Here is a 60,948-nt window from a genome sequence, read left to right as displayed (position 1 = left end):
GAGCTAACTGACCTCCAATTATCTTGGCCTTATCCCCGATAAGAGCAGCAGATACCTGTTAAAACCACCACCTGGAAGTTCCTCAAGGTTTCCTGCAATTCCTTTAGAATTTATATCTTATATTTAATATTGTCTCTCCATGCTCTTCCTACATCCTGTAGGAACCTTCCACTCAATTCTTAGAGTCCATTTTTGAGCCTTCTGTAACCACATACCTTGAAAGTGACTCATTGTATTATAAACCTTTGATCTTTTGCTCCATCGTAAAAGGAATTCATTGTCTTATTGACACAGCAATAATTTACACTCTTTCCTGCTCTGATCAAAAGTCTGTGAGAAGTTTAAATTAATTCTGTCCAGATTAGCTGGTCTGTCTTTGTTCTCTATTAGAATAGAATAAAAATATATCTACATTTTTACAGGAACAGAGACAGAGTGAGGCCTGTCAGGGTGGCAGAATCCCTGAATAATATTAGTGAACAAATCTTGTTTACCTTCAGTCTATTTATATTGCTCATTTTCCCCACCCCTTTCTGGGTGTGGTTTATAATGCTGCTGTGGGAATCAGGAAATGAAACTGAAAGTATTTCACTGAATGCTGATCACCATTTTACTCAGAGCACAGAACAAGGTGATCAGTCTGTCGAGATGGAAGATGAACTTTGTTGTTCTGTTTGTCATGATCTGTATAAAGATCCTGTTTTAATTGACTGTGATCACAGCTTCTGTCGATCCTGTATAACCCAGTACTGGGAGAATGCTGTCACTGCCTCCTGTCCCATCTGTAGAAAGGAGACTTCCTCCAGGGATCTGAGACCCAACCGCATGCTCGCCAACATCGTGGAACTGTTTGTGAAGATTGATAAAGGTGACAAAATGCAGCAGGAATGCAGCCGTCACCAGGAGAAGCTGAAATTATTTTGTAAAACTGACAATCAGCCCATCTGTGTCATTTGTCAGACTTCAAAAAATCATCAAAACCACGAGATGCTGCCAGTGGAAGAAGCTGCTGAAGAGTTTAAGGTGAGGAGATCCTGTGTAAAATAAAACACAGAAACAGATAACAGAATCCTCAACAGGGAACAGTCATAGATTTGGGTTTGAGTGTCTCTCAGTATTTATTATTTAATTACTCAGTCTTTAGATGAACTGCCATGTGTGTCACTGCTTCAGAAAGCAGGGACAGAGGGTGAAGGAGTTTCACTTTAGTCGAAACGCCATTTTGATAGAAGTTAATCAACAACTACTTATATTTATCAGGACAGATGATCAAAAGCTTGGCCAAAGAGGGAGATTTAAGGAGTGTCTCCAAGGAAGAAGAGCAAAGAAGGTTTCGAGGAAATTCCGGAGCTTGAGGCCCAGGCAGCTCCAGGCACGATTGTCAATAATGGATTAGTTTCAGAGATAGTCAAAAGGGCAGAATTAGAGAAGTGCAGATATCTCAGAGGGTTGTGAGGACTGGAGGAGATTAAAGAGATAGGGAGGGTGAGGCCATGGAGGGATTTGAAACAAGGATGAGAATGTTAAAATCAAGGTGTTGCTGGACCAGGAACCAATGTCGGTCAGTGAGCACAGGGGTTATGGGGGAATGGGATTGGCTGTGAGTGAGGAGAGGGGCAGCAGAGCTTTGGATGACTTTAAGTTTATGGAGGGTAGAATGTGGGAGAGAAGCCAGAAGAACATTAGAATTGTCAAGTCTGGGGGTAACAATGACGTGAATGAGAGATTCAGCAGCAGATGAGCTGAGACAGGGGTGGAGTCGGGAGATGTTATGGAGATGGAAACAGACGGTCTGAGTGAAGGTTTGGATTTGTGGTCAGCAGCTCAACTCAGGCCTGGAATTTAGCGGAGGCAGAATGACACCGGAGACATTTAAAAATGGTGAGAGAGAGATTCAAAACTGGGATTTCAATGGCTTTAACATCACTGAAAACCTCACTATCAACATCCTGGGGGTTACCATTGACCAGAAACTGAACGAGCCACATAAATACTGTGGCTACGAGAGCAGGTCAGTGGCTCGGAATCCTACTGAGAGTAAATTTCCCCAACTCCCCAAAGCCTGTCCAGTATCTACAAAGCACAAGTCAGGAGTGTGATGGAATACTCCCCACTTGCTGGATGAATGAAGCACCAACAACACTCAAGAAGCTCAACACCATTCAGGACACAGCGGCCCGCTCGATCAGCACCACATCCACAAACATCCACTCCCTGCCCTGAGGAAAAAGTTGCAGCCATGTGTACCATCTACAAGATGCAAGAACTCATGAAGGCTCCTTAGAGAGTACCTTTCAAACCTGTGACCAGTACTATCGAGATGGACAAGAGCAGCAGATACCTGGGAACACCATCAGCTGGAGGTTCCCCTCCAAGTCACTCACCTTCCTGACTTGGAAATATATGGCTGTTATTTCACTGTCGCTGGGTCAAAATCCTGGAACTCTCTCCCCAACAGCGCTGTTGGTGTACCTACACCTCAGGGACTACAGAGGTTCAAGAAGGCAGCTCATCACCACCTTCTCAAGGAGCAATTAGGGATGGGAAATAATTGTTGGCCTAGTCAGCGATGACCAAATCCCATAAATGAATAAAAAATTCCTTCCTCATTGCTGATTCCACCAGTTTTCTGCAGTGCAGGATAGGGTGTGAGCATTGAGTCCTCACCCTGCAGTCCTAACCTGGGCAGCTCCATTACAGGGTAGTAATGTCCTAGTCCCCAACAAATTTTATGGTGTCAGACCATGCTGGCACAGTGGTTAATACTACTGCCTCACAGCACCAGGACCTGGTTTCAATTCCTGCCTTGAGTGACTGTCTGTATGGAGTTTGCACGTTCGCCCCATGTCTGTGTGGGTTTCCTCCAGGTGCTCCGGTTTCCTCCCACACTCCAAAGATGTGCAGGTTAGGTGGATTGGCCATGCTAAATTGCCCCTTAGTGTCCAAAGATGTGCAGGTTAGGTGGATTGGCCATGCTAAATAGCTCTTTAGTGTCCAAAGATGTGCACGATGGGTGGATTGTAGATAATGCGCAGGGTTATGAGGGTGGGGCAGGGAATGGGCCTGGGTAAGATGCTCTTTCGAAGGGTCGGTGCCGACTCAATGGGCCCAATGGCCTCCTTCTGAACGGATTTTAGAGGAATAGTGAGCCATAGTTTGGACTTGGGAACTTTTTTAAAGTTTATTTCAAAATGTCTAACCCAGTAACCAGTTTTACACAGACTGCAAACTGAACATCTCCCTCAATCTGCTGAATAACAGAAGGACATTTAATTTTGTGGTATCTATTTCTGAAAATTGTACAAATTAATTGATGTTTCTGTTCAGGAGGAACTGCGAAACTCACTGAAGCCAGTCCAGGACAAGAAGGAGGAATGGAACGCTGTAAAAAGTGATTATGAGAGAACATTAACCCACATTCAGGTATTTCTGATTTTATTTTGTTCTCCATTCTGTACACACTTACAGAATTGTACTGATTTCTCTGTAATAAGAATTAGAAAGAGGCAGTGGAGTAAGTTAAAAAATAATCACAAAGATGATTCCAGAAATAAGACCTTAAACCTACTGGGAGAGATTAAACCGACTGGATCTTTTCTCTGGAAAAGACAAGCTGTGAGGTGACCTGAGTTGTTTATCATTGTGACAGGGTTTGATAATGTAGATACACGGGCGGCACGGTAGCGCAGTGGTTAGCACTGCTGCTTCACAGCTCCAGGGTCCCGGGTTCGATCCCCGGCTCGGGTCACTGTCTGTGTGGAGTTTGCACATTTTCCTCGTGTCTGCGTGGGTTTCCTCCGGGTGCTCCGGTTTCCTCCCACAGTCCAAAGATGTGCGGGTTAGGTTGATTGGCCAGGTTAAAAATTGCCCCTTAGAATCCTACAATGTGTAGGTTAGAGGGATTAGCGGGTAAATATGTGGGGGTAGGATCTGGGTGGGATTGTGGTCGGTGCAGACTCAATGGGCCGAATGGCCTCCTTCTGCACTGTCGGGTTTCTATGATTTCTATGATACAGAGAAAATGTTTCTACTTGACCTGGGATTTAAAATCCAAGAGAGAGTCACCGACAACCTAAATAGAGAAATCGATCCCCAGTTAGAGATCCCTCTATTGAATAAATGATCATCTGGTCACTTCTTATAACCAATCTTATTCACCAGATTTCACTGCATTGGTAACAGTTTTCTCCATATATAAGTTACACATACATCCCAATAAATTATTTGTTTTGGGAATTTACTGGGTAGAGTCACAGAGGTTTATAGCATGGAAACAGGCCCTTCGGCCCAACTTGTCCATGCCGCTCCATTAACCCCTAAGCTTGTCCCAATTGCCCGCATTTGGCCCATATCCCGCTCTACCCATTTTACCCATGTAACTGCCTCAACGCTTTTTAAAAGTCAAAATTGTACCCGCCTCTACTACTACCTCTGGCAGCTTGTTCCAGACACTCACCACCCTCTGTGTGAAAATATTGCCCCACTGTATCCTTTTGTATCTCTCCCCTCTCACCTTAAACCTATGCCCTCTCGTTTTAGACTCCCCTACCTTTGGGAAAAGATATTGATTATCTCGCTGATCTATACCCCCCATTATTTTATAGACCTCTATAAGCTCACCCCTCAGCCTCCTACGCCCTAGAGAAAAAAGTTCCAGTCTATCCAGCCTCTCTGTATAACTCAAACCATCATGTCCCGGTAGCATCCCAATTAATCTTTTCTGCACTTTTTCTCGTTTAATAATATTCTTTCTATAATAAGGTGACCAGAACTGTACACAGTATTCCAAGTATGGCCTTACCAATGTCTTGTACAACTTCAACAACATGTCCCAACTCCTGTATTCAATGTTCTGACCAATGAAACCAAGCATGCTGAATGCCTTCTTCACCACTCTGTCCACCTGTGACTCCACTTTCAAGGAGCTATGAACCTATACCCTTAGATCTCTTTGCTCTATAACTCTCCCCAACGCCCTACCATTAACTGAGTAAGTCCTGCCCTGGTTCCATCAACCAAAGTGCATCACCTCGCATTTATCTAATTAAACTCCATCTGCCATTCGTCAGACCACTGGCGCAGTTGATCAAGATCCCGTTGCAATCCTAAATAACCTTCTTTACTGTCCAACTATGCCACCAATCTTGGTGTCATCTGTAAACTTACTCACCATGCCTACTAATTCTCATCCAAATCATTAATATAAATGACAAATAACAGTGGACGCAGCACCAATCCCTGAGGCACACCGCTGGTCACAGGCCTCCAGTTTGAAAAACAACCCTCTGCAACCACCTTCTGTCTTCTGTCAAAAAGCCAATTTTGTATCCATTTGGCTACCTCACCCTGGATCCCAGGGTGAGATTTGACCTTATGCAACAACCTACCATGTGGTACCTTGTCAAAGGCCTTGGAAACGTCTATGTAGACAACATCAACTGCACTGCCCTCATCTATTTTCTTGGTTACCCCTTCAAAAAACTCAATCAAATTTGTGAGACATGATTTTCCACTCACAAAGCCATGCTGACTGTCCCGAATCAGTCCCTGCCTCTCTAAATGCCTGTGGATCCTGTCTCTCAAAATACCTTCGAACAACTTACCCACCACAGATGTGAGGCTCACCGGCCTGGAGCCGGTTTTCCCTATAATATTCTGATATGAACAGAACTGCTCAGGCTGAACAACCTTTTAAACATCCTCATTTGATTTTTCAATCTCACTGATATTTTCCAAAGGACCAAAGTGTAAAGACAGAGAAACAGATTAAAGCTGAATTTGAGAAACTTCACCGGTTTCTCCGTGAGGAAGAGAGGATTGTGTTGGAAGATCTGAAACTGGAGAAAGAGAAAAAGAGTCAGGAGATGAAGGAGAGGATTGAGAAGATAACGGAGGAAATCTCATCACTTTCAGTCACTGTTCAGGATATTGAACAAGAGCTGAGTGAACAGGACAACATCAAGTTTTTAACGGTAACTCTTTCTTTATTTTTCTCTCCTTCACCGTCTTGAAGAATGAGCAGGTTGTGTCATCAAAATCTAGAATATAAAACTCACTGACCAAAAATAACCCCAATCACCTGTGACATTTGGATTTCTCTGTCTCACACTAAGATCACTAACGGCTGTCTTTAACATGGAAATGACTAAATCTGGAGCTTGTTTAGAGTAATATTATAGAGGGATAGTTTCATCAAATTAAACAATGAAGAAAATCAGCTTCATACAGAGTGAGAAACCCTCAGAATGGTCAGACATTCTCCCCTGAGTGTACATTTCCAGTACAGCTGTTGGTCTGAGACTGGGAACTACAGTCCAGGATCCAGCCAGGCAGTAGCTTTGTGTTTGCAAAAATATACTTTATTCATAAAATATCTGAAAGAACATTCCAAACATTTCAAAATGACCATCACACAAAGTGCAATAATATTCAGCTTCTTGATCTACATTCTGTTAAACATTGAGCTGCTTCAACACAGTCAAAGAAACATTGCGGACATTTCAAAATGGTCCTTACAGATGGTGCAAAGGTATTGAAAGGTTGTCTACAGAGATCAAGTTGCAATCTGAGGTGCATGAATACAATTGTGATAAGTATAATATTTACTGTATACATTCAGTGACTCATTCGGCCCAAGGGGGTTCTGCTCCCCTCACTTTACTGTGGTTGAAAGGTCTTAGACAGCGACCTTCCCCACTGGGACCCTGCAGCAGCTGCCCCAAGCTTCAGTGCATCCCTCAGCACATAGTCCTGAGCTTTGGAATGTGCCAGTCTGCAACGCTCGGTTGGGGACAACTCCTTACACTAGAATCAAAGCAAAATACTGCGATACTGGAATCTGAAACAAAAACACAAAATGCTGGAAAATCTCAGCAGATTAATTGACGAAGGGTCATCTAGACTCGAAACGTTGGCTCTATTCTCTCCCCACAGATGCTGTCAGACCTGCTGAGATTTTCCAGAATTTTCTGTCCTTACACTGGAAGGCCAACAAGCTTTGGGCAGATCAAAGAGCATCTTTCACTGAGTTGATGATCCTCCAGCAGCAGCTGATGTTTGTCTCGGAGTGTGTCCCTGGGAACAGCCCGTAGAGAACAGAGTCCTGCATCACAGAACTGCTCAGGATGAACCTCGACAAAACTATCTCATCTCCCCCCACACCTTCTTTGCAAAGGCGGCAGTGCCACTTTTACAATGCTTGTCTCCTCCCTGGCTATAACTGTAATGATTTTATCCAGGAGAGAGCTCCCACAGAGTCAGATACACAGATCGGGAAAGCTTTCTCCCAGCAGTTAAATAGTTAAATGTTCAGAGAGTGTGAGGGGAGAGTCTCCACGCTGCAAACATTTAAATTAAGATCAATGTCATTTTCAGAATTCCCCAGGAATTTCAGTGACCCTCCTGAGTAGTTAGTTTTGTGAATTCTCTGCTGGGTATTGAAATGCTGGTTAATCTATTTGAACAGTGTTGGTTGAGGGATTGATGTTGACCAGGACACTGAGAGAACTCCTGTGCTTTTCTTGGAATAGTGTCTTGGGATCTTTTACCTTCACCTGAACAGACAGAAGAGAGCTCGGTTTAACATCTCAGCTGAAAGCCGCTCCCTCTGACAATGGAGTTCCCACTCAGCTGGTTGTTCATTGAGCTCAGTGTGACTCACAGCAAGTGTAGCTGACATTAGAATTCATTCTGTATGCTTCAGCTTTTCAGCTTACACAGAGTGCTCTGACACTCTATCTGTAGGATAACTACAGATAAAGATTCAAATACAAGGTTGATGAGTCCCAAGGCTGAACGTCAAACTAACATAGTTAAGTCTTTCTAGAATAGTCAGTGATTTCTATTGGATAACACTGGGAGAGATTCACAGAAACATTTGCCTCCAGGAGACACACAAATTATAAAATGAAAACATGAAAGTGAATCTCTTTAAACAATAAATTAATAGCAGTAATCGGACATTGATCAGGATTTTACAATTGGATTGTAACTCTGTGAGTTGTGTTGTGCAGTAAGATCGAGTCATTTGTAATATTGTGGAGTAACTCACAGTCCAGTGAGGACAGGAAGAGGCAGTCCCATAACTTTCTATATTTAAAATGTACTTTTCTGTGGAATCCAGTATCTTACTTCACTTTTTGTGATAAAATGTTCTCCAAACACAAACAGTAATAATTGTTCTTGTTCCACAGAAATTTCCAGATATACAGAAAAGGTAAAATTTACACTCTTGATATGATTTTTATTTCTAACATATTTCTCCCCCAGCCTGGAATGAATCAACACTGACCTTGATCTCCTGTTTCAGAATGAAGCAAACTCTCCCAGAGCCACAGAAGGTTTACCCTTTAATAAATGTGGGGAAGTACATTGGCTCACTGCAGTACAGAGTGTGGAAAAAGATGCTGACGGTGATTAATACAGGTGGGTGTGAGCTTCCTGACACCAGCTATTAAACAGCTGTCTCTATTATGAGTAGAAGGGAACGGTCTCTTTATAATAAATATAAAATTGTATTTGTAACAGATTAGATTTTACTTCAGTCAAATTTCTGTTCAAATACAGAATTGTCAGATCGTCTCTTCACAGTGACCAGCTCCACCTGCTGGACTCTCACAGTATTGGGAAGGGATATTGTTCATTCAACCTCCCTTTGTGGATCATTAATCCAGCATTCTGGTTTTCTTTTTCCTTCTTCCACAAAACTAGAGCCGTCAACATAAAGATCTCATCCCTCAGGGTGGATTCCTGCCCTGAATCCTCCCCCAGTTTCCCAAACACCCTGTACGGCACAAGTATGGGGTCCTCCCGGATAGTTGAGATGAGCTGTGAGTTTCGGGTCATCCATTCTGTTTACCTTCATGTTTTTCCCACTTAGCAATAAAGTCCATCTGGTTATTCTGACACTAGATCCTGTGATTTTTGTGTCTGACAATAGTTGGATTGGATTGTGGTGGGTCAGTAATGTAAGAGACTGGGTGTGGGTGAAAACTGTAAAATGTTTCACTGTCCAACAGCTCACTAACAGATGTCCCTCACAGGTGGAAAATCCCTTTTCCACGTCTGCTGGGACTCTGGACACATCGGCTCCCGGTCACAAGTGACCGTTTGTTTCCTGCAGAAACTTCACTGAAACTGATGTCAGTGGCTGCAGCTTCCAGATAAAAGTCCTTGTTGGGGTCCACAGCTCCCAGAGCTGGGCCAGTCTGCAAGCCCATTTTCAGTTTAATGAAAGCCTTTTCACATTTGTCATCCCAGTCCCAATACTCCCTGTTCCACCAGGGAAGCTACTGCCTTTTCCAGGTATTTCTCCACTTCCTGAGGGAAAGTGTATTGTTTTTATGGTTGGGACATGGGCTCTCCCTCTATCCTGACTTCTCCCCCAGTCACTCATCCACAATCATGTTTGTGAACAGTGGAGAATTCCCTATTTTCTTCTCCTGCAGTCCGACACATTTCCCGTGTCCGAGTTTTTAAAAAATAGGATCCTATTGATGTTGTAACCCGTGTCTCTCTGTGATGTGGAGGAATAACCAACACCTCACCCGCTATCCATTCCATCCCACAAACAGTTATTCTGCATGTTTACCACCAGGTTATGAGGCAACATCCAATCGCTTCTCGGCCTTTTGGCTAAGATCAAGTGTAGTATGGATTGGATGCTGCACTTGGTCGAGGTCATTGGGTTACACTGAAGCTTCATATTCATGTGAAGCAATTTTTAAAAGTGGCATCTGGACCTTTTGGCTAAGATGCAAATGAGATCAAGCCTTGGAGGAGGAAGTGCTGGTCCTCCTCCAATCAGCTTGGCTCATGTAGATCAGGCCCAGGACAGGGTGATTTTGGTCGCTCGCCCTGTCTTGCCAGCCTGGATCGGAAATGTCTCAACTTGTTGAGACTCTGAATTGGACTTGATTTGATTGAATTGGAAAAGTATTTTTAAATTTTTTTTTAAAGCATCCAATCGCTTCTCGGCCTTTTGGCTAAGATCAAGTGTGGTCTGCTGATTTTTTAAAATACTTTTCCAATTCAATCAAATCAAATCCAATTCAAAGTCTCAACAAGTTGAGACATTTCCGATGCAGGCTGACAAGACAGGGTGAGCGACCAAACCACCCTGTCCTGGGCCTGATCTACATGAGCCAAGCTGATTGGAGAAGGGGGAGGTTCCTCCTCCAAGACCCGAGCCCACCCGCACCCCAGCCAAAAGGCCGAGATGCCGCCCCCAAAAACTGCCTCACATGAAGCCCCAATGCAACCCAATGACCTCAACCAAGTGCAGCATCCAATCCACACCACACCCGATCCCAGCCAAAAGGCTGAGAAGTGTGGTCTGCTGATGCTGCACTTGGTTGGGGTCATTGGGTTGCATTTAAGCCTCATTTTCATATGAAGCAAGTTTTAAAAGCGGCATCTCAGCTTTTTGGCTAAGATGCAAATGAGATCAAGCCTTGGTGGAGGAGGACTTGCACCTACTCCAATCAGCTTGGCTCATGTAGATCAGGCCCAAGACAGGTGTGAAGGCCCTGTCTTGTCAGCCTGGATCGGAAATGTCTCAACTTGTTGAGACTCTGAATTGGACTTGATTTGATTGAATTGGAATAAAAAAAAATTTTTAAACGCCCAATCTGAACCAGTAAAATCTGATGTATGTACATGGTTCAAGTACTGAAATGTAATTAATGTAATGTCGTGTAAATAAGCATCGTATTGTACTGTAAAAATGATTATTTTTTTGCATTGTTTGTAATTTTTGGATCTGTCGTTTTGCAATGGTTTATTTGAGAGTTTTTTTAATGAATAAAGTATATTTTGAAATTTAAAAAAACATCCAATCTGAACCTAAGACTCCCATCCCAGCTTGGTCCCATCTCACTAAAACACACGAACACTTTGTCTGGACAGGGTCCCACCTTAAAACTTAAGGGTTTGTGGATATCGCTCCATCCCCTGTATCACCTGCAAATCTTCCCAATACAATGGATCCTCCTGTAGATCAACTATCTGTAACCCCCACGACATGCTTGGGCTTGCAAAATCTCACTAACTGTCCTGGCTTGAGACAATTTACACCTCTTTAACCTGTGCTTAACCCACTCTCCACTCGCATTATCTGTACCTGTAAAGACCTGATTACCTGATTCCAACCATTATCTTGGAATTGAGTCTGTGCCTATATGTCCCCTCTTTGTGAACCCAACTCTTCACTCATCTGATGAAGGAGCAGCGCTCCGAAAGCTTGTGCTGCCAAATAAACCTGTTGGACTTTAACCTGGTGTTGTGAGAATTCTTACAAGATCACAGGAGAGGGTGAATCTACTCCCGTGTTGGACACTCCTGTGTCTACTCCCTTTCTTTCCCTCCACGATAATATCTACACATTGTGTATCACACTCATCATACCTGAGTGGACAAGGATACTCAGGCTGGGTACAGCCACTTCCTGCTGAATTTCCCGGGACACCCTCTCCCTGGGCCACATGGACCTGACCCTGGGGAGTGTTTTCGTGCTGACACCATTTCATTCATCTGCGGAATTTCTGGAAACTCGGGGTGTTTGGCTCGGGTGTCTCTTGACTCCGAGTCCCCTGACTCTGGCCCTTCATTGGTTTCCTCCACTCTCGGGCAAACTGTCCACTTCCCCCACAATTGAGACAGGTCGGGATGATCTGCTTTTCCCCAGGTTTAAAGCGCTTCCCCTCTCGCTGCCACCTCCGTGGGGCCCCGTCATCAGTGACTGGAGTTGGCCTCCGCTGTACAAGGGGAGCCACAGGTTTTGGTGGGTCAGCGGCTTCTAACAGGGGCTGCCGGACTGTCCGGTTTCTAACTCACTATCCCTCAAACTGAGGAACACTCACTTCTCCAACCAGCCCCGGGGACACGGCACAGACTAAACCACCATTGACTTGACTCTCTCACTCTTTAATCCGTCTCTTGTATTCAGCACGGCCCAAGTGTGGCTGCTTGTTTCTGTAACAACCTGATGTTGCCCTTTCTCTGTCTCTGTCTCTGTTCCAGTGTTTTTACAGTTGTCCCGCGCTCTTGTCCCCGCCCCCCAGTCGGCCCCGCCCCCATCTTGGCCCCGCCTCCCCATCCTGTCCCCGCCCCTCCCACGGTGGCGACGCCACCCCCCTCACCAACAGCCTGGCCCCGCCCCCCGGCCTGGCCCCGCCCCCTCCCCCAGCCTGGCCCCGCCCCCCTCCCCCCGCCTGTCTCCATTTCTCTCTCTGCAACGGGGTTTCCACAGCCTCACTGCAGGGTGTGGTGTCCGGGTAAAACCTTCCCCCGGGCAGTGTCTTCCCCTGTGCGCTGTTTAAACTCTTCCCCGGGGATGAATTTCTCATTCTGGATCATTGCTGATTTTCCCAATCACTAACCGGCTGTGAAAGTTACAGTGAGAGTGACTAACATTTTATCCGTGTCCATCTGTTCCCAGCTCCAGTCACCTTCGACCCTAATACAGCCCATCCTGTCCTTCTCCTGTCTGAGGACCTGAGCACCGTGAGACACACCGGGAAACGGCAGCAGCTCCCCGACAATCCGGAGAGATTTGATCGCTGTCCCTGTGTCCTGGGATCAGAGGGATTCACATCAGGAAAACATTCCTGGGAGGTGGAGGTGGGAAACAAGATGAAGTGGGATGTGGGTGTGGCCAAGGAATCCATCAATAGGAAGGGGATAATCACCCGGACTCCAGATAACGGATTCTGGACAATGGCACTGAGAGACGGGAATAAATACTGGGCTTGTGAAGAATCACCAAAATGCCTAAAGCTGAGTGTGAATCCGAGAAAGATTCGAGTCTGTCTGGATTATGAGGGAGGGAAGGTGTCCTTTTATAACTCGGATAACAAGTCCCATATCTACACTTTCACTGGTACATTCACTGAGAAACTCTATCCTTTCTTCAGTCCATGTAACACTGATGGGGGTAAAAACACAGAACCCCTGAAAATCTGTCCCCGGACAGTAACAATCCAGGAGGATGAGGGTTTTATCCCTTCATCCAAATAAAGACTGTTTCTTGTAGGTGGGGGTGGGGTGGGGGGTTTGTTCCTCTGTAGAAGAGGGGTTGGTGTCCTTCGCGGATCCTGCCACTCTCCCATTATCACACACTGTCAGTGGGGATCGTCCATTCCTCGGGAGGGTGAGACGGATCCCTCTGGTCCGGCCTGTACCTCCCGGGGATGTATGAGGATCCCTGCCTGAGGGAGGGCCGGAGGATCCACTTGGTATAATCCAGTCACTCGTCACCAAGTCGGACACACTGGAGGCTGGGACGGGCGAGGTCGATGAGGCTGAGCCCACCTGGCCACGGGCTGATGTCCCCCAGGACCTGCTCAACCTGGTCGAGGATTCAATTAAACAGACCCCACACACTGGGTCACTGGGTGGTGGAGGGGAGGCCCCACACACTGGGTCACTGGGTGGGGGAGGGGAAAACCACACACACTGGGTCACTGGGTGGGGGAGGGGAGGGCCCCACACACTGGGTCACTGGGTGGGAGGGCCCCACACACTGGGTCACTGGGTGGGGGAGGAGAAGGCCCCACACACTGGCTCAATGTTGGGGGAGGTGGGGATGGGGGGAAGGCCCCCATTCTCCATCTCTGATTTTAAACCCGGGGTCACTTGTTCTGGAGATAGAGCGTTTCCCTGAGTCACCGTGTGACCTGGTGCCTGAGGTGGAGCTGGGCCCTGAACCACAGTCACCCTCTGACCCAGAACCTACAGAGCAGCCCAGGGAGGGGCCCTCTGCTCTCGATCCTGGGGGTGGGATGGTGACAGAGGCAGAGCCGGCTGGGGTGAGGGGGGGTGGTCACTGACAGTGAGAATACAGAGGAGGACTGGGACTCAGTGGAGGGCACCGGGGAGGATTTAGAGTCCATCGTCAGTGGGGGACTCCCCCTCATCTCCCTCAGGGAATTCCGGGAATTCCTGGCTGACAGCTCGTGACAAACTCCAGCTGATCCTCGACCGATGGTTGGAGCTGACGTCTCACAGAAGGTTCACATCCTCTGTCGGGAGTCTGTGAGGGGTTCGATGAGGGGACAGAAGGCCATGGTTCAGGGGTGGGAGCAGGAGGTGCTCGACCTGGAGTTCACTCTGAGTTGAGGACTGAGGGGGAATAGTACCCATACTAATAATTATAGAAGAGAATAGTAGCCATATTAATAACTGTGTCCAGTGAAAGTGTTGAACCACAAAAAAGCCTGCACACAGTTTAACAGCAGAGACATGCATATCAGGATAGTAAGCTGCTATTGCCAGGCAAAGGCCGAGTGTCTGAGTTACAGACCTTTCATATAAACAGAAGGGGAGGAAGATGCCTTCGTCTGGGAGAGGACATTGAAGCAGACATTTAGAATGGGAGGATTGATTTGTGTTCTTACATTCAGACACAGCTGGGGTGTCCAAAGATAGTTGGAACAATAACCTGCAATCAAAACCTAATGTTGATTGGATATTACAATTAAGCAAGTGTAAGGTGATTGTGATTTGTTTCAATATCTGTACCTTATGAATGATGTAACCTTAATCAATAACAGTGAGTGGATAGAGATAACTCCTGTACATTTATTGGTCTATGCTAATTACTTGTAATCAAATTTGAAACTATACCTGCTTGTGTATTTCTAAATTCTGAACTCTGACTGGCCTTAATGGTCTAAAGAGGGTCCTGTAGCTCTAGTCTTCAATAAATCATTTTGAACCACTCTGTGACTTTATCTGGCTATTTGAGGGGAACGGTGATTATAACTACATTAACGAGCAAAGCATCCTAGAAGCCCCACAGCAAGGACCGGCCCTGTGGAAGGTGTACGGAGAGAAGAAGGGCGCTCTGAGGGAGCAGCAGATTATCGAGTTCTGTCGTTTGTTTGTGGGATCACAGATCCGGTTCCTTCAGGACCTGGACCGTGTCTCCCCCATCTTCTACACACTGGAAAAAAGACAGCGACTCCGTAAGCAGCTCCTGGGGCTGCTGCACGATGCGGATCCCTGGTCTTGAATCGGAGAGTATCAGTGTCCAGACCCCAGCCTACTCCCGAACTCTCTTCTCTCTGAATCAGTCCAGTGATGATGCTGACAGAGGTTTGTGGGAGGATCTGTTGAAGGTCAGCACAGAGGGTGCTGAGTGACTCGATTTTCCCCTTAGCCTGACTGAGCCGACCAGTGTCCCTGACCGGCTCTGGAGGGGCAAGTCCCTGGGGCTGGACAAGCTGACCATAGAGCAGGTTCTGGGATGTCCTGGGGGGTGGGCGGGGAGACTACACACGGGTCCTGAGGGAAAATCCAGTGACCGGGGAAATGTTCCTCTCCATCATTGTCCTGCTACCCAAGAGGCGGGATCTGCTCCTGTTTATGAAGTGGCGCCCAGTCTCCCTCCTCAGCACGGTCTACAGGATCTTTGTCAGGACCATCTCTGCCCACCTTGGCACCGTGTTGGCCCACAGGATCCACCCTGACCAATCCCACCTGGATCAGGAGAAAGAGTTTGACGGTGGATCACCAATATTGTGGACATCAGATTCAGGGCCCATTTTGTTGGCTACTCCAGCTCCTGTCCATGGTTCCGGAGTGTCTGATTGAGGGTAAATCCCCTCTCTGCCATTCCACTCTGCCCGGAGGGGTTTCCTGTACGGGCTGCTCTTGCACAGCTTCCACTCCCTCGATCTCATCGCCCATCCAGACACTCTGTGGCGTTCTGACCTGTTGTCCGGAGGAGGCAGGGTCTCCCAGTGGGATGCTGTCCATGTGGGATCCTCCTTCTGTCCATCGGGGATTTGGGGTGAAGGGTGTTACACACAGCAGTCCCGTGCAATGGAGAGTGAAATCAATTCACTGATTCCCAGGCTGCCTGTAATTTCTGTAACCTGGAGGAGTCTGTGTTTAATATTTCTATCGAGTGTGAGAGATTCCAGCTCCTCTTCCATTCTCTGAAGGGGCTGCTGCTCAATTTCTGGCTGCACTTCAGCCCCACGCTCCTGATCTTTGAGCACACGGTGCTGAGGAGAGCGGGCAGAGGATCTCCTTATTGGTCTGTTCCTGGGCCTGGTAAAGGTGACCATTAACAGGAGTGGGCAGTGGGCAGTCAAGGGGATCATTTGGTGTAACTGCCTGCCTCTCTTCCATAGCTACATCTGTGTCGAGGTGTCCCTCAAGGATGAGGTGCACACATATCCACTGGCACACTTGAGATCTTTCATGAGCAAAGAGTGGGGGTGGAGGCAGGGTAGGGGCGTGAGGGAGGAGGGGGAGATGGAGGAGGTGGATGTGGAGGGGTGGTGGCTCACTCAACAGTACCTCTGGTAAAAGAAATCTAATTTGAATTTTAAAGTTTCTTTTAAATTTTGGATCTTTGCTCCAGTGGGTTATTCCTGCCTCGTTCAAATGGGGCACTTCATTGTTTAGATTTGTTCAAAAGAGGAATAAATAGACACAGACTGAAACTGTCGTTGTTGGGTTCGGAGGTACATGCTTTTAATGTGTAATTCTGTAAATAAATGCAGATAAAAGTGTGTAAAGATTGGCTCCAGTTCTATCCTTCACCACTGTCTTTCTGGAATGTCACTCTTTGGAGGAGAGCGACAGTGAATCCTCCACACAAGAAGCTTTGGTTGGACAGAGTCTCACCCGGCATCACTGATTGGTTCAAAGGGGATGTTTCACTTTGACATTATTTATCGAGCCGACATTTCCATTCCATTCCCAATCTTTTATCGCTGCTCTGTCTTTCTACTGTCACCGAGCCTGGGCTGATTTTAGAATAAACTCAGGCAAAATAGTTTGAAATGTTAAGATTGGCCTCAGACTCTGAATCTTTAATTTAAAAGCAGTTCAAAGTTATTTCCAAATCTGGGTGCACAATCTTAAACTGAAATTAATAAACTCAATCAGTCACATTTTACTGTGTTATAACTCAAAGTATCAGTTTTTATTTGATATTACAAGGCCAGGAGTCCACGAAATACATACATGAGCACTGCTGGATAAAGAGACATGTTGCTAGGAAAGTGTTTCTCTGGAGTAAAGGGAAATACAGTGTCATCAGGGAGGAAATTAGACGGGCAAATTGGAAGGAGGCATTCTTGGGGAAAAGTACCGAAGGAAAGTGGAGGATTTTCAAGGAATGTTTGTCTGGAGCTCTGCATGACAACGTTCCGATGAGACAGGGGGGTGTTGGTAGGGTACGGTGACCGTGGTGCACGAAGGTTGTGATGAACCTGGTGAATAAGAAAAGAGAGGCGTACAGAAGGTTCAGAGAGCTAGGAGGTGTTAAGGATTTAGAGGAGTATACGGGATGTAGGAAGGAGCTTAAGAAGGAAATTAGGAGAGCGAGAAGGGGTCATGAGAAGACCTTGGCGGGTAAGATTAAGGAGAATCCCAAGGCTTTCTACAAATATGTCAAGAGTAAAGGGATGAGATGGGAAGGCATAGGACCCTTAAAAGGTGAAGGGGGAAAAGTTTGTGCGGAACCGTTAGAAATGGCGGAGGTGCTTAATGAATACTTTACCTCGGTATTCACGGTGGAAAGGGATCTGGGTGGTTGTATTGCTGGTTTGCGGTGGACAGAAAGGATCGAGCATGTGGACATAAAGAGAGAGGATGTGTTGGAACTATTGAATGGCATCAAGGTTGGTAAGTCGCCGGGACCGGATGGGATGTACCCCAGGTTACTGTGGGAGGCGAGGGAGGAGATTGCGGAGCCTTTGGCGATGATCTTTGCATCGTCGATGGAGACGGGAGAGGTTCCGGAGGATTGGAGGATTGCAGATGTGGTCCCTATATTCAAGAAAGGGAACAGGGACAGCCCGGGAAATTACCGACCGGTGAGTCTAACCTCAGTGGTTGGTAAGTTGATGGAGAGGATCCTGAGAGACAGGATTTATGATCATCTAGAGAAGTTTAGTATGATCAAAAGTAGTCAGCACGGCTTTGTCAAGGGCAGGTCGTGCCTTACGAGCCTGGTTGAGTTCTTTGAAAATGTGACCAAACACATTGACGAAGGAAGAGCGGTGGATGTGGTCTATATGGACTTCAGCAAGGCGTTCGATAAGGTCCCCCATGCAAGACTTCTTGAGAAAGTGAGAGGGCATGGGATCCAAGGGGCTGTTGCCTTGTGGATCCAGAACTGGCTTGCCTGCAGAAGGCAGAGAGTGGCTGTGGAGGGGTCTTTCTCTGCGTGGAGGTCAGTGACCAGTGGAGTGCCCCAGGGATCTGTTCTGGGACCCTTGCTGTTTGTCATTTTCATAAATGACCTGGATGAGGAAGTGGAGGGATGGGTTGGTAAGTTTGCTGACGACACCAAGGTAGGTGGTGTTGTGGATAGTTTGGAGGGATGTCAGAAGTTGCAGCGAGACATAGATAGAATGCAAGACTGGGCGGAGAAGTGGCAGATGGACTTCAACCCGGATAAGTGTGTAGTGATCCATTTTGGCAGATCCAATGGGATGAAGCAGCAGTATAATATGAAGGGTACCATTCTTAGCAGTGTAGAGGATCAGAAGGACCTTGGGGTCCGGGTCCATAGGACTCTTAAATCGGCCTCGCAGGTGGAGGATGCGGTCAAGAAGGCGTACGGCGTACTAGCCTTCATTAATCGAGGGATTGAGTTTAGGAGTCGGGAGATAATGCTGCAGCTTTATAGGACCCTGGTTAGACCCCACTTGGAGTACTGCGCGCAGTTCTGGTCACCTCATTACAGGAAAGATGTTGAAGCCATTGAAAGGGTGCAGAGGAGATTTACAAGGATGTTGCCTGGATTGGGGGGCATGCCTTATGAGGATAGGTTGAGGGAGCTTGGTCTCTTCTCCCTGGAGAGACGAAGGATGAGAGGTGACCTGATAGAGGTTTACAAGATGTTGAGAGGTCTGGATAGGGTAGACTCTCAGAGGCTATTTCCAAGGGCTGAAATGGTTGCTACGAGAGAACACAGGTTTAAGGTGCTGGGGGGGGGTAGGTACAGAGGAGATGTCAGGGGTAAGTTTTTCACTCAGAGGGTGGTGGGTGAGTGGAATCGGCTGACGTCGGTGGTGGTGGAGGCAAACTCGTTGGGGTCTTTTAAGAGACTTCTGGATGAGTACATGGGATTTAATGGGATTGAGGGCTATAGATAGACCTAGAGGTAGGGATATGATCGGCGCAACTTGTGGGCCGAAGGGCCTGTTTGTGCTGTGGCTTTCTATGTTCTATGTTCTATGTTAAAACTCTCCATCTTGGCTCATCAGGACAAATGCAAGAATACCAAATTTCTGAAGTGAACAACAATTTGTACTGCATGAGAAAAAGGGTGCTAAGTGGTTGGCAAAGGGACTCTGATTGGTTGAGGCTTTGCCATGGAGAATGCACCAGGGAAGTTACAGTTTTTGCTCAAATTCAAAACAGGCAAGTGTCTTAACATTCTTGTGTCTGTCCTGATGAGTGCAAAATGAAAAACTTTGACAGCACGTCTCTCTTTTGAGCAATGGTCAAGTTCTGTATTACCAAACGACTATTTAAATACACACAGACCCAGAGAAAACAATTTTCTATTTCAAATAGAAGTTAAATATTGAGATCAGCCTCAGGCCCTTTTCAGGCGCAAGGCTGATCTCGCCGGATATCTGGTGCCAGAAGATTTGCGAGATGCAAAAATTCAGACATGAACACGATTGCTTCTTGCGTGACCTTACAGGCTTGCCCCGCCCATCGACTGGCGGGACGAGTTGGTAAGTTTTCCCCCAATGTTTCTACTTCCAGGTAGGTGTCATAGAGAGTCATAGAGGTTTACAGCATGGGAACTTGTGGGAGAATTTGATCATCGGGGCCATAAGTACAAGAAACTTACAGAATATACTAATAAATCCAACAACAAAATCAGGAGCTATTTAATTTCTCAGAGTGGTTCGAGTGTGCAACTCACTATATAGTTTCACTGACTCCCTATAGATGAGCTCAGACAGAATATAACAAACTAGTGATCCCATCACAAGAGGAATGTCAAAACTGTCTCCCAAAAACGCTGTTGTGCCATGAATAAAATGCTGGTTGTCACACCGTTGTTTGGATTTTCAGGTCACCAGAATTCCTGGTATAAATCGGTGATGGAAAGCTAAACATAACATTTAAGAAGTGAAAGGCCCACTTCTTAGTTCGACTGTTTATTGATTAATTGGACGATTAAGGTAACTGGAGATTTCATTGCACTCTTGAGCTGCTTCTGAACTTGGACTGAGTTACCCAATGTATAATGTGTTTGTGCAGCAACTTAACTTCCACAGCCTGCCCATTCAAGGGTATATAAAGAAGCATTGTAATCTGCAGAATTTGTTCCTGTAATACTATAACATAAGAAATGTACAACATTTATCAACCAGTGAAGTATGAAGCTTCCGGATCTGGTGAATCAACGATGAGGAGCCAGGAAGCAGAAATTCAGAATCTGGGGATGAAATTCGAATTGGAAATGCAGTTAATAGAGTTCATTGGCCACAGGATCTCTGGCAGAATTTGAGTGTGAAATGATTTTTTTTACAATCATTTTTCTGTATTTTTGTGTGAATCCAACCCAACCACGAGTTTTATCTAGTCTTGGATTATTTTATCAAATATCTCCCTTTTTTGAACTGTACTGACCTGAAGTGGTCTGATGAATTTAATCAATTATTATTCAATGGTTCAATTCCTCTCCTCATGGATCTTTTTCCTGTCTCTCGTCTCCCAGTTCTTATTCACTGGTTCATTCTGCTCCGACTGTCCCACAACACACACAACTTCTTTCTAACTGAGCTCAGACCTGTGCTCCACTTGTCCATTTGTCAGTTTGCCTCTCTCTCGTCAGGATTCTAGTAAACCCGAGTTGAGTTAGCCTCTACTTTCTACTTTTATTGCAGCAAGACATTTCATAAGTCACACATACAAGCAGAGTCAACATGGTTTTATTGGTCTTCAATGCAAGGGGATGGAGGATAAAAACCCGCATCCGACGTCAGAGCAGCCTTCTCGAAGGTCAACCCATGGAAAGTGACTGCCCCGGATGGGGTATGATGTGGAGATGCTGGTGTTGGACTGGGGTAGGAACAGTAAGAAGTCTCACAACACCAGGTTCAAGTCCAACAGGTTGATTTGGCAGCACAAGCTATCGGAGTGCTGCCCCTTCATCAGGTGAGTGGGAGTTGTGTTCACAAACAGAGCATATACAGACACAAACTCAATTTACAAGATAATGGTTGGAATGTGAGTCTTTAAAGGTAATCAAGTCTTAAAGGTACAGACAATGTGAATGGAGAGAGGGCCAAGCACAAGTTAGAGAGGTGTGTATTGTCTCAGTTAGTGAGATTTTGCAAGCTCAGGCGTCATGGGGGTGACAGATAGTGTGACATGAACCCAAGACGAGGTACCCAGACGAGCACTCAGATCCTGCGCAGACCAGTTGGCGGGGTTTTCGCAGACATCTTCAACCTTTTGTTACACCTATCTGCTTCAAGAAGACAACCATCATTCCTGTAGCAAAGAAAAGCCAGGCAGCTTAATGACTATCGCCCTGTGGCTGTGACATCCATCATGAAGTGCTGAGAGAGGTTAGTCATGGCATGAATCAATTCTGGCCCCCCAGATTGCCTGGATCCACTCGAGTTCACCTTCTGCCGCAACAGATCCACAGCGATGCCATCTCCCTGGCCCTGCACTCAACCCTAGATAACAAAGACACCTATGTCAAACTCCTATTTATTGACTGCAGCTCAGCCTTCAACACATTATTCCTACGAAGCTCATCTCCAAACTCCGTGGCCTGGGGCTCGGTTCCTCCTTCTGCGACTGGATTCTGAACTTCCTAACCCACAGACCGCAATCAGTAAGGATAGGCAACAACACCACCTCCATGACCATCCTCAACACCGATGTCCCACAAGGCTGTGTTCTCAGCCTCAGGACAGCTCGGCAGGGGTTCCTCATGATAGTGTCCTCGGCCCAACCAACTTCAGCTGCTTCACCATCGCTGCGCTGATAATTACTGCACAGTGTTCAGTTTCATTTGTAACCCCATAGATACTGAAACGGTCTGTGTCCGTATGCAGCAAGGCCTGGGCTGATGGGAGCAAATATCTTCCGTGTCACACAAGTTCCAGGCAGGAATCATCTCCAACACGAGAGAATCTAACCATCCCCTCTTGTCTTTCAATCACAGTACAATCACTGAAACTTCCACTGTCAATATCTTGGAGGTTACTATTGACCAGAAACTGAACTGGCCCAGCAGTGGTGACAGGATAAGATCAGAGACTGGCAATTCACCAAGGCACGTTTGACAACATTAGGACAGCAAATATCTCAGTTCCTTGACATCACTGCAGGGGTTCTTCAGGATAGTGGGCTGGACAGCGATGTGTACTGTCTACAAGATGCACGGCAGGAACTCACCAATTCCAAACTCACCCTCATTACAATCTTGAGGCCCTATTTTACCATTTGGAATCTAAGTGCAGAATCCGGGCATCAAATAGATCCGCGCCTGGAATCCTCTTTCCAGCGCGCCCACACGCGTTTTGCCGGCTCCGGTCCGATTCGCGCTGTGGGCGGGGTTTAGCACTGGCGGACCGATCGGAGCTCTGAACTGCGCATGCGCAGTTCGAAAAAAATCTGACAGAGCGCGCCCAGGCGCGAAAGAAAAAAAAAGCAGAAAGCGGAGAGAGCGTCTCTCTGACGGTCATCTTCGGGGGGTGGGGTGGGGGGTGGAAGGAGGGGGAGGCAGGACCCAGATCATCCTCTGGTCGGGTGGTACACTACCAGCCACAGATTACTCTTCCCTGCAGGGGCAAGAGAGCGGGAGAGATGGCTGTGGCTGGTAGTGTACCAGTGATGGTGCATCCCTTTACAGGCCCAGCTTGGTCCTTCTCCAGTGTCTCCTCGTGGAGTTGTACTGATCCTGTAGCCGGTTTCCATGCGGATCCACTGTGGAATCGGCCGGTTCTGCTTCATCTTCTTAGCGAGGAATCGCTTCATCCTGAAGGTTTTGTGGGATGGCACGGCCGCACGTCCACTCCGGGAGGATTCGTCCCTACGGTGGGGAGGAGGGATCGGCCGCAGACTGGCAGTGGATGCCCCGCGACCAGAGGACGATCTGCGTCCCACCCCCCATCCCCCGCTCCTCCCCCCCCTCCCCCCCCCCTCTCCCCTCCGACCTGCTCAACTAGAGGATGACCTGGGTCAGAGAGCCGTTGCAGTCTCTGACCCCGCTCTTCGGAAGCTGCAGCGACGACTTCAGACTTTATTTTGCAGGTCGGTAACAGCGCGGACGCGGATCGGGCCAGAAGACGGTAAAGTGGGATTTGGTGGTAGAGTTGGGCGCGCGGTTCATGAAGTCGATTTAAATGCATATAAATCATCGGGCCGCCCGATTCGGGCACGGGCTGGACCCGCGCCTGAATCGGGTGTCGGTAAACCCACGATCTGCTCGGAATCGGGTGCAGATCGCAGTATAGGCCCGACACCCAACTTTACCGCGGTTTCGCGCCCAAAAACAGGCGCGAAGTTTTGGTAAAATCGGGCCCTTGAAGGTAAAAAGTACCAAATGACCCCCCCCATCCTTTGAGGGGAGAGCTCACTGATGGTGATGTAACCTGACAATCACCACAACATAGGCGAGGGGCTAGGATGAGAAGGCGGGCCTTCATAAATAGCCTCAACGGGTATGGGAATTGAACCCGTGCTGTTGGCATTACTCTGCACCACGAACCAGCTGTCCAGCCAACTGAGCTAACTGACCTCCAATTATCTTGGCCTTATCCCCAGTAAGAGCAACAGATACCTGTTAAAACTATCACCTCGAGGTTCCTCAAGGTCTCCTGCAATTCAAAGAACAAAGAACAAAGAATATTACAGCACAGGAACAGGCCCTTCAGCCCTCCAAGCCTGTACCGACCATGCTGCCCAACTTAACTGAAACCCCCTACTGTTCCGGGGACCATATCCCTCTATTCCCATCCTATTCATGTACTTGTCCAGATGCCCCTTAAAAGTCACGACCGTATCCGCTTCCACAACCTCCCCCGGCAACGAGTTCCAGGCACCCACTACTCTCTGTGTAAAAAATCTGCCTCATACATCTCCTTTAAACCTTGCCTCTCGCACCTTAAACCTATGCCCCCTAGTAATTGACTCTTCCACCCTGGGAAAAAGCTTCTGACTATCCACTCTGCCCATGCCTCTCATAATCTTGTAGACTTCTATCAGGTCTCCCCTCAACCTCCGTCGTTCCAGTGAGAACAAACAAAGTTTCTCCAACCTCTCCTCATAGCTAATGCCCTCCATACCAGGCAACATCCTGGTTAATCTTTTCTGTACCCTCTCCAAAGCCTCCACATCCTTCTGGTAGTGTGGCGACCAGAATTGAACACTATATTCCAAGTGCGGCCTATCTAAGGTTCTATAAAGCTGCAACATGACTTGCCAATTTTTAAACTCAATACCCCGGCCGATGAAGGCATGTATGCCGTATGCCATCTTGACTACCTTCTCCACCTGCATTGCTACTTTCAGTGACCTGTGTACCTGTACACCCAGATCCCTTTGCCTATCAATACTCTTAAGGGTTCTGCCATTTACTGTATATTTCCTTTCTGTATTAGCACTTCCAAAATGCATTCCCTCACATTTGTCCGGATTAAACTCCATCTTCCATCTCTCCGCCCAAGTCTCCAGCTGATCTATATCCTGCAGTATCCTCTGATGGTCCTCATCGCTATCCGCAAATCCACCAACCTTTGTGTCGCCTGCAAACTTACTAATCAATCCAGTTACATTTTCCTCCAAATCATTTATACATATTACAAACAGCAAAGGTCCCAGCACTGATCCCTGAGGAACACCACTTGTCACAGCCCTCCATTCAGAAATGCACCCTTCCACTGCCACCCTCTGTCTTCTTTGACCGAGCCAGTTTTGTATCCACCTTGCCAGCTCACCTCATGCGACTTCACCTTCTGCACCAGTCTGCCATGAGGGATCTTGTCAAAGGCCTTACTGAAGTCCATGTAGACAACATCCACTGCCCTACCCTCATCAATCATCTTCGTCGCTTCCTCGAAAAACTCAATCAAGTTCGTGACACACGACCACACGTTCACAAAACCATGTTGCCTCTCATTGATACGTCCACTTATTCCCACTTAATTCCTTTAGAATTTATATCTTATATTTAATATTGTCTTTCCACGTTCTTCCTACATCCTGTAGGAACCTTCCACTCACTTCTCAGAGTCCATTTTTGAGCCTTCTGTAACCACACAACACCAAGAAAGTGACTCATTGTATTATAAACCTTTGATCTTTTGCTCCATAGTGAAAGGAATTCATTGTCTTCTTGACACAGCAATAATTTACACTCTTTCCTGCTCTGAACATAAGTCTGTGAGAAGTTTAAATTAATTCTGTCCAGATTAGCTGTTCTGTCTTTGTTCTTTATGAGAATAGAATAATAATATATCGACATTTTTACAGGAACAGAGACAGAGCGAGGTCTGTCAGGGTGGCAGAATCCCTGAATAATATTAGTGAACAAATCTTGTTTACCTTCAGTCAATTTATATTGCTCATTTTCCCCACCCCTTTCTGGGTGTGGTTTATAATGCTGCTGTGGGAATCAGGAAATGAAACTGAAAGTAATTCACTGAATGCTGATCACCATTTTACTCAGAGCACAGAACAAGGTGATCAGTCTGTCGAGATGGAAGATGAACTTTGTTGTTCTGTTTGTCATGATCTGTATAAAAATCCTGTCTTACTTGACTGTGATCACAACTTCTGTCGATCCTGTATAACCCAGTACTGGGAGAAAGCTGTCACTGCCTCCTGTCCCATCTGTAGAAAAGAGACTTCCTCCAGGGATCTGAGACCCAACCGCACTCTCTCCAACATCGTGGAACTGTTTGTGAAGAGTGATAAAGGTGACAAAATGCAGCAGGAATGCAGCCGTCACCAGGAGAAGCTGAAATTATTTTGTAAAACTGACAATCAGCCCATCTGTGTCATTTGTCAGACTTCAAAAAATCATCAAAACCACGAGATGCTGCCAGTGGAAGAAGCTGCTGAAGAGTTTAAGGTGAGGAGATCCTGTGTAAAATAAAACACAGGAACAGATAACAGAATCCTCAACAGGGAACAGTCATAGATTTGGGTTTGAGCGTCTCTCAGTATTTATTATTTAATTACTCAGTCTTTAGATGAACTGCCATGTGTATCACTGCTTCAGAAAGCAGGGACAGAGGGTGAAGGAGTTTCATTTTAGTCTAAACGCCATTTTGATAGAAGTTAATCAACAACTACTTATATTTATCAGGACAGATGATCAAAAGCTTGGCCAAAGAGGTAGATTTAAGGAGTGTCTCCAAGGGAGAAAAGTGAAGAAGGTTTCGAGGAAATTCCGGATCTTGAGGCCCAGGCAGCTCCAGGCACGATTGTCAATAATGGATTAGTTTCAGAGATAGTCAAAAGGGCAGAATTAGAGAAGTGCAGATATCTCAGAGGGTTGTGAGGACTGGAGGAGATTAAAGAGATAGGGAGGGTGAGGCCATGGAGGGATTTGAAACAAGGATGAGAATGTTAAAATCAAGGTGTTGCTGGACCAGGAACCAGTGTCGGTCAGTGAGCACAGGGGTTATGGGGGAATGGGATTGGCTGTGAGTGAGGAGGGGGGCAGCAGAGCTTTGGATGACTTTAAGTTTATGGAGGGTAGAATGTGGGAGAGGAGCCAGAAGAACATTAGAATTGTCAAGTCTGGAGGTAACAATGACGTGAATGAGAGATTCAGCAGCAGATGAGCTGAGACAGGGGTGGAGTCGGGAGATGTTATGGAGATGGAAACAGACGGTCTTAGTGAAGGTTTGGATTTGTGGTCAGCAGCTCAACTCAGGCCTGGAATTTAGCGGAGGCAGAATGACACCGGAGACATTTAAAAATGGTGAGAGAGAGATTCAAAACTGGGATTTCAATGGCTTTAACATCACTGAAAACCTCACTATCAACATCCTGAGGGTCACCATTGACCAGAAACTGAACGAGTCACATAAATACTGTGGCTACCAGAGCAGGTCAGTGGCTCGGAATCCTACTGAGAGTAAATTACCCCGACTCCCCAAAGCCTGTCCAGAATCTACAAAACACAAGTCAGGAGTGTGATGGAATACTCCCCACTTGCTGGATGAATGAAGCACCAACAACACTCAAGAAGCTCAACACCATTCAGGACACAGCAGCCCTCTCGATCGGCACCACATCCACAAACATCCACTCCCTGCCCTGAGGAAAAAGTTGCAGCCATGTGTACCATTTACAAGATGCAAGAACACACTCAGGCTCCTTAGACAGCACCTTCCAAACCTGTGACCAGTACCATCTAGATGGACAAGAGCAGCAGATACCTGGGAACACCATCAGCTGGAGGTTCCCCTCCAAGTCACTCACCTTCCTGACTTGGAAATATATGGCTGTTATTTCACTGTCGCTGGATCAAAATTCTGGAACTCTCTCCCCAACAGCGCTGTTGGTGTACCTACACCTCAGGGACTACAGAGGTTCAAGAAGGCAGCTCACCGCCACCTTCTCAAGGAGCAATTAGGGATGGGAAATAATTGCTGGCCTAGTCAGCGATGTCCAAATCCCATAAATGAATAAAAAATGTCTGCCTCATTGCTGATTCCACCAGTTTTCTGCAGTGCAGGATAGGGTGTGAGCATTGAGTCCTCACCCTGCAGTCCTAACCTGGGCAGCTCCATTACAGGGTAGTAATGTCCTAGTCCCCAACAATTTTTATGGTGTCAGACCACGGTGGCACAGTGGTTAGCAATACTGCCTCACAGCACCAGGACCTGGGTTCAATTCCTGCTTTGGTGACGATCTGTGTGGAGTTTGCACGTTCTTGCCGTGTCCGCGTGGGTTTCCTCCGGATGCTCCGGTTTCCTCCCACACTCCAAAGATGTGCAGGTTAGGTGGATTGGCCATGCTAAATTACCCCTTAGTGTCTAAAGGTGTGCAGGTTAGGTGGATTGGCCATGCTAAATTGTCCCTTAGTGTCCAAAGATGTGCAGGTTAGGTGGATTGGCCATGCTAAATTACCCCTTAGTGTCTAAAGGTGTGCAGGTTAGGTGGATTGGCCATGCTAAATTGTCCCTTAGTGTCCAAAAATGTGCAGGTTAGGTGGATTGGCCATGCTAAATAGCTCTTTAGTGTCCAAAGATGTGCACGATGGGTGGATTGTAGATAATGCGCAGGGTTATGAGGGTGGGGCAGGGAATGGGCCTGGGTAAGATGCTCTTTCGAAGGGTCGGTGCCAACTCAATGGGCCCAATGGCCTCCTTCTGAACGGATTTTAGAGGAATAGTGAGCCATAGTTTGGACTTGGGAACTTTTTGAAAGTTTATTTCAAAATGTCGAACCCAGTAACCTGAACACCAGTTTTACACAGACTGCAAACTGAACATCTCCCTCAATCTGCTGAATAACAGAAGGACATTTAATTTTGTGGTATCTATTTCTGAAAATTGCAGAAATTAATTGATGTTTCTGTTCAGGAGGAACTGCGAAACTCACTGAAGCCAGTCCAGGACAAGAAGGAGGAATGGAACACTGTAAAAAGTGATTGTGAGAGAACATTAACCCACATTCAGGTATTTCTGATTTTATTTTGTTCTCCATTCTGTACACACTTACAGAATTGTACTGATTTCTCTGTAATAAGAATTAGAAAGAGGCAGTGGAGTAAGTTAAAAAATAACCACAAAGATGATTCCAGAAATAAGACCTTAAACCTACTGGGAGAGATTAAACCGACTGGATCTTTTCTCTGGAAAAGACAAGCTGTGAGGTGACCTGAGTTGTTTATCATTGTGACAGGGTTTGATAATGTAGATACAGAGAAAATGTTTCTACTTGACCTGGGATTTAAAATCCAAGAGAGAGTCACCGATAAGCTAAATAGAGAAATCGATCCCCGGTTAGAGCTCCCTCTATTGAATAAATGATCATCTGGTCACTTCTTATAACCAATCTTATTCACCAGATTTCACTGCATTGGTAACAGTTTTCTCCATATATAAGTAACACATACATCCCAATAAATTATTTGTTTTGGGAATTTACTGGATAGAGTCATAGAGGTTTACAGCATGGAAACAGGCCCTTCGGCCCAACTTGTCCATGCCGCTCCTTTTTTAACCCCTAAGCTAGTCCCAATTGCCCGCATTTGGCCCATATCCCGCTCTACCCATCTTACCCATGTAACTGCCTCTACTACTACCTCTGGCAGCTTGTTCCAGACACTCACCACCCTCTGTGCGAAACAATTGCCCCTCTGTACCCTTTTGTATCTCTCCCCCCTCACCTTAAACCTATGCCGTCTAGTTTTAGACTCCCCTACCTTTGGGAAAAGATATTGATTATCTCGCTGATCTATGCCCCTCATTATTTTATAGACCTCTATAAGCTCACCCCTCAGCCTCCTACGCCCTAGAGAAAAAAGTCCCAGTCTATCCAGCCTCTCCGTATAACTCAAACCATCATGTCCCGGTAGCATCCCAATAAATCTTTTCTGCACTCTTTCTAGTTTAATAATATTCTTTCTATAATAGGGTGACCAGAACTGTACACAGTATTCCAAGTATGGCCTTACCAGTGTCTTGTACAACTTCAACAAGATGTCCCAACTCCTGTATTCAATGTTCTGACCAATGAAACCAAGCATGCTGAATGCCTTCTTCACCACTCTGTCCACCTGTCACTCCACTTTCAAGAAGCTATGAACCTATACCCCTAGATCTCTTTGCTCTATAACTCTCCCCAACCCCCTACCGTTAACTGAGTAAGTCCTGCCCTGGTTCGATCTATCAAAGTGCATCACCTCGCATTGATCTAATTAAATTCCATCTGCCATTTGTCAGCCCACTGGTGCAGTTGATCAAGATCCCGTTGCATTCCTAGATAACCTTCTTCACTGTCCACTATGCCACCAATCTTGGTGTGATCTGTAAACTTACTCACCATGCCTACTAATTCTCATCCAAATCATTAGTATAAATGACAAATAACAGTGGACGCAGCACCAATCCCTGAGGCACACCGCTGGTCACAGGCCTCCGGTTTGAAAAACAACCCTCTATAACCACCCTCTGTCTTCTGTCATCAAGTCAATTTTGTATCCATTTGGCTACCACACCCTGGATCCCAAGGTGAGATTTAACCTGATGCAACAACCTACCATGTGATACCTCGTCAAAGGCCTTGCGAAAGTCCATGTGGACAACATCAACTGCACTGCCCTCATCTACCTTCTTGGTTACCCCTTCATAAAACTCAATCAAATTTGTGAGACATGATTTTCCACTCACAAAGCCATGCTGACTGTCCCGAATCAGTCCCTGCCTCTCTAAATACCTGTAGATCCTGTCTCTCAAAATACCTTCGAACAACTGACCCACCACAGATGTGAGGCTCACCGGCCTGGAGCCGGTTTTCCCCTATAATATTCTGATATGAACAGAACTGCTCAGGCTGAGCAACCTTTTAAACATCCTCATTTGATTTTTCAATCTCACTGATATTTTCCAAAGGACCAAAGTGTAAAGACAGAGAAACAGATTAAAGCTGAATTTGAGAAACTTCACCGGTTTCTCCGTGAGGAAGAGAGGATTGTGTTGGAAGATCTGAAACTGGAGAAAGAGAAAAAGAGTCAGGAGATGAAGGAGAGGATTGAGAAGATAACGGAGGAAATCTCATCACTTTCAGTCACTGTTCAGGATATTGAACAAGAGCTGAGTGAACAGGACAACATCAAGTTTTTAACGGTAACTCTTTCTTTATTTTTCTCTCCTTCACCGTCTTGAAGAATGAGCAGGTTGTGTCATCAAAATCTAGAATATAAAACTCACTGACCAAAAATACCCCAATCACCTGTGACATTTGGATTTCTCTGTCTCACACTAAGATCACTAATGGCTGTCTTTAACATGGAAATGACTAAATCTGGATCTTGTTTAGAGTAATATTATAGAGGGATAGTTTCATCAACTTAAACAATGAAGAAAATCAGCTTCATACAGAGTGAGAAACCCTCAGAATGGTCAGACCATTCTCCCCTGAGTGTACATTTCCAGTACAGCTGTTGGTCTGAGACTGGGAACTACAGTCCAGGATCCAGCCAGGCAGTAGCTTTGTGTTTGCAAAAATATACTTTATTCATAAAATATCTGAAAGAACATTCCAAACATTTCAAAATGACCATCACACAAAGTGCAATAATATTCAGCTTCTTTATCTACATTCTGTTAAACATTGAGCTGCTTCAACACAGTCAAAAAAACATTGCGGACATTTCAAAATGGTCCTTACAGATGGTGCAAAGGTATTGAAAGGTTGTCGACAGAGATCAAGTTGCAATCTGAGGTGCATGAATACAATTGTGATAAGTATAATATTTACTGTATACATTCAGTGACTCATTCAGCCCAAGGGGGTTCTGCTCCCATCACTTTACTGTGGTTGAAAGGTCTTAGACAGTGATCTTCCCCATTGGGACCCTGCAGCAGCTGCCCCAAGCTTCAGTGCATCCCTCAGCACATAGTCCTGAGCTTTGGAATGTGCCAGTCTGCAACGCTCGGTTGGGGACAACTCCTTACACTAGAATCAAAGCAAAATACTGCGGATACTGGAATCTGAAACAAAAACACAAAATGCTGGAAATCTCAGCAGATTAATTGACGAAGAGTCATCTAGACTCGAAACGTTGGCTCTATTCTCTCCCCACAGATGCTGTCAGACCTGCTGAGATTTTCCAGAATTTTCTGTCCTTAAACTGGAAGGCCAACAAGCTTCAGGCAGACCAAAGAGCATCTTTCACTGAGTTGATGATCCTCCAGCAGCAGCTGATGCTTGTCTCGGAGTGTGTCCCTGGGAACAGCCCGTAGAGAACAGAGTCCTGCATCACGGAGCTGCTCAGGATGAACCTCGACAAAACTATCTCATCTCCCCCCACACCTTCTTTGCAAAGGCGGCAGTGCCACTTTTACAATGCTTGTCTCCTCCCTGGCTATAACTGTAATGATTTTATCCAGGAGAGAGCTCCCACAGAATCAGATACACAGATCGGGAAAGCTTTCTCCCAGCAGTTAAGTGTTCAGAGAGTGTGAGGGGAGAGTCTCCACGCTGCAAACATTTAAATTAAGATCAATGTCATTTTCAGAATTCCCCAGGAATTTCAGTGACCCTCCTGAGTAGTTAGTTTTGTGAATTCTCTGCTGTGTATTGAAATGCTGATTAATCTATTTGAACAGTGTTGGTTGAGGGATTGATGTTGACCAGGACACTGAGAGAACGCCTGTGCTTTTCTTGGAATAGTGTCTTGGGATCTTTTACCTTCACCTGAACAGACAGAAGAGAGCTCGGTTTAACATCTCAGCTGAAAGCCGCTCCCTCTGACAATGGAGATCCCACTCAGCTGGTTGTTCATTGAGCTCAGTGTGACTCACAGCAAGTGTAGCTGACATTAGAATTCATTCTGTATGCTTCAGCTTTTCAGCTTACACAGAGTGCTCTGATACTCTATCTGTAGGATAACTACAGATAAAGATTCAAATACAGGGTTGATGAGTCCCAAGGCTGAACGTCAAACTAACATAGTTAAGTCTTTCTAGAATAGTCCGTGATTTCTATTGGATAACACTGGGAGAGATTCACAGAAACATTTGTCTCCAGGAGACACACAAATTATAAAATGAAAACATGAAAGTGAATCTCGTTAAACAATAAATTAATAGCAGTAATTGGACATTGATCAGGATTTTACAATTGGATTGTAACTCTGTGAGTTGTGTTGTGCAGTAAGATCGAGTCATTTGTAATATTGTGGAGTAACTCACAGTCCAGTGAGGACAGGAAGAGGCAGTCCCATAACTTTCCATATTTAAAATGTACTTTTCTGTGGAATCCAGTCTCTTACTTTACTTTTTGTGATAAAATGTTGTCCAAACACAAACAGTAATAATTGTTCTTGTTCCACAGAAATTTCCAGATATACAGAAAAGGTAAAATTTACACCCTTGATGTGATTTTTATTTCTAACATATTTATCCCTCAGTCTGGAATGATCCAACACTGACCTTGATCTCCTGTTTCAGAATGAAGCAAACTTTCCCAGAGCCACAGAAGGTTTACCCTTTAATAAATGTGGGGAAGTACATTGGCTCACTGCAGTACAGAGTGTGGAAAAAGATGCTGACGGTGATTAATACAGGTGGGTGTGAGCTTCCTGACACCAGCTATTAAACAGCTGTCTCTATTATTAGTAGAAGGGACCGGTCTCTTTATAATAAATATAAAATTGTATTTGTAACAGATTAGATTTTACTTCAGTCAGTTTTCTGTTCAAATACAGAATTGTCAGATCGTCTCGTCAGTGACCAGCTCCACCTGCTGGACTCTCACAGTAATGGGAAGGGATATTGTTCATTCAACCTCCCTTTGTGGATCATTAATCCAGCATTCTGGTTTTCTTTTTCCTTCTTCCACAAAACTAGAGCCGTCAACATAAAGATCTCATCCCTCAGGGTGGATTCCTGCCCTGAATCCTCCCCCAGTTTCCCAAACACCCTGTACGGCACAAGTATGGGCTTCTCCCGGATAGTTGAGATGAGCTGTGAGTTTCAGGTCATCCATTCTGTTTACCTTAATGTTTTTCCCACTTAGCAATAAAGTCCATCTGGTTATTCTGACACTAGATCCTGTTCCTTCTGTGATTTTTGTGTCTAACAATAGTTGGATTGGATTGTGGTGGTTCAGTAATGTAAGAGACTGGGTGTGGGTGAAAACAGTAAAAATATTTCACTGTCCAACAGCTCACTAACAGATGTCCCTCACAGGTGGAAAATCCCTTTTCCACGTCTGCTGGGACTCTGGACACATCGGCTCCCGGTCACAAGTGACCGTTTGTTTCCTGCAGAAACTTCACTGGAACTGATGTCAGTGGCTGCAGCTTCCAGATAAAAGTCCTTGTTGGGGTCCACAGCTCCCAGAGCTGGGCCAGTCTGCAAGTCCATTTTCAGTTTAATGAAAGCCTTTTCACATTTGTCATCCCAGTCCCAATACTCCCTGTTCCACCAGGGAAGCTACTGCCTTTTCCAGGTATTCCTCCACTTCCTGAGGGAAAGTGTATTGTTTTTATGGTTGGGACATGGGGGCTCCCTCTATCCTGACTTCTCCCCCAGTCACTCATCCACAATCATGTTTGTGAACAGTGGAGAATTCCCTATTTTCTTCTCCTGCAGTCTGACACATTTCCCGTGTCCGAGTTGTCAGAGTTTCTCAATAATAGGATCCTATTGATGTTGTAACCCATGTCTCTCTGTGATGTGGAGGAATAACCAACACCTCACCCGCTATCCATTCCATCCCACAAACAGTTATTCTGCATGTTTATCACCAGGTTAGGAGGCAACATCCAATCGCTTCTCGGCCTTTTGGCTAAGATCAAGTGTGGTCTGCTGATTTTTTAAAAATATACTTTTCCAATTCAATCAAATCAAGTCCAATTCAGAGTCTCAACAAGTTGAGACATTTCCGATCCAGGCTGACAAGACAGGGCAAGCGACCAAATTACCCTGTCCTGGGCCTGATCTACATGAGCCAAGCTGATTGGAGGAGGGAAAGCAATACCTCCTCCAACACTTGAGCTCATTTGCATCTTAGCCAAAAGGCCGAGATACCGCTTTAAAAAATTGCTTCATATGAAACATATGAAGCTTCAATGTAACCCAATGGCCTCAACCAAGTGCAGCATCCAATCCATACCACACTTGATCTTAGCCAAAAGGCCGAGAAGCGATGTCTGCTGATGCTGCACTTGGTTGGGGTCATTGGGTTGCATTTAAGCATCATTTTCATATGAAGCAATTTTTAAAAGCAGCATCTCAGCTTTTGGCTGAGATCAAGTGTATGGACGGCAGCCCATGGTCGGCCGCACTTGGTTGAGGTCATTAGGTTACGCTGAGGCTTCATATGTTTCATATGAAGCAATTTTTAAAAGCAGCATCTCGGCCTTTTGGCTAAGATGCAAATGAACTCAAGTCTTGGAGGAGGAACCTCCCCCTTCTCCAATCAGCTTGGCTCATGTAGATCAGGCCCAGGACAGGGTGGTTTGGTCGCTCGCCCTCTCTTTTCAGCCTGGATCTGAAATGTCTCAACTTGTTGAGACTCTGAATTGGATTTGATTTGATTGAATTGGAAAAGTATTTAAAAAAAAAATTTCTAAAGCGGCATCTCAGCTTTTTGGCTAAGATGCAAATGAGATCAAGCCTTGGTGGAAGAGGACTTGCACCTACTCCAATCAGCTTGGCTCATGTCGATCAGGCCCAAGACAGGTGTGAAGGCCCTGTCTTGTCAGCTTGGATCGGAAATGTCTCAACTTGTTGAGACTCGGAATTGGACTTGATTTGATTGAATTGGAATTTTAAAAATTTGAAAACATCCAATCTGAACCAGTAAAATCTGACGTATGTATATGGTTCAAGTACTGAAATGTAATTAATATAATGTTGTGTAAATAAGCATCGTATTGGACTGTAAAAATTGATTTTTTTTTTGCACTGTTTGGAATTTTTGGATCTGTCATTTTGCAATGGTTTATTTGAGAGTTTTTTTAATGAATAAAGTATATTTTTGAAATTTAAAAAAACATCCAATCTGAACCTAAGACTCCCATCCCAGCTTGGTCCCATCTCACTAAAACACACGGACACTTTGTCTGGACGGGGTCCCACCTTAAAACTTAAGGGTTTGTGGATATCGCTCCATCCCCTGTATCACCTGCAAATCTTCCCAATACAATGGATCCTCCTGTAGATCAACTATCTGTAACCCCCACGACATGCCTGGGCTTGCAAAATCTCACTAACTGTCCTGGCTTGAGACAATTTACACCTCTTTAACCTGTGCTTAACCCACTCTCCACTCGCATTATCTGTACCTGTAAAGACCTGATTACCTGATTCCAACCATTATCTTGTAATTGAGTCTGTGCCTATATGTCCCCTCTTTGTGAACCCAACTCTTCACTCATCTGATGAAGGAGCAGCGCTCCGAAAGCTTGTGCTGCCAAATAAACCTGTTGGACTTTAACCTGGTGTTGTGAGAATTCTTACAAGATCACAGGAGAGGGTGAATCTACTCCCGTGTTGGACACTCCTGTGTCTACTACCTTTCTTTCCCTCCACTATAATATCTACACATTGTGTATCACACTCATCATACCTGAGTGGACAAGGATACTCAGGCTGGGTACAGCCCCTTCCTGCTGAATTTCCCGGGACACCCTCTCCCTGGGCCACATGGACCTGACCCTGGGGAGTGTTTTCGTGCTGACACCATTTCATTCATCTGTGGAATTTCTGGAAACTCGGGGTGTTTGGCTCGGGTGTCTCTTGACTCCGAGTCCCCTGACTCTGGCCCTTCATTGGTTTCCTCCACTCTCGGACAAACTGTCCACTTCCCCCACAATTGAGACAGGTCGGGATGATCTGCTTTTCCCCAGGTTTAAAGCGCTTCCCCTCTCGCTGCCACCTCCGTGGGGCCCCGTCATCAGTGACTGGAGTTGGCCTCCGCTGTACAAGGGGAGCCACAGGTTTTGGTGGGTCAGCGGCTTCTAACAGGGGCTGCCGGACTGTCCGGTTTCTAACTCACTATCCCTCAAACTGAGGAACACTCACTTCTCCAACCAGCCCCGGGGACACGGCACAGACTAAACCACCATTGACTTGACTCTCTCACTCTTTAATCCGTCTCTTGTATTCAGCACGGCCCAAGTGTGGCTGCTTGTTTCTGTAACAACCTGATGTTGCCCTTTCTCTCTCTCTGTTTCTGTTCCAGAGTTTTTACACTTGTCCCGCGGTCTTGGCCCCGCCCCCAGCCGGCCCCACCCCCATCTTGGCCACGCCCCCAGCCGGCCCCGCCCCCATCTTGTCCCCGCCCCCAGCCGCCCCCGCCCCCAGCCTGGCCCCGCCCCCCCAGCCTGTCCCCGCCCCTCCCACGGTGGCGCCGACACCCCCCTAACAACAAGCCTGGCCACGCCCCCAAGCCTGTACCCGCCCCCCAACCTGCCCCGCCCCCCAGGCAGTCTCCGGCCCCCCTGAATGCCCACGCCCCCCCCCAGTCCGTCCCCGCCCCCAGCCAGACCCCGCCCGGCCCCGCCCCCGCAACCCCATCTTGCCCCGCCCCCTACCTGGCACCGCCCCCCACACCCTGCCCCGACCCCCAGCCTGGCCCCGCCTCCCCAAGCCTCCCTCCGCCCCAAGCCTGGCCCCGCCTCCCCTATCCTGTCCCCGCCCCTCCCACGGAGGATGAGGCACCCCCCACACCAACAGCCTGGCCCCGCCCCCCAGCCAGTCTCCGGCCCCCCAACATGCACCCGCCTCCCCCAGCCTGTCCCTGCGCCCCAGCCTGTCTCCATTTCTCTCTCTCTGTCACGGGGTTTCCCCAGCCTCACTGCAGGGTGTGGTGTCCGGGTAAAACCTTCCCCCGGGCAGTGTCTTCCCCTTTCCCCTGTGCGCTGTTTAAACTCTTCCCCGGGGGATGAATTTCTAATTCTGGATCATTGCTGATTTTCCCAATCACTAACCGGCTGTGAAAGTTACAGTGAGAGTGACTAACATTTTATCCGTGTCCATCTGTTCCCAGCTCCAGTCACCTTCGACCCTAATACAGCCCATCCTGAACTTCTCCTGTCTGAGGACCTGAGCACCGTGAGACACACCGGGGAACGGCAGCAGCTCCCCGACAATCCGGAGAGATTTGATTACTGTGTCTTTGTCCTGGGATCAGAGGGATTCACATCAGGAAAACATTCCTGGGAGGTGGAGGTGGGAAACAAGACTGACTGGGATGTGGGTGTGGCCAAGGAGTCCATCAATAGGAAGGGGGGAATCACCCTGTATCCAGATAACGGATTCTGGGCAATGGCACTGAGAGAGGGGAATAAATACTGGGCTTGTGAAGAATCATCAAAACGCCTAAAGCTGAGTGTGAATCCGAGAAAGATTCGAGTCTGTCTGGATTATGAGGGAGGGAAGGTGTCCTTTTATAACTCGGAGAACAAGTCCCATATCTACACTTTCACTGGTACATTCACTGAGAAACTCTATCCTTATTTCAGTCCATATCTCACTGATGGGGGTAAAAACACAGAAGCCCTGAAAATCTGTCCCCGGACAGTAACAATCCAGGAGGATGAGGGTTTTATCCCTTCATACAAATAAAGACTATTTCTTGTGTTGGAAATGGGGGGCGTTTCTTCCTCTGGTCGAAGATTCACTTAAGACCCCACACACTGGGTCACTGGGTGGGGGAGGGGAAGCCCCACACACTGGGTCAATTCTGGGGGAGGTGGGGTTGGGGGGGAAGGCCACATTCTCCATCTCTGATTTTAAACCCGGGGTCGCTGGTTCTGGGGATAGAGCGTTTCCCTGAGTCGCCGTGTGACCCGGTGCCTGAGGTGGAGCTGGGCCCTGAACCACAGTCACCCTCTGACCCAGAACCTACAGAGCAGCCCAGGGAGGGGCCCTCTGCTCTCGATCCTGGGGGTGGGATGGTGACAGAGGCAGAGCCGGCTGGGGTGACGGGGGGTGGTCGCTGACAGTGAGAATACAGAGGAGGACTGGGACTCAGTGGAGGGCACCGGGGAGGATTTAGAGTCCATCGTCAGTGGGGGACTCCCCCTCATCTCCCTCAGGGAATTCCGGGAATTCCTGGCTGACAGCTCGTGATAAACTCCAGCTGATCCTCGACCGATGGTCGGAGCTGACGTCTCGCAGAAGGTTCACATCTTCTGTCGGGAGTCTGTGAGGGGTTCGATGAGGGGACAGAAGGCCATGGTTCAGGGGTGGGAGCAGGAAGTGCTCGACCTGGAGTTCACTCTGAGTTGAGGACTGAGGGGGAATAGTACCCATACTAATAATTATAGAAGAGAATAGTAGCCATATTAATAACTGTGTCCAGTGAAAGGGTTAAACCACAAAAAAGCCTGCACACAGTTTAACAGCAGAGACATGCATATCAGGATAGTAAGCTGCTATTGCCAGGCAAAGGCCAAGTGTCTGAGTTACAGACCTTTCATATAAACAGAAGGGGAGGAAGATGCCTTCGTCTGGGAGAGGACATTGAAGCAGACATTTGGAATGGGAGGATTGATTTGTGTTCTTACATTCAGACACAGCTGGGGTGTCCAAGGATAGTTGGAACAATAACCTACAATCAAAACCTAATGTTGATTGGATATTACAATTAAGCAAGTGTAAGGTGATTGTGATTTGTTTCAATATCTGTACCTTATGAATGATGTAACCTTAATCAATAACAGTGAGTGGATAGAGATAACTCCTGTACATTGATTGGTCTATGCTAATTACTTGTAATCAAATTTGAAACTATAACTGCTTGTGTATTTCTAAATTCTGAACTCTGACTGGCCTTAATGGTCTAAAGAGGGTCCTGTAGCTCTAGTCTTCAATAAATCATTTTGAACCACTCTGTGACTTTGTCTGGCTATTTGAGGGGAACGGTGATTATAACTACATTAACGAGCAAAGCATCCTAGAAGCCCCACAACAAGGACGGGCCCTGTGGAAGGTGTACGGAGAGAAGAAGGGCGCTCTGAGGGAGCAGCAGATTATCGAGTCCTGTCGTGTGTTTGTGAGATCACAGATCCGGTTCCCTCAGGACCTGGACCGTGTCTCCCCCATCTTCCACTCACTGGAAAAAAGACAGCGACTCCGTAAGCAGCTCCTGGGGCTGCTGCACGATGCGGATCCCTGGTCTTGAATCAGAGAGTATCAGTGTCCAGACCCCAGCCTACTCCCGAACTCTCTTCTCTCTGGATCTGTCCAGTGATGATGCTGACAGAGGTTTGTGGGAGGATCTGTTGAAGATCAGCACAGAGGGTGCTGAGTGACTCGATTTTCCCCTCAGCCTGACTGAGCCGACCAGTGCCCCTGACCGGCTCTCGAGGGGCAAGTCCCCGGGGCTGGACAAGCTGACCATAGAGCAGGTTCTGGGATGTCCTGGGGGGGTGGGCGGGGAGACAACACACGGGTCCTGAGGGAAAATCCAGTGACCGGGGAAATGTTCCTCTCCATCATTGTCCTGCTGCCCAAGAGGGGGGATCTCCTCCTGTTTATGAAGTGGCGCCCAGTCTCCCTCCTCAGCACGGTCTACAGGATCTTTGTCAGGACCATGTCTGCCCACCTTGGCACCGTGTTGGCCCACAGGATCCACCCTGACCAATCCCACCTGGATCAGGAGAAAGAGTTTGATGGTGGATCACCAATATTGTGGACATCAGATTCAGGGCCCATTTTGTTGGCTACTCCAGCTCCTGTCCATGGTTCCGGAGTGTCTGATTGAGGGTAAATCCCCTCTCTGCCATTCCACTCTGCCCGGAGGGGTTTCCTGTACGGGCTGCTCTTGCACAGCTTCCACTCCCTCGATCTCATCGCCCATCCAGACACTCTGTGGTGTTCTGTCCTGTTGTCTGGAGGAGGCAGGGTCTCCCAGTGGGATGCTGTCCATGTGGGATCCTCCTTCTGTCCATCGGGGATTTGGGGTGAAGGGTGTTACACACGGCAGTCCCGTGCAATGGAGAGTGAAATCAATTCACTGATTCCCAGGCTGCCTGTAATTTCTGTAACCTGGAGGAGTCTGTGTTTAATATTTCTATCGAGTGTGAGAGATTCCAGCTCCTCTTCCATTCTCTGAAGGGGCTGCTGCTCAATTTCTGGCTGCACTTCAGCCCCACGCTCTTGATCTTTGAGCACACGGTGCTGAGGAGAGCGGGCAGAGGATCTCCTTATTGGTCTGTTCCTGGGCCTGGTAAAGGTGACCATTAACAGGAGTGGGCAGTGGGCAGTCAAGGGGATCATTTGGTGTGACTGCCTGCCTCTCTTCCACAGCTACATCTGTGTCTAGGTGTCCCTCAAGGATGAGGTGCACACATATCCACTGGGACACTTGAGATCTTTCATGAGCAAAGAGTGGGGGTGGAGGCAGGGCAGGGGCGTGAGGGAGGAGGGGGAGATGGAGGAGGTGGATGTGGAGGGGTGGTGGCTCACTCAACATCACCTCTTGTAAAAGAATTCTAATTTGAATTTTAAAGTTTCTTTTAGGTTTTGGATCTTTGCTCCAGTGGGTTATTCCTGCCTCGTTCAAATGGGGCACTTCATTGTTTAGATTTGTTCAAAAGAGGAATAAATAGATACAGACTGAAACTGTCATTGTTGGGTTCGGAGGTACATGCTTTTAATGTGTGATTCTGTAAATAAATGCAGATAAAAGTGTGTAAAGATTGGCTCCAGTTCTATCCTTCACCACTGTCTTTCTGGAATGTCACTCTTTGGAGGAGAGCGACAGTGAATCCCCCACACAAGAAGCTTTGGTTGGACAGAGTCTCACCCGGCATCACTGATTGGTTCAAAGGGGATGTTTCACGTTGACATTATTTATCGAGCCGACATTTCCATTCCATTCCCAATCTTTTATCGCTGCTCTGTCTTTCTACTGTCACCGAGCCTGGGCTGATTTTAGAATAAACTCAGACAAAATAGTTTGAAACGTTAAGATTGGCCGAAGACTCTGAATCTTTAATTTAAAAGCAGTTCAAAGTTATTTCCAAATCTGGGTGCACAATCTTAAACTGAAATTCATAAACTCAATCAGTCACATTTTACTGTGTTATAATTCAAAGTATCAGTTTTTATTTGATATTACAAGGCCAGGAGTCCACGAAATACATACATGAGCACTGCTGGATAAAGAGACATGTTGTTAAAACTTTCCATCTTGGCTCATCAGGACAAATGCAAGAATACCAAATTTCTGAAGTGAACAACAATTTGTACTGCATGAGAAAAAGGGTGCTAAGTGGTTGGCAAAGGGACTCTGATTGGTTGAGGCATTGCCATGGAGAATGCACCAGGGAAGTTACAGTTTTTGCTCAAATTCAAAACAGGCGAGTGTTCTTAACATTCTTGTGTCTGTCCTGATGAGTGAAAAATGAAAAACTTTGACAGCACGTCTCTCTTTTGAGCAATGCTCAAGTTCTGTATTACCAAACGACTATTTAAATACACACAGACCCAGAGAAAACAATTTTCTATTTCAAATAGAAGTTAAATATTGAGATCAGCCTCAGGCCCTTTTCAGGCGCAAGGCTGATCTCGCCGGATATCTGGTGACAGAAGATTTGCGATATGCAACAATTCAGAAATGAGCACGATCGCTTCTTGCGTGACCTTACGGGCTTGCCCCGCCCATCGACTGGCGGGACGAGTTGGTAAGTTTTCCCCCAATGTTTCTACTTGTGGGAGAATTTGATCATCGGGGCCATAAGTACAAGAAACTTACAGAATATACTAATAAATCCAGCAACAAAATCAGGAGCTATTTAATTTCTCAGAGTGGTTCGAGTGTGCAACTCACTATATAGTTTCACTGACTCCCTATAGATGAGCTCAGACAGAATATAACAAACTAGTGATCCCATCACAAGAGGAATGTCAAAACTGTCAACCAAAAACGCTGTTGTGCCATGAATAAAATGCTGGTTGTCACACCGTTGTTTGGATTTTCAGGTCACCAGAATTCCTGGTATAAATCTGTAATGGAAAGCTAAATATAACATTTAAGAAGTGAAAGGCCCACTTCTTAGTTCGACTGTTTATTGATTAATTGGACGATTAAGGTAACTGGAGATTTCATTGCACTCTTGACCTGCTTCTGAACTTGGACTGAGTTACCCAATGTATAATGTGTTTGTGCAGCAACTTAACTTCCACAGCCTGCCCATTCAAGGGTATATAAAGAAGCATTGTAATCTTCAGAATTTGTTCCTGTAATACTATAACATAAGAAATGTACAACATTTATCAACCAGTGAAGTATGAAGCTTCCGGATCTGGTGAATCAACGATGAGGAGCCAGGAAGCAGAAATTCAGAATCTGGGGATGAAATTCGAATTGGAAATGCAGTTAATAGAGTTCATTGGCCACAGGATCTCTGGCAGAATTTGAGTGTGAAATGATTTTTTTTACAATCATTTTTCTGTATTTTTGTGTGAATCCAACACAACCACGAGTTTTATCTAGTCTTGGATTATTTTATCAAATATCTCCCTTTTTTGAACTGTTCTGACCTGAAGTGGTCCGATGAATTTATTCAATTATTATTCAATGGTTCAATTCCTCTCCTCATGGATCTTTCTCCCATCTCTAGTCTCTCAGTTCTTATTCACTGGTTCATTCTGCTCCGACTGTCCCACAACACACACGACTTCTTTCTAACTGAGCTCAGAGCTGTGCTCCACTTGTCCATTTGTCAGTTTGACTCTCTCTAGTCAGAATTCTAGTAAACCCGAGTTGAGTTAGCCTCTACTTTCTACTTTTATTGCAGCAAGACATTTCATAAGTCACACATACAAGCAGAGTCAACATGGTTTTATTGGTCTTTAATGCAAGGGGATGGAGTATAAAAATCCCATTTAGAATTGGTTTGTTTTCTCCCATTCACTGCATTGGTGGAAAGGAATAGGGGCTCTAATATATGGAATAGATACAAGAAATTAATTTAAAAATTACTTTTCAGTAAAACCTACAGCAAGCTGCATTTTCTAGGAGTGAAAGCTGACTGAGCAGATACATGGTCAACTCCCTTCACATCAGTGTGACATTGCTGATAAAAATTACACACATCTACATGTCACTGTCCTAAGGGTCCTCATAATGTCAACTCTCACTAAAATACAATGCTGGCTGGGATAAATAAAACCACAATCAGGTAAAGGAACACCAAGTCTTATTATCTGATTGGGCGCAATATGTTGACCAAACAGTTCGACCAACAGGACCAGAACACAGCCCGGGTTTTTCAAAAATAAATTCAGAAAAACATTGCTTAGAAATTGGATGGTCAACTTAATTATAATAGGAGGGTTTTCTCACCTGATATGGGGTAATGAGTCGGGGTGGTCTATTATTTAGCGAATGATCATCTTCCACATCACCTTTTAATTATACAACACCAAAAACGCATTGTAAATATCTTGAAAAAATTTGAATGATCAGACTTTGTTCGGGGAGAGTGTGATAGCGATCACCTCCCTTTGAGATCCATCCTAACAAGTCTCACCCTCTCGGGGATCAGGGTAAAAATTACTTTGATATTTGATGGATGTCCAATTCCTCTTTTAAAATCTAATATTTGTATTAAGTAAGAGTTTACATTTGGGATTCTCTCATAGATATTAGAATTAACTATCTTTTCGGAATATTATTTCAGTGTTGCAATTTACATTCTCTGTATAACCACTAAGTTACAGGCTTTTTCATAATATTAAATTTATCTGTTTACTTAAAATTTAAACTGGCTCATTTAATCTTTTGTCTCAAACACTCCTCGAACCCAATTCCTATTCCCTTTGGTGGAGAATAATTTCTGAGGAGTTCTCATCCGGACCCACACAATATCCGGGAAATTACAATCGAGCTAAGAATACAGTTGGATTTTAGACTATTGGGTGGAAGGTAACATTCTGGACTGACTTTCCCCCTTTGGGTGGAGAGATAGCTCGACACTGTGGACACAAATTACATGTCCTGGAGTTTGCTTCCCTCTGACTGAAGTTGAGGAAGTTAGTTTCACGATGAGCCGGATCCTATTGGCTTCATGTAAAAGTTACGATTGTAAAAACACCACAGGAATTCCAGGATTTCAACCCAGCGACAGTGAAGGAACAGCGATATATTTCCATGTTACCTCAATGTTCCAGGTTTCCACCATGAGATAAACTCTGCACACAGGACGACACCCCAACTGGTCTACATTAATCACGATACAGGAAATACAGAATCAGTTACATGGTCAAAAAGTGATTGGACATCAAGAGGGTAAATAACACGTTGCCTCACAGACACACACTGCATACTTCTCTTCCCAAAGGTCTGAAGTCTGAATCTGCTGTCAATCTCTCTGCTCCTGTTAATATTGAGGGTGGTTGTCGAAGCGAATGCAGCCTCTGCCTAATGTGATGGTGGAGTGGGACTAGAAGCTGACTTCCATTCCCATTGCAGTTCAGTGAGAAACTACATCAGCCGACACATCCCAACCTGCTCAACACACTTACCTTTGTTCAATGTCTTGATGGTGTGTGGACAGAACAATGATGGACAGTCATCAGTGATATTGGCAGCTCCCAGGAAACTTTGGGAATTCCTCGCTGATGAGGCAGCGAGGGAATCCACTGTCTCACTGGCAATGGTCTCAAAATCATCCCCAGAGCCACCAAGTCACCGCACTCCATGTCATCAACCCCTGTGACCCACCTACTCACCACATAGAGTGAACAAGTTGATTGGACTCTACAACCAGCCTTGCTTCGACAAGTCCTCATCGACCCTTTCTGTTACCTCTTCAAATAACTCCAGCAAGTTAGTTAAATGGGTGGCACGGCAGCACAGTGGCACTGCTGCCTCACAGCATCAGTGACCCGGGTTCAATTTTGGCCGAGGGTGACTGTGTGGAGTTTGAACATTCTCTCTGTGTCAGCGTGGGTTTCCTCCGGGTGCTCTGGTTTCCTCCTATCTGCTTAGAAGTAGTTCTAATAAATAAGTGTTGAAGCAGATGCTAAAATCTGTCGACAGTCTGTCTCAGAACCAAGTTCCAGACCCAGAGTCCAAACCCAAGAACCCAATCTCAGAACATGGTGGCAGCTCAGAACAGGTGGGTGTCAATAGCAAAGCCAGCATTTGTTGCCCATCCCTAATATCTACACAGACTAATGGAGCCATTCACTGACACAAACAGTAATGCTCCCTTCACTAGTTATTGGAAGTTCGTAAACCAGTTACAGAATCAGCTCCCCAAAAAGAAACAACGGTGTTCCAGCCCCACCAGGTGGCCAAAGTCAGTAATGCACAAAAAATAAATCTGTGGAGTCCCGATCTCAGGCAGCAGGAGGCGGTGTTGCTCCATGTAAAATAGGATTTTTATGTTAAAAGTGTTTTTATTTACCCGAATAAACATCAATACACAGACCTCCTGGAGAGATATCATCAGATAGTACTGACTGAAATCCTGATGTCGCCTTTCAGGCAGGAAATGAAGTTGTGTGAACGAATTGAACATTGAAATCAATTTGAGGTCCTGAATAACATAAAGATTCTGAGAAATTACTGGGTTAAAAATAAATCCATAGACAGTTTGTGGTTTTAGATTTACTGTTTTGTTGACAAGTAATGTTGTTGCATCAGGTAAACCGTATTTATACAATCAAACAATTTCATCTGTTGTAATGAAAGGAAAATTCTACTGATTCTGGAAATCGTCTGAAGAAGATTCAGATTCCACTCGAGACGTTAACTCTGTTTCTCTCTCCACAGACGAGACCGGCTGAACATGTTTCCAGCACTTTTATTATTAATTTGATCTGCGGGTGAATTGAACAAGGAAACATGTTGTTGCAGTATCACCAGAAGCCATTAGGTGGGGCTGCTGCACTGGATTTTAAAAATCTAATTTGATTGCTGCAATACCATTCTTAGCCACGGGGAGGTGGTGTTGCTCTGTCTAATTTCACTTTCATTCTCACATTCTAACTATCCACCAATTCCCCAGTTATTAATCCAGGAGGACTTTCTTGTCCTCTCTGTACTCGGAAAACAGGCCCAGATTTTTGAATTCACCTCCTGACACACAGCAAGATTCCAAACTAGGAAATTTCACTCTCCCAACCTGGGCTTTTTTTGAACATTGTCCAGACCGGCAGTGTGGAATTTCCCGATAGGGACTCCGTGTGTGACAGGAACATGGAATTGGGAAGTCCAGGCTCATGTTTATTTTCCCTCCTTTGTTTCTGATCTAATTCTCTTTCAGTTGTGAAGAAAGGTGCTGCTGAATTGTCTGATCAGCCGAGTGTTTCAGCATTTTGTGTTTTTGGGATTGCTGCCAGTTCCAGGTATCCAGCAGCAGGAAGCGAGACTGCACTGTGAAACTTTACTGAGCTTTCTACAGCTCGACATCACCATCTTCTGGCTGCAATCGGCACTACAATGAACTGCAAGGGAAAGTTCAACACTCTGGGCTGAATGTTCACTGTGATCACCGGTCACAAAACAGGCGTTGGAGTCAAGTGTGGGAGCAGAGTGAGAAATGGAAACGGGGAAGAAATCCCAGCTACAGACTGGGAAACAGGGGGAGAGATGGAGGATGGGACTGGGTGGTTTGACTGACTGAAGCAGGGAGGAGAGACACAAGATATTTAATTTACTTTGTTCTTCAAACCTTTGCGTTTTAACCTCTAATAGCGAATGATGACACTAGGTCGACTTTAAATGTTTAAACACAACTTTCTTTATTCTGGGCTCTGACGAAGGGTCATCCAGACTCGAAATGTTCGCTCTAACTCTCTCCACAGATCTGTCAGACCTACTGAGATTTTCCAGCATTTTTCTGTTTTTGTCTCTATTTTGTAGCTACTTCGAAACGAGTCAATCCCTGCAATGCATCAACTAAATCCTCTCTATCCGTTACTGAAATTGAGGCTGATTTCCACTTGCATACGAAACCTGGCCAGGGTTTTGCCACATAACTATCAGTCTTCTCCCTGATGTTGTTGCCTTCTGTGAATGTTGGTCCGGATTTTGACTGAACACAAGCTCTTTGTTAGCATTCCTATACCCCAACGGGTCGTTGGCAACCAGCCAATGAATTGATCAGAAACTGATCACATTGTTCGATGAGGTCAATCAGATAGAGGCTGCACAGAGGGTCGGGACCCACCAGACCCCATCATGTTTATGCCTTACTGCATGTAGCCCACATTCCAGTGCCCATATAAGGAGACACTGGCTCCACCTCCTTCAGCTCTTTGTTTGGAATAAGTCTCAGGCCAACTTGGCCACAGGAAATCCAAGCGTGCTTAAAACATTGACCAAAAACCTGTTTTGCTTGATTGAATCTCTGCAGGTTATTCAGCTACAGTCCTTCCTCTTGATCCTTGAAGCCACAGGCAAAATGGATCACTGACCCATGACCAAATCGACATGGAAGTGAAACTCAAACCGCAAGACAATCAAATAAATTCATTCAAAATACACAATATCAATGTTATATCACATACATCACTGAATATATTACATCCGGCATTCCTGTTTACACCACCATAACTCTGCATTTAACTGTTTGGTTATCTCCGTCTTCCATTTAATAACCCTTATTGTCACCACAATTAAATACAAGGTGGGAAAGATTATTAATTGTTGCAGGCTTTGATATTCAGCCTTTTAATTTGTACCCTTCAAGTTACCAGACCAAGTCACGGAGTTCTCTTAAACAGCTGTTTCAATTCAAGCTATATAGCGAGGATCCTGGAAAGTCACAGCTCAGTGCCAGTAACGAACCAGAGCCCAGATTTTAGGAATAAACAAGCAGTTATAGTTTCAAATTCTCCTACAAGTAATTAGCATATCCCAATCAGAGTAGATGAGTTACCTCTATCCATTCATAACTATTGATTCATAAGGTACAGATATCAAAATCAATCACAATATTACATGCCTTCTTATTAATTATAATATCCAATCAACGTGAAGACTTAATCATGTCATCTGACCTAATTCATCATTGTTACAAGTTATCATTGACGACCCAGTTTGTGTCCGTGAATATCGCTCCTCCTCCCAGCTCCAGGTGTCTGATTTAATGAATTCTCTCAGACGAAAGGCCTCAGTGCTGATCTGTGAAGACTTTTATAAAGACCTCTGGTTTTTCTCACAACAATTTACTCGATTTTTAAACTTGTGTGATTATTAACCCTTTCAGACCCCCCTTTAGCCATTAGGTGACCACCCAAAGAGGCCAATACAATGTTGAGAATACTTCCCCGAATCCTTTGGGTGGCCAGTCATCCAGGTAGGAGAGGTATCCTAAACTATTCTGCTGAAAATTTCAGCTTTAACTTTTCCCCTTCTTTTATACAGGGAGCGATGGGAATACCACCTCTGTTCCGACAGTCATCTCCAATTGGTTAGGCTGTTCCCCATCGTTCCTGGAAAAACAATGTCCCACCACTGGTGTGTTCCTGATCGTTTTAACCTGGTGGCAGACTGGGTGGCTCGGTTCACCTGTTTACGTCCCTTATGCATTTGTCCTTTCGAGCACTTGACATATTGATGGGCAATTTCCATCGACTCCTCCGTGGCCCGTCTTACCAGTTTCCCCGGTGTCTCGTCAATGGGGAGGCGATGGCCCAGTGGTATTATTGCCAGACTATTAATCCAGAAACTCAGCTAATGTTCTGGGGACCTGGGTTCGAATCCCACCACGGCCGATGGTGGAATTTGAATTCAATAAAAAATATCTGGAATTAAGAATCTATTGATGACCATGAAACCATTGTCGATTGTCGGAAAAACCCATCTGGTTCACGAATGTCCTTTAGGGAAGGAAATCTGCCGTCCTTACCTGGTCTGGCCTACATGTGACTCCAGAGCTCCTGCAATGTGGTTGACTCTCAACTGTCCTCTGAAATGGTACAAGTCAGGCACTCAGTTCAAGGGCAACGAGGGATGTGCAATAAATACTGGCCAGCCAGCGACACCCATGTCCCACAAATAATAAAAATGTACAATGATCCATCCCACCAGGCACTGAACAAGTATCCCGATGTTCTTCCAGGCAAGTGGAACCCTCCCACAGTCAATGAGTCTGTCACTTGTAGACAAAAGCTGTGATTGTTTTCCCAAAGTAAACCTCCAGAGATTATCTCTGTCTCCAGGGTGATTATACACCACTGCGTGGGGCCCACCTGCACCACTTTAAATGCCTCCTTCAATGGTAAGATACCACTGATTATCTTGCTGTTGTTCCCCAGAGGCTCGAGGGTCCAACACGATGTAGTGCTCTGATTCTGAACAGTATTCTGTCTCACATATGCCAGGCCCTCCTGAAGGGTCATTTAGAGCCGGCTCGGTGAACCCAGCCCCCTTCACTGGACCTCCTCCCAGTCGAGTGGCCACTCATTCATATCTGCCTCGGAGAATGTTAAGAAAGTTTATTTTATTCAGGGAGAAAAATAAAGGTTGAGGACTGGTTCCAAATCTCAAATCTTCAGTGTCAGACCTAACCTCATCTATCAGCTCTCTGGCAAGATTATCACCCTTCATCCACCCTCTGACTGAGGCCCCAGTGGCCTTAGTTATCCCTTCAGTGACGTGATTAAATGTTTTTATGAGTCTATCACCCTATAGGTCTATGGCTCTCGGAAGGTGGGAGGTCTCCATGTAACCAGTTCAGCTTCACTGAAGTAGGATTTGCTTCTGAAGTTCAGGATCTTCTCCATGCACTGGTAAGGATGCAGCAAATGTGTGGGTTGGAAAGGAGGGCTAAGACTGGGTAAAGCTGGGACGGGGCTGATGGAGGTGTTGAGGATGGCATTAAAGCTGGGGGAGGGTGAAGGAATAGGGAGGAAGCTGAGAGGTCGGGGGGCAGGAGTGACGGGAGGAAGGAGTATTGTGTTTCTCCAGATGCATTGTCACGTTTCCAGACTTTGGGGCACGGGAATTCACACTCCGGTTTTCCAGCTGGCATGGGCACTGAGTGCCAATTTGGGGGAATTGTTCCGAAGTGTTTAGAGAGCAGGCAGCTCGAAGTGTGAGCAGTGGAGCCTTTGTCAAAACACCAGCAGATTTTGCTGTTTGTTGGTGTTGTTTGATTCGCCGTCACTTCTCCAGGAATATCCACCTCCAGGAAGTTCTGCTCCTCTCTTTGACGTGACCTCCCTTTGTCTCTGTTCCCTGCTCACCTTCTATTGCCACCTTTGACCCCTCTTGTGTTTGATTGGGTTTGTGTCCATCAATCTCAGATCCAGCAGATTGAATAGAACTTTCAAAAGAAAATTGGATCAATACCCGAGAAGGAACAGGGGAGTGAAATTATTGGACAGCTCTTTCAAAGAGCTAGAACAGATACAGTGGGCTGAATGGCCTCTTTCTGTGCTGTATGGTTCTCTAATTCTATAAATAGAATGGGGAGGCCTGCGGAACATTAATTAATTGGACAGTAGAGCACTGAGTGAGAATTAAAATTTCCAATCAGATTAGGGTCGGTTTAGTGATGTGGATCAGAGCTCCAAACCACTGGTGACTTTATTCCCACTCTTCCTCCTAGTGGAATAGCACGGTCTTTGTAATGTGTGCGCAATGAGTTAAGGAGGTGACTCAAGGCACAGATTGGTTGTCCGTACCTGGCATCTGAGTCATTGGGTTTCATCATTTGACTGATCAGCTTCTTCTCTGCTGCCATCAGATGTTTGAATGGATCGACCTTATATTAAGCTGATCTTTCTCTACACCCTAGCTATGACTGTAACATTATATTCTTCACTCTTTCCTTTCCTTCTCCCCTATATACTCTGAATGGGATGTTTTGTCTGTATTGCATGTAAGAAACAATACTTTTCACTGTGTCCCAATACATGTGACAACAATAAATTTTAAAGTTGACATAAAATAGGAGGAGGCCATTCGGCCCTTCAAACCGGCTGCACCATTCATTTCAATCATGGCTCATCGTCGAATTCAATATCATGATTCCCCCCCTCCCCCCAGATCTCTTGATCCTTTTAGCTCCAGGAGCGACATCTCTTGCCTAAGAATCCATCAAAGGTACCAAAAGAGAGCATCGGACCAAGCTAGAGTTCCAGGCTAGCCACACGGACTCACACCGACTATGGCAAGGGCTGCAAGACACAACAGGCTACAAAATGGAGGCATGTAAAATCGCCGGCTCCAATGCACCCCTCCCCGATGAGCTTGGCGCATTGTATGCCCGTTTTGAGTAAGAGGTCAGCGAGAGCATGTCCTCCACCTCAGAAGCCTCAAATGAACCAGCATCCGACGTCAGAGCAGCCTTCTCGAAGGTCAACCCACGGAAAGCGACTGCCCCGGATGGGGTATGATGTGGAGATGCCGGTGTTGGACTGGGGTAGGAACAGTAAGAAGTCTCACAACACCAGGTTCAAGTCCAACAGGTTGATTTGGCAGCACAAGCTATCGGAGAGCTGCCCCTTCATCAGGTGAGTGGGAGTTGTGTTCACAAACAGGGCATATACAGACACAAACTCAATTTACAAGATAATGGTTGGAATGTGAGTCTTTGAAGGTAATCAAGTCTTAAAGGTACAGACAATGTGAATGGAGAGAGGGCCAAGCACAAGTTAGAGAGGTGTGTATTGTCTCAGTTAGTGAGATTTTGCAAGCTCAGGCATCATGGGGGTGACAGATAGTGTGACATGAACCCAAGACGAGGTACCCAGACGAGCACTCAGATCCTGCGCAGACCAGCTGGCGGAGTTTTCGCAGACATCTTCAACCTTTTGTTACACCTATCTGCTCCAAGAAGACGACCATCATTCCTGTAGCAAAGAAAAGCCAGGCAGCTTAATGACTATCGCCCTGTGGCTCTGACATCCATCATGAACTGCTGAGAGAGGTTAGTCATGGCATGAATCAATTCTGGCCCCCCAGATTGCCTGGATCCACTCGAGTTCACCTTCTGCCACAACAGATCCACAGTGACACCATCTCCCTGGCCCTGCACTCAACTCTGGAATGCCTAGATAACATGACTCCTATATCAAACTCCTATTTATTGACTGCAGTTCAGCCTTCAACACATTATTCCTACGAAGCTCATCTCCAAACTCCGTGGCCTGGGGCTCAGTTCCTCCCTCTGCGACTGGATTCTGAACTTCCTAACCCACAGACCGCAATCAGTAAGGATAGGCAACAACACCACCTCCATGACCATCCTCAACACCGATGCCCCACAAGGCTGTGTTCTCAGCCTCAGGACAGCTCGGCAGGGGTTCCTCATGATAGTGTCCTCGGCCCAACCAACTTCAGCTGCTTCACCATCGCTGCACTGATGATTACTGCACAGGGCTCAGTTTCATTTGTAACCCCATAGATACTGAAACGGTCTGTGTCCGTATGCAGCAAGGCCTGGGCTGATGGGAGCAAATATCTTCCGTGTCACACAAGTTCCAGGCAGGAATCATCTCCAACACGAGAGAATCTAACCATCCCCTCTTGTCTTTCAATCACAGTACAATCACTGAAACTTCCACTGTCAATATCTTGGAGGTTACTATTGACCAGAAACTGAACTGGCCCAGCATATAATTACTGTGGTGACAGGAAAAGATCAGAGACTGGCAATTCACCAAGGCACGTTTGACAACATTAGGGCAGCAAATATCTCAGTTCCTGGACATCACTGCAGGGGTTCTTCAGGATAGTGGCCTGGACAGCGATGTGTTCTGTCTACAAGATGCACGGCAGGAACTCACCAATTGCAAACTCACCATCATTACAATCTTGAAGGTAAAAAGTACCAGATGACCCTGCCCCTGCACCTGCCCCTGCACCCCCCCACCCCGCCCCCGCACCCGCCCCCCCCCGCCCCCCCCCGCCCCCCCCCCCCGCCCCCCCGCCCCCACCCCCCTTAAGGTTCCTCAAGGTCTCCTGCAATTCCTTTAGAATTTATATCTTATATTTAATATTGTCTTTCCATGTTCTCCCGACACCCTGGAGGAACCTTCCACTCAATTCTTAGAATCCATTTTTGAGCCTTCTGTAACCACACAACACCGAGAAAGTGACTCATTGTATTATAAACCTTTGATCTTTTGCTCCATAGTAAAAGGAATTCATTGTCTTATTGACACAGCAATAATTTACACTCTTTCCTGCTCTGATCAAAAGTCTGTGAGAAGTTTAAATTAATTCTGTCAAGATTAGCTGTTCTGTCTTTGTTCAATATTAGAATAGAATAAAAATATATCTACATTTTTACAGGAACAGAGACAGAGTGAGGCCTGTCAGGGTGGCAGAATCCCTGAATAATATGAGTGAACAAATCTTGTTTATCTTCAGTCTATTTATATTGCTCATTTTCCCCACCCCTTTCTGGGTGTGGTTTATAATGCTGCTGTGGGAATCAGGAAAGGAAACTGAAAGTATTTCACTGAACACTGATCACCATTTTACTCAGAGCACAGAACAAGGTGATCAGTCTGTCGAGATGGAAGATGAACTTTGTTGTTCTGTTTGTCATGATCTGTATAAAGATCCTGTTTTAATTGACTGTGATCACAGCTTCTGTCGATCCTGTATAACCCAGTACTGGGAGAAAGCTGTCACTGCCTCCTGTCCCATCTGCAGAAAGGAGACTTCCTCCAGGGATTTGAGACCCAACCGCACTCTCTCCAACATTGTGGAACTGTTTGTGAAGAGTGACAAAGGTGATAAAATTCAGCTGGAATGCAGCCGTCACCAGGAGAAGCTGAAAGTTTTCTGTAAAACTGACAATCAGCCCATCTGTGTCGTTTGTCAGATTTCAAAAAATCATCAAAACCACGAGATGCTGCCAGTGGAAGAAGCTGCTGAAGAGTTTAAGGTGAGGAGATCCTGTGTAAAATAAAACACAGAAACAGATAACAGAATCCTCAACAGGGAACAGTCATAGATTTGGGTTTGAGTGTCTCTCAGTATTTATTATGTAATTACTCAGTCTTTAGATGAACTGCCATGTGTGTCACTGCTTCAGAAAGCAGGAAGTTTAACAACACCAGGTTAAAGTCCAACAGGTTTATTTGGTAGCAAAAGCCACACAAGCTTTCGAGGCTCTAAGCCCCTTCTTCAGGTGAGTGGGAATTCTGTTCACAAACAGAATTTATAAAGACACAGACTCAATTTACATGAATAATGGCCACATCAGAAAGCAGGGACAGAGGGTGAAGGAGTTTCACTTTAGTCTAAACGCCATTTTGATAGAAGTTAATTGACAACTACTTATATTTATCAGGACAGATTATCAAAAGCTTGGCCAAAGAGGGAGATTGAAGGAGTGTCTCCAAGGGAGAAAAGTGAAGACGGTTCAGAGGAAATTCCGGAGCTTGAGGCCCAGGCAGCTCCAGGCACGATTGTCAATAATGGATTAGTTTCAGAGATAGTCAAAAGTGCAGAATTAGAGAAGTGCAGATATCTCAGAGGGTTGTGAGGACTGGAGGAGATTAAAGAGATAGGGAGGGTGAGGCCATGGAGGGATTTGAAACAAGGATGAGAATGTTAAAATCAAGGTGTTGCTGGACCAGGAACCAATGTCGGTCAGTGAGCACAGGGGTTATGGGGGAATGGGATTGGCTGTGAGTGAGGAGAGGGGCAGCAGAGCTTTGGATGACTTTAAGTTTATGGAGGGTAGAATGTGGGAGAGGAGCCAGAAGAACATTAGAATTGTCAAGTCTGGGGGTAACAATGACGTGAATGAGAGATTCAGCAGCAGGTGAGCTGAGACAGGGGTGGAGTCGGGAGATGTTATGGAGATGGAAACAGACGGTCTTAGTGAAGGTTTGGATTTGTGGTCAGCAGCTCAACTCAGGCCTGGAATTTAGCGGAGGCAGAATGACACCGAAGACATTTAAAAATGGTGAGAGAGAGATTCAAAACTGGGATTTCAATGGCTTTAACATCACTGAAAACCTCACTATCAACATCCTGGGGGTTACCATTGACCAGAAACTGAACGAGTCACATAAATACTGTGGCTACCAGAGCAGGTCAGTGGCTCGGAATCCTACTGAGAGTAAATTACCCCGACTCCCCAAAGCCTGTCCAGTATCTACAAAGCACAAGTCAGGAGTGTGATGGAATACTCCCCACTTGCTGGATGAATGAAGCACCAACAACACTCAAGAAGCTCAACACCATTCAGGACACAGCAGCCCTCTCGATTGGCACCACATCCACAAACATCCACTCCCTGCCCTGAGGAAAAAGTTGCAGCCATGTGTACCATCTACAAGATGCAAGAACTCACTAAGGCTCCTTAGACAGCACCTTCCAAACCTGTGATCAGTACCATCTCGAAGGACAAGAGCAGCAGATACCTGGGAACTCCCAACAGCTGGAGGTTCCCCTCCAAGTCACTCACCTTCCTGACTTGGAAATATATGGCTGTTATTTCACTGTCGCTGGGTCAAAATCCTGGAACTCTCTCCCCAACAGCGCTGTTGGTGTACCTACACCTCAGGGACTACAGAGGTTCAAGAAGGCAGCTCACCACCACCTTGTCAAGGAGCAATTAGGGATGGGAAATAATTGCTGGCCTAGTCAGCGATGTCCAAATCCCATAAATGAATAAAAAATTCCTGCCTCATTGCTGATTCCACTAGTTTTCTGCAGTGCAGGATAGGGTGTGAGCATTGAGTCCTCACCCTGCACTCCTAACCTGGGCAGCTCCATTACAGGGTAGTAATGTCCTAGTCCCGAACAATTTTTATGGTGTCAGACCACGGTGGCACAGTGGTTAATACTACTGCCTCACAGCACCAGGACCTGGGTTCAATTCCTGCTTTGGTGACGATCTGTGTGGAGTTTGCACGTTCTTGCCGTGTCTGCGTGGATTTCCTCCGGATGCTCCGGTTTCCTCCCACACTCCAAAGATGTGCAGGTTAGGTGGATTGGCCATGCTAAATTACCCCTTAGTGTCTAAAGGTGTGCAGGTTAGGTGGATTGGCCATGCTAAATTGTCCCTTAGTGTCCAAAGATGTGCAGGTTAGGTGGATTGGCCATGCTAAATAGCTCTTTAGTGTCCAAAGATGTGCACGATGGGTGGATTGTAGATAATGCGCAGGGTTATGAGGGTGGGGCAGGGAATGGGCCTGGGTAAGATGCTCTTTCGAAGGGTCGGTGCCAACTCAATGGGCCCAATGGCCTCCTTCTGAACGGATTTTAGAGGAATAGTGAGCCATAGTTTGGACTTGGGAACTTTTTGAAAGTTTATTTCAAAATGTCGAACCCAGTAACCTGAACACCAGTTTTACACAGACTGCAAACTGAACATCTCCCTCAATCTGCTGAATAACAGAAGGACATTTAATTTTGTGGTATCTATTTCTGAAAATTGTACAAATTAATTGATGTTTCTGTTCAGGAGGAACTGCGAAACTCACTGATGCCAGTCCAGGACAAGAAGGAGGAATGGAACACTGTAAAAAGTGATTGTGAGAGAACATTAACCCACATTCAGGTATTTCTGATTTTATTTTGTTCTCCATTCTGTACACACTTACAGAATTGTACTGATTTCTCTGTAATAAGAATTAGAAAGAGGCAGTGGAGTAAGTTAAAAAATAACCACAAAGATGATTCCAGAAATAAGACCTTAAACCTACTGGGAGAGATTAAACTGACTGGATCTTTTCTCTGGAAAAGACAAGCTGTGAGGTGACCTGAGTTGTTTATCATTGTGACAGGGTTTGATAATGTAGATACAGAGAAAATGTTTCTACTTGACCTGGGATTTAAAATCCAAGAGAGAGTCACCGACAACCTAAATAGAGAAATCGATCCCCAGTTAGAGATCCCTCTATTGAATAAATGATCATCTGGTCACTTCTTATAACCAATCTTATTCACCAGATTTCACTGCATTGGTAACAGTTTTCTCCATATATAAGTAACACATACATCCCAATAAATTATTTGTTTTGGGAATTTACTGGATAGAGTCATAGAGGTTTACAGCATGGAAACAGGCCCTTCGGCCCAACTTGTCCATGCCGCTCCTTTTTTAACCCCTAAGCTAGTCCCAATTGCCCGCATTTGGCCCATATCCCGCTCTACCCATCTTACCCATGTAACTGCCTCTACTACTACCTCTGGCAGCTTGTTCCAGACACTCACCACCCTCTGTGTGAAAGTATTGCCCCTCTGTACCCTTTTGTATCTCTCCCCCCTCACCTTAAACCTATGCCGTCTAGTTTTAGACTCCCCTACCTTTGGGAAAAGATATTGATTATCTCGCTGATCTATGCCCCTCATTATTTTATAGACCTCTATAAGCTCACCCCTCAGCCTCCTACGCCCTAGAGAAAAAAGTCCCAGTCTATCCAGCCTCTCCGTATAACTCAAACCATCATGTCCCGGTAGCATCCCAATAAATCTTTTCTGCACTCTTTCTAGTTTAATAATATTCTTTCTATAATAGGGTGACCAGAACTGTACACACTATTCCAAGTATGGCCTTACCAGTGTCTTGTACAACTTCAACAAGATGTCCCAACTCCTGTATTCAATGTTCTGACCAATGAAACCAAGCATGCTGAATGCCTTCTTCACCACTCTGTCCACCTGTGACTCCACTTTCAAGAAGCTATGAACCTATACCCCTAGATCTCTTTGCTCTATAACTCTCCCCAACCCCCAACCATTAACTGAGTAAGTCCTGCCCTGGTTCGATCTACCAAAGTGCATCACCTCGCATTGATCTAATTAAATTCCATCTGCCATTCGTCAGCCCACTGGCGCAGTTGATCAAGATCCCGTTGCATTCCTAGATAACCTTCTTCACTGTCCACTATGCCACCAATCTTGGTGTGATCTGTAAACTTACTCACCATGCCTACTAATTCTCATCCAAATCATTAGTATAAATGACAAATAACAGTGGACGCAGCACCAATCCCTGAGGCACACCGCTGGTCACAGGCCTCCAGTTTGAAAAACAACCCTCTATAACCACCCTCTGTCTTCTGTCATCAAGTCAATTTTGTATCCATTTGGCTACCACACCGTGGATCCCAAGGTGAGATTTAACCTGATGCAACAACCGACCATGTGGTACCTCGTCAAAGGCCTTGCGAAAGTCCATGTGGACAACATCAACTGCACTGCCCTCATCTGCCTTCTTGGTTACCCCTTCAAAAAACTCAATCAAATTTGTGAGACATGATTTTCCACTCACAAAGCCATGCTGACTGTCCCGAATCAGTCCCTGCCTCTCCAAATGCCTGTGGATCCTGTCTCTCAAAATACCTTCCAACAACTGACCCACCACAGATGTGAGGCTCACCGGCCTGGAGCCGGTTTTTCCCTATAATATTCTGATATGAACAGAACTGCTCAGGCTGAGCAACCTTTTAAACATCCTCATTTGATTTTTCAATCTCACTGATATTTTCCAAAGGACCAAAGTGTAAAGACAGAGAAACAGATTAAAGCTGAATTTGAGAAACTTCACCGGTTTCTCCGTGAGGAAGAGAGGATTGTGTTGGAAGATCTGAAACTGGAGAAAGAGAAAAAGAGCCAGGAGATGAAGGAGAGGATTGAGAAGATAACGGAGGAAATCTCATCACTTTCAGTCACTGTTCAGGATATTGAACAAGAGCTGAGTGAACAGGACAACATCAAGTTTTTAACGGTAACTCTTTCTTTATTTTTCTCTCCTTCACCGTCTTGAAGAATTAGTAGGTTGTGTCATCAAAATCTAGAATATAAAACTCACTGACCAAAATAACCCCAATCACCTGTGACATTTGGATTTCTCTGTCTCACACCCAAGATCACTAACGGCTGTCTTTAACATGGAAATGACTAAATCTGGATCTTGTTTAGAGTAATATTATAGAGGGATAGTTTCATCAACTTAAACAATGAAGAAAATCAGCTTCATACAGAGTGAGAAACCCTCAGAATGGTCAGACATTCTCCCCTGAGTGTACATTTCCAGTACAGCTGTTGGTCTGAGACTGGGAACTACAGTCCAGGATCCAGCCAGGCAGTAGCTTTGTGTTTGCAAAAATATACTTTATTCATAAAATATCTGAAAGAACATTCCAAACATTTCAAAATGACCATCACACAAAGTGCAATAATATTCAGCTTCTTTATCTACATTCTGTTAAACATTGAGCTGCTTCAACACAGTCAAAGAAACATTACGGACATTTCAAAATGGTCCTTACAGATGGTGCAAAGGTATTGAAAGGTTGTCTACAGAGATCAAGTTGCAATCTGAGGTGCATGAATACAATTGTGATAAGTATAATATTTACTGTATACATTCAGTGACTCATTCGGCCCAAGGGGGTTCTGCTCCCCTCAGTTTACTGTGGTTGAAAGGTCTTAGACAGCGACCTTCCCCACTGGGACTCTGCAGCAGCTGCCCCAAGCTTCAGTGCATCCCTCAGCACATAGTCCTGAGCTTTGGAATGTGCCAGTCTGCAACGCTCGGTTGGGGACAACTCCTTACACGAGAATCAAAGCAAAATACTGCGATACTGGAATCTGAAACAAAAACACAAAATGCTGGAAAATCTCAGCAGATTAATTGATGAAGGGTCATCTAGACTCGAAACGTTGGTTCTATTCTCTCCCCACAGATGCTGTCAGACCTGCTGAGATTTTCCAGAATTTTCTGTCCTTACACTGGAAGGCCAACAAGCTGCGGGCAGACCAAAGAGCATCTTTCACTGAGTTGATGATCCTCCAGCAGCAGCTGATGCTTGTCTCGGAGTGTGTCCCTGGGAACAGCCCGTAGAGCACAGAGTCCTGCATCACAGAACTGCTCAGGATGAACCTCGACAAAACTATCTCATCTCCCCCCACACCTTCTTTGCAAAGGCGGCAGTGCCACTTTTACAATGCTTGTCTCCTCCCTGGCTATAACTGTAATGATTTTATCCAGGAGAGAGCTCCCACAGAGTCAGATACACAGATCGGGAAAGCTTTCTCCCAGCAGTTAAATAGTTAAATGTTCAGAGAGTGTGAGGGGAGAGTCTCCACACTGCAAACATTTAAATTAAGATCAATGTCATTTTCAGAATTCCCCAGGAATTTCAGTGACCCTCCTGAGTAGTTACTTTTGTGAATTCTCTGCTGTGTCTTGAAATGCTGATTAATCTATTTGAACAGTGTTGGTTGAGGGATTGATGTTGACCAGGACACTGAGAGAACTCCTGTGCTTTTCTTGGAATAGTGTCTTGGGATCTTTTACCTTCACCTGAACAGACAGAAGAGAGCTCGGTTTAACATCTCAGCTGAAAGCCGCGC

At 45.8% G+C, this 60,948-nt stretch overlaps 2 protein-coding genes and 2 pseudogenes across 3 annotated transcripts in view; 3 read left to right on the top strand and 1 right to left on the bottom strand.

The window, feature by feature from the left end:
• The first annotated feature begins 579 nt into the window (after positions 1–579).
• On the top strand, positions 580–38,270 carry LOC144497615 (uncharacterized). Its single transcript, XM_078219056.1, has 13 exons — positions 580–1,023; positions 3,328–3,423; positions 5,739–5,972; positions 8,193–8,215; positions 8,309–8,424; positions 12,437–13,011; positions 14,744–14,963; positions 25,626–26,080; positions 28,548–28,643; positions 30,582–30,815; positions 33,028–33,050; positions 33,144–33,259; positions 37,693–38,270. The coding sequence occupies exons 1-13, from the start codon at positions 649–651 to the stop codon at positions 38,268–38,270; spliced, it is 3,141 nt and encodes a 1,046-aa protein (XP_078075182.1). The 5' UTR covers positions 580–648.
• LOC144498054 (U2 spliceosomal RNA) lies at positions 9,614–9,814 on the top strand (annotated as a pseudogene).
• LOC144498010 (U2 spliceosomal RNA) lies at positions 34,644–34,847 on the bottom strand (annotated as a pseudogene).
• A 15,818-nt stretch (positions 38,271–54,088) lies between the features above and the next one.
• Positions 54,089–60,948, top strand: part of LOC144496751 (zinc-binding protein A33-like) — a 12,555-nt gene continuing 5,695 nt past the window's right edge. Inside the window, exons 1-3 of one of the 2 annotated variants that reach the window (XM_078217270.1) lie at positions 54,089–54,514; positions 57,050–57,145; positions 59,084–59,317. In XM_078217270.1, coding sequence (XP_078073396.1) covers positions 54,140–54,514; positions 57,050–57,145; positions 59,084–59,317 — 705 coding nt within the window. In that variant the 5' untranslated portion in view covers positions 54,089–54,139. The remainder of the gene's footprint in view (positions 54,515–57,049; positions 57,146–59,083; positions 59,318–60,948) is intronic. The other variant, XM_078217271.1, reaches the window with a different exon arrangement.

Source organism: Mustelus asterias, chromosome 8, assembly GCF_964213995.1.
Source record: "Mustelus asterias chromosome 8, sMusAst1.hap1.1, whole genome shotgun sequence".
Lineage (NCBI taxonomy): Eukaryota > Metazoa > Chordata > Chondrichthyes > Carcharhiniformes > Triakidae > Mustelus > Mustelus asterias.
This window is presented reverse-complemented; position numbering and strand designations above follow the sequence as displayed.

Bases quoted from the DNA above. Each gene is read 5' to 3' on its own strand.
- LOC144497615 (XM_078219056.1), top strand. From the start codon at position 649: ATGGAAGATGAACTTTGTTGTTCTGTTTGTCATGATCTGTATAAAGAT. The intron at 5,973-8,192 runs GTAACTCTTTCT...CTTGTTCCACAG, and splicing joins ACAACATCAAGTTTTTAACG to AAATTTCCAGATATACAGAA. The intron at 13,012-14,743 runs TAAAGACTGTTT...TGGCTATTTGAG, and splicing joins GTTTTATCCCTTCATCCAAA to GGGAACGGTGATTATAACTA.